At 36.7% G+C, this 72,089-nt stretch overlaps 2 protein-coding genes across 2 annotated transcripts in view; both read left to right on the top strand.

Moving 5' to 3' along the window:
- The first annotated feature begins 9,834 nt into the window (after positions 1-9,834).
- Positions 9,835-60,460, top strand: si:ch211-180f4.1. The gene is made up of 2 exons (NM_001386705.1): positions 9,835-10,099; positions 53,874-60,460. The coding sequence occupies exon 2, from the start codon at positions 53,968-53,970 to the stop codon at positions 56,200-56,202; it is 2,235 nt and encodes a 744-aa protein (NP_001373634.1). The 5' UTR covers positions 9,835-10,099; positions 53,874-53,967; the 3' UTR covers positions 56,203-60,460.
- An 8,502-nt stretch (positions 60,461-68,962) lies between these two features.
- The window catches only part of otud5a (OTU deubiquitinase 5a), a 61,745-nt gene continuing 58,618 nt past the window's right edge, over positions 68,963-72,089 (top strand). The window contains 1 exon segment of the mRNA NM_001075110.1: positions 68,963-69,729. Within this exon segment, the coding sequence (NP_001068578.1) occupies positions 69,142-69,729 (588 nt within the window). The 5' untranslated portion in view covers positions 68,963-69,141.

The raw sequence follows: 72,089 nt of genomic DNA on the forward strand, positions 1-72,089 counted from the left end.
AGTAATTTTCTTTAAAAATAGCAGTTGTAAATGCAAATTCCTTTACAGTAAACAACTGTAAATTATAAATATACTGTAAACCTAGCTACACTATTTCCATAATAAACATTTAACAACTGTATAAAAATATAAAAGTATTTCATTGTAAAGTTCGGTTTACAAAAAATTACCGCCAATTGCCAGAACTTTATTATAAAAATACAGTTAAACACAAAAGGTATTGTAGTTGTTTACCACAAATTTTACAACATTCAGTCAAGTTATTGAAATTGCTAAATTAACACTACTAATAAACACGGTCTACAACTAATCAAGGCACAAAAAAATAAATAGTTTCTACATACAGGCAAGGTGTTACAACAGTTTACGCTGATACAATAACTTGACCACTGTACTCACAAAGACGTGTTGATGTTGGAAATAAAATGTGTCCATATATAAATTAGGGGATAATCAATGATGATAAACATCAATCAGGTCCACTTGCTCTGGTTGAAAAATATGAGTCCACACTTGACAAAAGGTGCAGAACTGAGTCAGTTCCAAAAACTTTAAATGCAGCACTGCTTGAAGACTTGCATGTAGTCACTATTTCAATATGGACTGTCATGATCCCGCTGCAGAAAACAGACACAAAGACAATAGTTCATGAGCAATATGCTTAAACTATGATAGACTCAGTCTTCCTTTGTTAAAATAATTACCAATTAACTGCACACAAGCAAGCAACACCCTGGAATTTTGTAGGCCCTTTTGATTAGAAATAAAAAGACTGAAATCGACAAATCTCAGAATTGAACAATCCCAAGAATTTGGGTAACACTTTAAAATAAGGTTGTTTCAGCTAATGTAAGTTAATGCATTAACTAACATGAACAAACAACAAACAATACATTTATTACAGTATTTTCATTAACTAATGTGAATAAAGTTGTTCATTGTTACTTTAACTCCCAGTGCATTAAGTAATGTTAACAAACATGAATTAAATTTTAAATTTAAATTTAAATATTTAAATATGAATTTTAAACATGCATTAGTAAATGTTGAACTATAATTAATCAATGCTGTACAATTATTGCTCATACTTAGTTCGTGTAAGTAAATACAATAACTAATGTAACCATATTGTTAAGTGTGAGCAGTATTTGCTACACTCTGTCAGCTTGCAGCCTAAATTCAACAATTCATACCATTTGTAGTAAATCATCAGATCTGATCAGTCATCAGATACAATCCAAGTCAGTTTTTTTTATAAAATAAGACTGAGTAATTGCTAGAACTGTAATTAAAATGTTTAAAAAAAGGTTAATTAATTTATTTTAAGTGTACTGTCATATTTAAATACTAAGTTGATAGTTAATCTAAGGGCTTTCTCATCCTTCCATAGACAGCAATGTTTGTCTGAAGAAATGAGAATACTTATGGGGCAAAAAATAAAGAATGATGCTTTTCAACATTTTCTTCTCCCCCACCATGACATACTGCAAACACGGTGCACACTGGGGCATAACCACATTATACATTAGCACCTTTTCATGGCCGAAGATATGATAGTGTATGATAGAGAAAAAAGTTAATTTATCAGCCCAAACATATTCTCATTGCATCATAATATTCTGATTGAACCATTAATGTCACATAGGCATATTTGACAGTGGCTTTAATTCCTTTCTTGACTTTGAACACATAAGAACCATTGCTGCATAAGGGACAATTAGATAGCTTTTGATCCAAAATATCAAAATTTGTGTTCAAAAAATGAACGAAGGTCTTTAGAAGGTTTTGGAACTACATGTCAACTACATGACAGAATATTACTTTCTGGCTGAACTGTTCTTTTAATTCATTTTGCTAATATAGAATTAATAATTAAATTGTGGTATTGTTAATGCTGTTCCATTCAGGGTTTCTGCAGATATCATAATGTGAAATTTAAGACCTTTTTAAGACCAATAAGTATCAAATTTAAGACCTTTATCGCAATATCAAAAACAGGCGAGAGAAAATGTAAAAATGACAAAATTAGTGGTCAAATAAATGTATTTATATTGAAAAGTACCAAGTAAGGTTAGATGCACCTTTGAACTACAGAAAAAAAAACAAAAAACATCTTATTGCTGATTTATATTATATATTTTCACCTGGCGCCGCATCACACACCTCACGAAACGGACAAGGGTTTTATACTTGACATGTTCGCTATTGAGATTTTTTTTAAATGACAGGAAGCAGTCAAAAGAAACAGACAGTAAAATCTGACGAATAAAAAGAGTATCATTATCATTGAAGATGTTTTTGGGGGCCTCTTTTTTTGTTTTAACAAACTAATCTCTTTGACAAAAACTTTCCTCCTTTCCCACTCAGGGCTCAAAATTAACCTTTTTGCTCTGTAGCACCGGTGCTCCTAACTTTACAAATGTAGGCGCATCAGCCAAAATGTAGTCGCACCCACCAATTATGAGCATCGTTAGTTTTATACAACTAGTTTTATACAAACTTATTCACTAGTTTTATACAAACTTATTCACCGGCCCTGCACGCACTGCTCGACATGAATGAATCTGTTAAATACATTACTGTGCTGTTCTCACAAGTGCTGTCTGATATTGCACTGATGCTTTTGACACATACTGTACCTTATTATATGCATACGTCATGTTAATAGCAATACCGGTCTCTTCAGGAGTAGCGATATTAGTTTACTCAGTGCAAGCCCGTTTGCGATGGTGTACGAGGTGTTAAATTTGACATATAGCTGCCCCTTGCACGGCGGACAGCATCTGACGATTATATGAAGGATTAAACAGAAGCTCTCGTGCTAGATGTGGCAAACAGTTACCTGAAAATTCCATCCCACAGACTTTTCAAAGCGGACTTGAAGCCAATGGAAGTCTTATCCACTCTTGGAAAAGTGTAGATGGTGGATTAACATTCAGCACATGATCACTACTAAGATTTGTCATTATTTATAACTTTAGATGCCATGGTTTCTAAAACAAAATCTGTCAGTGTTATCTTCATTCTCATCTTCAGCGCTTTACAAATTTTCGCGGTAGTAGCTCTCTCTGTCATCCCAAGCCAGAAGGCACTGACTAAGTGATTGACAGCTGATATTAACCAATCATTCGCGTTCAGTGCTAGAGCAGTGGTGGCCCAATAAGAAGAACGCGAAGGCGGGGCAAGCATTATGGACTTGGATTTGTTTACTGCAGCAAGTTGACATGATGACAACTGTTTTAAACCATTCCTGAGCGCTGCGTTTCGCGTTTCAAGTGCAGACAAAGAGCTTAGAGATGCATTCTGCGTAAATGTCTCCCGAATCCGCGCATGTGCTGATAAAATTTCGGGCGCATATGCGACCAAAATGGACAATGAGCAAAATGAATCCAAATGCAGACTTATGGTGTCCTTGTTGTGTGCAACCTCAGGCAAACATAAGAAAAGGAAGTAAAAGTAAATATATTGTCATTAACAAGACAAAATTGTTTAACTTAAAGCTTATCTTTCACAAACATGTAATAAATGCTAACTTACATTTAGTGAAAAAACAACAGCTGTGCCTTACAAGTGGCTCTACAGGTTAAACACAACACATAACCTTATTGCAGCAACCAAAGTCACAAAGTGTAAACTCTTTACCTTCTTAGTGTCGACTAGTGTTGTCAGGCTTGCATAAAGTCCCCAGAAGTCAAACGGTTGTGCTATCACGATTCATGTTCAGCAGCTACTGGGCGATGGGCGCGCTAAATTGGCGAACGTTAGCTGAAAGATAAAATGACCGACAGTTAATGTTCACTGTTGCTCATCCATCTTAAATTACAGCGTTACCGTGCGATCTCAGGGTTTTTAAAATGAGATTCGAAATGACTAAAAGAAGTAAAACTTTAAAACACAGCGTCAGAAAACAGTTGACATTAGCAACGCAAGAGTCTCTTTTCAAGCACTTAGCGAGGTAGCATATGCTAAATGCAAGTTAACAGGTTACACTTTGCGTCAGGTGACGTAATGTCGACGCACAAACCACTAGGCTGTTGGCGCTGACAAATATCAATAAATTTTATATTTATTTTATATTTATATAAACTTTGACAAATTTTTTGCATATTAAATACGTTTTAAAACTTCTGTGAAACAAAGCACCACTTAAAGAATCATTCACAGATCAAGAAACATTTACTTTTATCATAATTTATCACTGTAGGTTTTTGCTTCAAACCCTTCAAAAAAGCCTCGCCTTCTCTAAACTCTAAATGTTTTGACTGTTTCAGAACCTAAATCATTTTCTCTGCTAATCGACAGCTTGTCACAGATTCTGCCGATAGATCTTACATGCGCTGCATTGAACCTGGAATGTTGCTTTGAAGTAGAGGTTTCAAGAGTGTATTTTTATATCTTTTGCATATCAAAGTTTGTAGTGGTGAAATACAGCAAACCTGTAAATAAATAAGCGTTCTGTTGCCTCACACTTTGAGGTTTTGTCGAGGGCTCCATTTGTATCCTTGCTGCCTATTAAGCCAGCAGTACAAACACAAGTTTCTCTTTAAGAAAGGATCTGCAAAAAAGAACACATGCTAATATTAAGGCTTTAGAAGCATCTCGATGGTGTGCATGTGTGTGTTTTCATAGACTGACAGACTTTGACAATATGTGTGATCTGTGAAAAGCGAGCTGATTAAAAATAGATAAAATGGTCTCTGGAAGGTCACCTATTTTTTTTTCTTTGTCTTCTTTATCGCTGGGTGAGAAAAGATGCAGTGATATAAGTGCGAAAATCTAATTTATCATTATCTTTCCAAAATTATTTAATCTGTTCTTAAACTGTGTATTACAAGCTGATGGTGCTTACACACTGATGGTCAAAAGTCTGGAATCAGTTTTTTTTATACATACAGGTGAAGTCTGATTTATTAGCCCTCCTGAATTATTACTTCTTCTTCTTCTTCTTCTTCTTCTTCTTATTATTATTATTATCAGAATTATTCACCCCCTTTGATATTTTTTTCTTTAATTATTTCACAATTGATGTTTAAGAGAGCAAGGCAATTTTCAAAGTATGTCTGATAATATTTTTTCTTCTGGAAAAAGTCTTGTTTGATTTATTTCAGGTGGAATAAAAACAGTTTTTAATTAAATTTAATTAAACAAATTATCATTATACAATTACTTGCCTAATTACCCTAACCTGCCTAGTTAAACTAATTAACCTAGTTAAGCCTTTAAATGTCACTTTAAGCTGTAAAAAAGTGTCTTGAAAAATATCTAGTAAAATATTGTTTACTGTCATCATGGCAAAGATAAAATAAATCAGTTATTGGAAATTAGTTTTTAAAACTATTATGTTTAGAAATGTGTTGAAAAAAATCTTTCTGTTAAACAGTAATTGGGGGAAAAAATAAACTGGGGCTAATAATTCAGGGGGCTAATAATTCTGACTTCAACTGTATATATAAACACAGAGAGTCTTAAAATCCTTAAGGAACTACTTACTTCCGCCATTCATTCACATCTGCAGCTAACGTCAGAACAGCAGAAACCACTGCTAATTCACAAACGTCACTTTAGAGCTACTATTTGAATGATTCTCTAGCGTAATGTCTGATGTGGAGACAAAACAGCTGATTTTGCTGACATTTTAAGATTATAAGGCTGAACGGGATGAAATGCCACTCTACAGAGATTTCCCAGTATTTCTCTGGTGCAATTGGGAGATCCGACTAATTGACCTTGAAAAAGCCAAAACAAACACTACCTGAATACTGTTGTGTTTGCGATAAGGAAAAATGCTAAACACAAGCAGGCATTTCGTCTTTCTTTCTTTTTACTAAATTAGTCTGCAGTAATAAAAACAGGAGACTAGTTAGAAACAGATAACCAACCAAATAGTAATTCGGGCTTATACAAAGAGTGGTTAAAACAAGATACAAACATTCCTAATGTGTGAGTCCCATCTCACACTCTATACACTACAATTACTATGGTATGAATACAGCACTACAACAAACAAAACAGAGATCGACTTAGAAAGTCACTTACCAGTTTTATAATGATTTGATCAGCTGTAGTTAGAAATGAAGTTTTTCTCCTCCAAGGGCTTATAACGCTTGGGTTTAGGGAAGGAGGAGGAGGAGGGTGGCTGGGTCGGCCGATTGGCCGCCCAGTCAATAGTTTAGACCAGGGGTCACCAATCTTGGTCCTGGAGGATATAGCTCCAACTTGCCTCAACATACCTGCCTGGGTGTCTCAAGTATACCTAGTTAGACCTTGATTAGCTTGTTCAGGCGCATTTAATTAGGGTTGGAGCTAAAATCTCCAGTACACCGGCCCTCTAGGAACAAGTTTGGTGACCACTGGTTTAGACATTAAGTCAGTCGGACAGACGGTTGCTCGACAGCGGCCTCCGGTGGCTTTTTACGTGAGAACACCGCGGGCACGAGGCATTCGAGACGCGAAATAGCGCACACAGCGGCCTCTTGTGGAATGCGCGAAAACAAAAACTGCACAAATACGTATCTCCCGGGATGTATTTCACAGTCTCCAGAAACGTCCGCGGGGCTACGTTTTCAGAATGAGCCTGAGTTGCAAAAAAATTATACATTACATACATTTTAAGAAAGAAGTTTATTTAAATTATAATAACATGTCATGATTTTACAGTGCATTTTTGGTCAAATCAATGCAGCATTTGTAAGCAGAATATAGGCTTTTAAACTAATAAATATATTCAGAAATAAAATAAAAATAATTATACTTTAATCTGCATTATAAGAAAACAACAGTTTTATAGTGTTTGCTGTATTTTCGATCAAATCAATAGATTAGAAAAGGCTTACTTTAAAAAACAAAGTATTTTCTAAAACTACTATAGAAAGAAATATACTGTTGTATTTTTTATATATAATAATAATAATAACAATATATAATCAATTTATTAATGCCAACACATTTTCAGGCAGTTGTTTTTTCATTGCATATAATTGAACCAACAAATTACCTCAGCGATGACATAATGCAGTATAACCAGCACTAATGACTTAACAATGACATCATCGCATGCTTTAATATGCTTTACAAGCAGTCATTTCTCAGAGAGGAAAGATTACTTTTTCTTATGTAATGATTCTAGAAACATGATCATCTGAAGCCATTAGTCACCCTTGGTTTTGTTGCGCATTTCAAGCTGTTTTGATGGCATTCGTAAAGCACTGATGAACAGCAGTGTCATAAAATGGTCAAAACTCATCCGCAGAAATGAGACCTCCTGCGAAACGTTCATTAAAACAAAAGCTGGTGGTTCAAATCTTTTATTTTGCAGTCTTATAAAGACTCAGTGGTAAAATGAGAGCATGATTGATTAAATTGTTATTGGCTGATGAAGAGACAAGAGACGTCCTGAAATGCTGTATTCTATAGGGAGACTTCTGTTTTAATTATGAGAACAATATAAATAAGAACTAAAAGTTGCCTCTCAAAACTAAGATGTTTGAAACACATTTCAGCATACACTGTTAGCAGAATTGCAGTTTTAATAGGGTGAGTAGAAAGATTTTCCCTAATGTATCAAACAATCATAGTAAAATAGTCTGGAATGATTCAATATATACATACATATATATATATATATATATATATATATATATATATATATATATATATATATATATATATATATATATATATATATATATATAATATTGTTAGAAAAATTTTGATAAAATATAAAAAACTTTAGTCCCCTATATATGGCTTTTATTGGCTGTTAAAATATGGAAAAGATCAAAATGCTTGGTTTCAGAAGCCACAGAAAATAAAAACAAAATATATATATTGGTGGAAAATGTACATATAATCTAGACTTTTTATAAAATAAAATAAAAATAATTTACAAAGATGATCAAAAATAAAGTAATACAAATTTGGAGTTAAAGTTGACCATAAAAAGTATGAAATGAATGTAAAAGCATACATTGTTAGGACTGCGTTGTTTTGTGTTTCTGTGTGTTTGATTTATTCTAGATTTGGGCGTGCCTTCAGCGCACCTGATGCTGGTCAGCGTCCTCATTTAAACCCCGGCAGAGAGTTTGTTGGGGCCGCTGTCCATTCACTTGGCAGTAGGCCAGAGCTGTGCTCCAATTTGGGCATTATGCTTTGTTTCGCATTCATACACTGACAACATTTACTACATCCATTTACTTTCTTTTTACACTGATTGAACATACTGATACTGATGTTTTTCATTATATTATTTCAGTTGTGTTAAATAAATCTTCTTTTTGATTACACTTCGCCCTGTCAAGAAAAATATGTATTTATAAAATAAAACAGATTATTATAAAGATAAAATAAAAAAAATTGGTTATTAAAAAAAAATGTAAAAATCTAAATAAAAATATCTAAATAAAAACTGAATATTATAAATATAATGAATATATTAATTATATAATATTATAAAAGGGAAAATAGTAACAATTAATAAAATATCTAAAAAATAAATTTATTACATAAAATATTAAATAAATCAAATAAGATATATAAATAAATACAGATTATTATAAATATTAAACAATCTATTATGTAAGTCTTAATGATATGATATTATAAAAAGGAAAATAGTAACAAGTAATTTGTTTATACATTCATTCATTCATTTTCAGCTTAGTCTCTTTTTAATCAGGGGTCGCCACAGCAGAATGAATCGCCAACTTATCCAGCATATGTTTTACGCAGCTGATGCGCTTCCTTTATATATAGTTGAAGTCAGAATTATTAGCCTCATTTGATTTTTTTCTTCTTTTTAAAAATATTTTCCAAATGATGTTTAACAGAGCAAGGAAATTTTCACAGTATGTCTGATAATATTTTATCTTCTGCAGAAGTCTTATTTGTTTTTAAAAATTTTTAACACCATTTTAAGGTCAAAATTATTAGCTCCTTTAAGCTATTTTTTTTCAATATTCTACAAAACAAACCATCCTTAATACAATAACTTGCCTAATTACCCTAACCTGCCTAGGTAACCTAATTAACCTAGTTAAGCCTTTAAATTTCACTTTAAGCTGTATAGAAGTGTCTTGAAAAATATCTAGTAAAATATTCTGTACTGTCATCATGGCAAAGATAAAATAAATCAGTTATTAGAAATAAGTTATTAAAACTATTATGTTTACAAATGTTTTTTTTTCCCTCCATTAAACAGAAAATGAAAAAAATAATAATAATAAACGGTGGGGGGGGGGGGGGGTGGGTAATAATTCTGACTTCAAATTATATATATATTTTAAACATTTAAATAATATTTTGAAAGTCAATTTTATATTTTACAAGGCATAAAGTAACAAGTGATAAACATATAACGTAAAAAAACATTAAATGAATCAGTTAAATAAAATATATTATAATATATAAAATCTATTAAGATTTTTTTATTATATAGTATTATAAAAGGGGGAAAAGCATTACAATATAAAAACAGATCTAAATACAACGTTATTGGCTAAAGAACGTGTTCACTGCTATGATTTTCCCACAAGTCGTTAAAATCAAATGTGTTACACGCTAAGCGCTTTTTAGAAAAGGAGAAGCTGGTTTATTTGCCTTTGCCTGGTCTGTAGAGGATAAAGGTGATTTCTGACCTCATGCTTTTGTCTTGTTCATCAGAAACACGAGCCTGTATGAGGAGCTGCCGCAGGAGCGCTCGACCTGGACTCCACCATTACATCATCGCTGTGGGATAAAACCAAGCCCCTCCTCCTGCCTTTCGTTGGCTGAGCGACCTGGCCCCGCGTTCCTATTGGTGAATAGCGGCATGAGGGGAATCTTCTAGGGGGCGTGGTCTCAGCGTGTAAGCGCGCTTCAAATACACTGTAAAAGATGCATAAGGGAGCGATGCTGATGCTGGTGATGCGAGAATAATTTCACACCGGAGACGAGCTTTTCCAACGGACAGCACGAAGATGACAATGGACCTCATATTTAGGATTTAATTAGCTATATTATAAGCAGCAGCAATCTACCGCTGAAGCGACCGTGTGCGACGTGATAAGTAGAGAAATAGGTGAGAGGGAGATCCTGGATCGGATCCATCCGACAGTCGCTGGAGGTAAGGGCGTTTCTGAGAGCATCTCTGAGGCTTTTCTGGATCCAGTTGTGGAAGTTAAAAAATGAATTATTAGATGGCTTATAACCGCCTTTGAATGTGCAGTGTGTGCTAAGAGTTGTAAGGTTGTGCTCCAAGAAGTTTCTTTTCTTTTTTGGCGGTTTGCTCGAGCTTCCATCGAGGTGATCATCAGTTTTGTCTTAAAGGGATAGTTCACACACAAAAATGAAACATTACTCACCATTTACTCACCCTTACGTGGTTACAAAGCTTTATCAGCTTCTTTATTATGTTAGATGCAAAATATGGTATTTTTAAAAAGAGAGGTGAATGCAAGGACTTCTATAGTCGGAAAAACACTTACTATAGAAGTCAATGGTTACCCGTTTTCTTGAAATATATTTTTTTTGTGTTCATCAGAATAAAGAAAGTCAAACAGGTTTGTAACTAGTGAAGGATGAGTAAATGATGGCAGAATTTTCAGTTTTGGGTTAGCTATTTTTTTAACTTGTTTTTGGAGATCTAGAGACACCATGGGACGCTTCGGGAGAGATGTAGAAACACTGCAAATAAGGTTATTATATTGTTGTTCATGATTTATTTGCTGTCATTTGACTTACTCATCCTTCACTTGTCACAAACCTGATAAGTTTCTTTTTTCTGTGGAATACAAAATGCGATTTTTTTTAATGGCTTAAAATCATTTACTTCCGTAGTTGGAAAAACACTTACTATGGAAGTCAATGGTTACCGGTTTTCTTTTTTCTTTGAAATATATTCTTTTGTGTTCATCAAAATAAAGAAAGTCAAACAGGTTTGTAACTAGTGAAGGATGGGTAAATGATGGCAGACTTTTCAGTTTTTAGTTAACTATACCTTTTTTGGAGACTTAAAAACATCATAGAAAGCTTCACGAGAAATGAACATATTTAGAAACACTAGAAATGAGGTTTGATAGTTTGTATGTTGTTGTTTATGATTTATTTGCTGTCATTTGGGTCATTTTAAATGGTTGTTAGATTGTACACAGCAAATACTCATTTTCTGTACATTTATGGAGCTGAGTGCATATTATTAGCATAGGAAATACATTTATTTATAGTAATATGACTAAGTAAATATGACATATTATAGTAAAAATGACACTGGTTTAAGTATTAAGTGTAGACTATATGTTTGTTTAAAGCTCCTTAAAGGGATAGTTCACCTTAAATGAAATTCTGTCATCATTTGATTTACTCATCCGTCACTTGGCACAAACCTGATTGAGTTTCTTCATTCTGTTGAACACAAAATAAGATTTAAAAAAGAGTGGTGAAAGCAATGACATCTATAGGAGTTTCCCCGGGGTTTTTTTTTTTTTTTTTTAAATAATCCCAATCTGCACCATAGTAAGGCACCTTGTAAGTAGTCAACTCTTAAGAGCAATCACTATCGGTTCAGTAGCTACTATAGCAAGGGCGTTCTCGAAATCTGCCTGAGCTCAAACTCCCCTCTTGCCTTGCAAACGGGAGGGAGCCCCGGGCTCGAGGATCTTATGAGCTCAGGGCTCTCTACCAGGACAGCATGCCAAACAAGCTTTATAAACAATCATCAGCTAATTGTGAATTCTTGAATGGAGCTATGTGCATTTTATCAGTATAGGAAATACAATATTTATTTATAGTAATATTTAAAATATGACACTGGTTTAAGTATTAAGTGTAGATTATATGTTTGTTTAAAGCTCCTTAAAGGGGTAGTTCACCTAAAAATGGAAATTCTGTCATCATTTGATTTACTCATCCTTTACTTGACACAAACCTGATGAGTTTTTCTCCTTCTGCTGAACACAAAATACGATATTTTGAAGGATATTGGAAACTGGTAACCACTGACTTCCATAATGTTAGTTTTTTCTAATGGTTACCAGTTTCTAACATTCTTCGAAATGTCTTATTTTGTGTTCAACAGAAGAAAGAAACTCTTTGGAACCACATAAGGGAAAATAAAAAGTGAGTAAGTTTATTTTTGGTTGAACTACCCCTTTAACCTTTGTGACCTTTTAAAGTATCAAGATGAAGCCATTACACAATTTTTTTATGATTTAATTGTCAATGTGTTAACAGCCTGTAACAAAACTTTAACAACATGCCAGACCTTCTCCTATGTGCTGAGGCTGGACATAGAGAGTTTGTAAACAGATTTTTATATGGAGGAATCAGAACATTTTTTGCAAGGAAATCAAAATGATTTGACATTTACATAATCGTCAGAGCTTCTGTTCTGTTCTTTGACACGTGAAACAAATGGTAGTAATATTCAGGATAATGCAGAAAAGGCTGTTCTTTACTATAATGCCAATGCAAAAATGATACAACGATATTCTTCAAAGCCAGATTTATTTTTGTCTATGGCAATGGTTTTCTAGCTGCCCTGTGACCCAAAGTTTCCCATGGTCACTGGGCCACAATCAATTACGTATATGTGTAATACACACATGTATGTATTTTTAGGAAATTCATTCATTCATTTATTTTCTTTTCAGCTTAGTCTCTTTATTTATCTTTATTAACTTATCCAACATATTCTTTTCGCAGTGGATTTTTTAGGAATTTTTTTTTTCTTTTAGAAAAATGTAATAAACCAGCTGAAAGTTCTTAGTTGCTCTTTGCGATTAGACTTTAGTATAATTTTTGTTTTACTTTGTAAATAACTGATGTCACTTTTAATATTACATTGTAAAAGTGACTTTTTAAAAATATTAAACGTATATTTTGTCATTTAGGGACATAGCAAAGTTTCCATGTTTTCAGACATCCTGGTAGGTCACTAAGGTCTTCTGATCAGTTCATTCTTCGGTACCAAGGTCCCGGTGTAAGCGAAGTGGGGATCAGGCTTTTGCTGTTATCGCCCCAAAACTCTGGAACCGGCTTTCAGCCCACATCCGACACACTCCAACTCGATCTGTTTTTTAAAAAGCTTCTGAAACTCTATCTTTGTTCTTTAGCATTTCAGCCTTTTTAATGTTGAGGGGTTTGCATTATGTTTTAGTTGTTATGTATGGGATGTAGGTTTTATTTTATTTAGTATTGATTTTTTTCAAGGGCGAAGCAGTGGCGCAGTAGGTAGTGCTGTCGCCTCACAGCAAAGAGGTCGCCGGTTCGAACCTCGGCTTAGTTTTTGTGTGGAGTTTGCATGTTCTCCCTGCGTTCGCGCGGGTTTCCTCCGGTTGCTCCTGTTTCCCCCACAGTCCAAAGACGTGCTGTACAGGTGAATTGGGTAGGCTAAATTGTCCGCAGTGTATGAGTGTGTGTGTGAATGTTTCCCAGAGATGAGCTGGAAGGGCATACGCTGCGTAAAAACGTACTGGATAAGTTGGCGGTTCATTCCGCTGTGGAAAACATCAAAAAAAAAAAAGCTGTGCATCACAAAAAATGAACAAAATCGCATTCATACTCTCTTTTATGTCGCATGTACAAAAGTGAGAGCGTTAACAAACAAAAAAAGAGCTGCAGTTCACTTATTGGCCACTAATGCCAAGTGTTTCTAAATTTAAATCATAGTTACCGCTTTTAAATAATGTTTGGCCCGAGAATGTAACAACATGTTATAATTTCATAAAAGGCACGTCTGCAATAATAATTTGGAGGCAGAATCTATGACCCCGTTTTGGCAGATGTTTTCTTGTCGAACTGCACTGATAGTTGTGTTTGCATGCGTCGAGCAAAACTGCGCTGTTTAATTATAGCTGCTCTAAATAAAAGCGCGCAGAAGAGCTCTGAAGTAGCGAATGTCCCGGGGGAGCGGGAGTGAATGTAGCAGAGACGGCGCACCAACCCTTAACACTCGTAATGGATGCTTACATCCTCAGTTCATGTGATCTCACACTCCATTTGACTACTAAGTGCGGATTCATTTCCTTGGGCTTCCTCCGCCGTTTCTTTAATGATCAAATCCTGGAGTGAGATTTTATTGCCAGGTCTTTGTTCAGCAGAGTGACAGCAGTTGGCCTGCTATGGTGGACAATTACTTTAAGTGCTTTTCTTTTATTGTGCATTTACCTTTATGATGTTTTCAATGTAAGTATAATTATCATAACATACGTTTTAAACTTTTTTTATTGCTTACTATGCAAAAAACCCACAGTAATGCATTATAATATTTAACTAGATCTATATTTGTAGTATTTGAGATATTACTAATAAACAGAGATGGAAAAGTACACACATCCTTTACTTAAGTAGCAGTACAGATACTCACGTTCAAAATGACTCTGGTAAAAGTAAGTACTGACTACACTTTTGTACTTCAGTAAAAGATTTTAACAGATAAAAAGATTTTAAAATGTACAAAAGTAAAAAAGTAATAAGTATTCGTTTCAATCACAGTCCAAAAACATGCGGTATAGGTGAATAATAGTTAAGTAAATTAGCAATAGTGTATAAGTGTGTGTGTAAAGTTGAATGTTTATGGGTGTTTCCCAGTACTGAAAGTTTACTTATTTCTGTCATAAACACTCTTGGGAATTTTTATGGTAATAAATATGTACATAGCAATGTTGATGTATTTGGTGTTGGAGTTATAGATCTGCTACGCTGATGCTGCTTTGAATATTATGGCAGAGCAAGTTCCAAGACCTGCTACTGCCAGTATATACACAGACATGCCGCCTGAGAATATGACACGCTGCTGCTGCAAGCATAATATACATGTAACCACTGTAGCAGATCTAAACACAGGTGGAGCTGGGGTTGAGGAGGGTCTCGGAAAACACATCTACAGTTTCATAGCAGAAATTTCACTTATATTTAATGTAAATGTATATTTTATATTTATATTTGATTTATAAATATAAAGAAACCTATACGTAATATATTTACATATATGTGGAAAAAACACTACACTCGCACACATATTTATATAAATATTGCTGTACAGAATAGTTTTAAATGTTTAAAAACTTTTAGAAATGTAAAAAATATAGTTTTAGAATATTTATTTTAAAGAAGGGTTTAATATTAATGATATAATGTTTAATTAGATCTATATTTGTGATATATAAGATATTGTAAACACCACTAATAACATACTTACTTATATTTCATATTGCTGTTTTCATTTTTTACACTTTTAAGTATGTTATGTTATATTATATTATATTATATTATATTATATTATATTATATTATATTATATTATATTATATTATATTATATTATATTATATTATAGTATATTAATTATGTTATATTATATTTTTATATTATATTAATTATGTTATATTATATTTTTATATTATATTATATTATATTATATTATATTATATTATATTATATTATATTATATTATATTATATTATATTATATTGTACTATATTATATTATATTATATTAATTATATTACTTATATTATTTTATATTATATTATATTATACTATATTATAATATTTTATATTATACTATATTATACTATATTATATTATATTATATTATATTATATTAAATATATTAATTATATTATTTTATATTATATTATATTGTACTATATTATATTATATTATATTAATTATATTATTTTATATTATATTATACTATATTATAATATTTTATAATATTTTATAGTATTTTATATTATATTATATTATATTATATTATATTATACTATATTATATTATATTAATTATATTATATTAATTATATTATATTATATTATATTATATTATATTATATTATATTATATTATATTATATTATATTATATTATATTATATTATATTATATTATGGCAACGCAGTAGGTAGTGCTGTCGCCTCACAGAAAAAAAGGTCGCTAGTTCGAGCCTTGGCTGGATCAGTTAGTGTTTCTGTGTGGAGTTTGCATGTTCTCCCTGCTTTTGCGTGGGTTTCCTCCAGGTCCTCCGGTTTCCCCCACAGTCCAAAAACATGTGGTAGAGTTGAATTGGGTAGGCTAAAATGTCCGTATGGTATGAGTGTGAATGAGTGTGTATGGATGTTTCCCAAAAATGGGTTGCGGCTGGATGGGCATCCGCTGTGATGATCTCTTGATCATGTCTACATGACTAAATGCATTGAGTTGCTGCCATGTGATTAGCTGATTAGAAATTTGTGTTAACGAGCAGTTGGACAGGTGTATTTAATAAAGTGGCCGGTGAGTAGATATAGGAGGCTGTTATTGAATATGCTAATGTGCACTGCTGAGCTGGTGTGTGTTGAATGCGTGTGTTTTAAAGTGTCCCTTCTCTTCCAGATCCTGCTGAATGTGGGCTGTGTTTCTCCAGCCTGAGTGCTGGAAGAGCTTTGCATAATGCACTGAAGAGTTTTGGGCTCACAGAAGCGCCTCTGCATTAGTTTTGGAGAGTTCACTCAGAGCCAGAGACACGTCAGGTCTTCTGTGGCCCAGAACAAATGAAACATGAAAACTCTTGGCCGTGTCCTTGAGCGAGCCCTTCTGTCCCCTGAGAGACACTTTTAGCTTTATCTCTCTCCGCTGCTGCGCGTCTCTGTCCACATTTGGCTTTATCTTTGTCTCACATTCACTCTGTTCCTCTTGTCCGGTCGAGGCCTTATCTTTATCTTCTTCATGATCTGAAATCATTCTCACTTTCACAGAGCACCAAACACTCAATCACAAGAAGAGCAAGGGGAAGGGGAGAGAGCAGCCTGGTGTGGGGGAAATTCTGAATTGAAAAATGTTTACTTCTGAGGGAGAATCTGATTTTTTTTGTATTTCAATTGTCCAACAGTTTCAAAAATGTACACACAGTTTAATTCAGAATTATTCGCCCTTCTGTGAACTTTTTTTTTTCAAATATATCCCAAACAATGATTAACAGAGCAAGGCATTCATTCATTCATTCATTTTCTTCATTTGGTATAATATTTTTATTCCAGAGAAAGTCTTATTTGTTTTATTTTGGCTAGAATAAAAGCAGTTAAAATGTTTTAAAACGATTTTAAGGTCAATATTATTAGCCCCCTTAAGCAATATTTTTTTAGATGGTCTACAGAAAAAACTATTGTTAAACAAGGGGCCAGTTTCAGAAAGGAGGATAAGTGAAAACTCAGAGTATTTTAACCCTGAAATGAGAGGAACTATGAGTTTTCCATTTCAAAATGGCAGGTTTGTCAAACTGGAGAAAGCAGGGTATGTCAAGCCTGTTTCTGAAAGAGAGGTAACTTTAACTCAGAGTCAGTTACTGTGGTAACTTACTCTGTGAACCTAACCTGGTCAAGAGCAGGTTTTATTTTCTAAACTCTGAGTTTCAGTTGTTCTCCTCCTCTTTTTTTAAAGACGAAGTGGTATTTCTCGCCTTAGGCTTATTTTCCACCCACCTATTTTAATGCTTATTTTGAAGATGCGCATAAAAATGATTGATGGAAACGTCATGATGCACGTAACTTTTGAAAATATGCTTAAAAAACATGCACATAACTGAGTAGGAGAAACTTTATATTCGATAAGAAAAGATGCGCGTAAACTGTGATGGAAACACTTTTACTGAACAAATTCCAATATGTGCATTAAAAAACAGCTTTGTTATAAGAGATGATGATGAAAATGTGTGTGAAACCAGCAGGCTGAGCACATTATCAATCATCCTTAATGTTGTTTTGGTCATTCTAAAACGCCTTAACTGTTTCAGTATTATTGTATATTATTAATTACCTCCAGAGTGTGAAGAGCGTCTGTTTGTGTGACGATTTTGTGATTTTGTTGTCTTTGACTCGTTGAATGGAAGCGCTGCTTTACTCACACATATTTTATACGTTATTCCAGTTTTGCACATAAATTTAATAAATAATTTTAAATGGAAATAGCTATTGCTTACATTTCAGTCACACAAAGAACAAAGTCACGTACGAGAATGGCTTGTCCTTTTTTAATAAATAATTAGTGACTTTGCTTAATTGCCCTAACTTGCCTTATTAATGTATAGTTAAGCCTATAATATAATGTAATATAATGTAATATAATATAATATAATATCATATCATATCATATCATATCATGTCATATCATATCATATCATATCATGTAATAAAATATAATATAATATAATATAATATAATATAATATAATATAATATAATATAATATAAAATAATATAATATAATATAATTAAATATAATATAATTAAATATAATGTAATAAAATATGATATAATTAAATATAATGTAATAAAATATGATATAATTAAATATAATGTAATAAAATATAATGTAATAAAATATAATATAATTAAATATAATATAATATAATTAAATATAATGTAATATAATATAATATGATATATTTTTATTTAAATTAATCTAAACTTAATGTCAAATTCTTCATTTTTATTAACTTACTGAAAACGATTATTAGCTGTACAGCTCCCTTCACATTGTTTTCGGATAATAAACTCACAGCCAACAAACATTGCGCAAATGAATAAGTCAGTCAGTCAGTCAATCAGATTTAAAAAATATAAAGCATTTTGTCTAAAATGTTCTCTAAAAATAATTAAAATGAATATTTATGAATGTAATTTATTGTGTACTTTTTTTGACAAATTTTAAAACAACTACTGAAATTGAAATAACTTGTATGCTACGTGCATGACAGTATTTGTGCCAAAAAACAAAACAAAGCATAAGCACTCCCTTCCATTTACATTCTACATTTAGATACTGAAATGATGATTCTGCCACTGAATCGGTGGACTTATTTGTTTCGTGCCTCCAGCCTGGCATTGCTTGTGTTTGTTTTATAGCCCTGAAATATCAGCAGAAATGTACTTTACTCTTTCATTACACATTTAAAGAGTGACTCATAAGTCTATTTTCTTCACTCAGCCCACTCTTCCAGCAACAGATTCACGTCCCGTTATTTTGTATGTGAGCGTGTGTGGATATAGTGAGTGTGGATAAGTTACTGTCTATTTTGGGTCTTTATATTTAATGCTAAGTATTGGTTTCATCCAGCAGCCAGCTAGGGCAGTAACTCAGTGAACTCTCCAATTGCATTTATTAGCATCAAAAAAAGAGAAAGCTTTGAATTTAAAGTGTTTTTCTATCTCAAAACTGCTTACGCTGGTGTTTCTTTGATTCAGTGTGCATCCAGTTTAATCTGAGCGCTGCATTTGCTCCTGTACACATTTCTTGCTTTTATTTAGCACTCTTTAGCTTTGAATGCTATAATAATGACATGTATAGTGTCACTGTCAGTGTAAACGCATTGTTATGATGCTTGTTAAATCTTGTCTGTCTCATTTCTGTCCCATTAGCCATATTAAACTGTTTACTTCATTTACCTTTCAACATCACATCAGAGGTAGACATACATTCATTCATTCATTTTCTTGTCAGCTTAGTCCCTTTATTAATCCGGGATCGCCACAGCAGAATGAACCGCCAACTTATCCAGCAAGTTTTTACGCAGCGGATGCCCTTCCAGCCGCAACCCATCTCTGGGAAACATCCACACACACACTCATACACTACGGACAATTTAGCCTACCCAATTCACCTGTACCACATGTCTTTGGACTGTGGGGGAAACCAGAGCACCCGGAGGAAACCCACACGAAGGCAGGGAGAACATGCAAACTCCACAAAGAAATGCCAACTGAGCCAAGGTTCAAACCAGCGACCCAGCGACCTTCTTGCTGTGAGGCGACAGCACTACCTCCTGCGCCACTGCCTAGCCCATTTTTCCCCAATATTTCTCAAATCATGTTTAACAGAGAAAGGAAATTTTCACAGTATTTCCTATAATGTTTTTTTCTTCTGGAGAAAGTCTCATTAGTTTTTTTTCCGGCTAGAACAAAAGCAGTTTTAAATTTTTTAAACACCATTTTAAGGTTAATATTATTAGCCCTCTTAAGCTTTATTTTTATTTTTTTTCAATTTCATCATTATACAATGATGTGCCTAATTACCCTAACTTAACCTACACAAGTTTAGCCTTTAAATGTCACTTTAAAGGTTCACGAAACCCTTGAGTACGTCGGTTTGTCATTATTATTCACAACCCAAGCTCATTCTGGAAACGTAGCCCCGCGGACGTTTCTGGAGACCGCGATTTACGTGGCCGGAAGTACGTAAAGGCCGCATTTGGTTTTTTTCGAGCGAACGCTGCGGGGCGGTGTGGCGCCGCTCCGCCCCTCCTCTTCGGGCTCGCCGGCCGACGGCTCGCCTCCGAGTGAAGGGCGGAGCAGAGGCCCAGGAGGAGGAGCCGGAGCCGGCCGTGGTGGACGACGATCGGGATCGAGTCCGGGGAACAGCGGGTTCCGGAAATCAGGTAAGATTGAAAACAGAATCCGGAAAATAAGGGCGAGAACGCGGCGGGATCCGAAAACGCGGTTGAAAACGAAGACGAGGGCTTTTGCTTTTTTTTTTTTTTTTTTCTGATCCGGCGGCTTTTCGCGCGAGAACGGCGCGGGCGCGAACGTCGCGCGCTCCCGAGAGGCGCCCGCCCGAGACGCGAAAAAGCACGCACAGCGGCCTCTCGCGGATCACCGAAAACAAAAAAACGCTCGAATACGTACCTCCCGGGACGTAAATCGCGGTCCGCAGAAACGTCCGCAGGGCTACGTTTCCACAATGAGCCCGGGTTTATTATTCATAGCGGAGTTTTCTTATCCTATGAGAAGAGCCGGCTTCTTAATTATTCATGACTGCATGTGCTTTCCTAAGACAAGGCAGACCTGCCAGTGCCAAGCTGTGAGACACGAGCCCACGGCTCACAGTGTTTAACTGTTCATGAAGGGTCGTATGTGTTTGTTTCCATGATCCACGGGATTTGTTGCATTTTTTTCCTCGCGATGCTGTCAGGGTCGATACAGCAAAGCTGTTTGTGTGCAGCAAGCATTTTTGTCGGGAGAGCAGCACGAGAATTGGAGAATGGCGGACGTTGTCTTTTAGGTTTGTCTTTTTCAGGAGTTCGTTCACATTCAGACACATCACTGTGCTGCTGTGTTTGCCTAAATCCTCTAGATTACCAACAGGGCCAATGGTTAAAATAGTCAGGGCAAGAGACCTGCTGCACTGAGTCTGCATTTAGGCCTAAGGATTGAGGGAAAAGTCCTCATTGTGTTTATATAAACACAATTATCTTTATAATGATATAAATTGGGGTTATCTGTATATTGAATTACGAATAACAAATGTAGCAGGACATTAAATTACTGTTTATTTCTTTGTATTTTAACTTTGTAAACTATAAAATCATGCATCTCCTCTCGGTTTGTGTCTCATTTTGTGAGCCGACTGACAACAGTTGTTCGCTCCCCTCCTTCTCCCCTGATGGCCACGCCCGCTCCTCCCCTTTGCTCGTGGAGCTCCACGCCCATTATGATGCATCTTTTGAAAAAATTCTGAGGTAGACCTGAACCGAAAGTTGGGGGTGTCATGACCCTTTAAACTGTATAGAAGTGTCTTGAAAAATATCAAGTCAAATATTATGTACTATCATCATGGCAAAGATAAAATAAATCAGTTATTAGGAATGAGTTATTAAAGCTATTATGTTTACAAATGTGTTGAATAAATCTTCTCTCCGTTAAACAGAAATTGGGGAAAGATAATATATGGGGGACTAATAATTCTCGATATTTAATAATTCAATGTATCTTAATGCGCAGCAATGATATCTTCGGCACTTCAAAATACAGTGAATAATTATTTATTATTTAAAAATTTATAGTGCTTTAGATTTAGATTTCCATTTAATAACAGCGCCAAGTGCTTGAAGAGTTAATTATTTATTTTTATAGTTCAAACAAGAACATTTTCACATGTTAATCTGGCCGACTACATGCTGAATTATTGATTAAAAGGTCTGTGAGTATTTTGTTCTAATAATTAACATTAGTTTATTCAACAAACTCATGTTATAAAATAAGCTTTTCAAATTTTTGGCAATGTTCATTTCTTAGTTATTGGCTAATAATGCAGTAAAACAACAGTCATAATCTGTTTACAAGTCATTACAGTTTATTAAGTGGAGGTAATAATTAATAAAATACTGTTGTGTTTTTAAACTAATACTATCAAATTAGGGTGGTACAGTGGCTCAGTGGTTAACACTGTCACCTCACAGCAAGAAGGTCGCTGGTTTGAGTCCTGACTGGGCCAGTTGGCATTTCTGTGTAGAGTTTGCATTTTCTCCTAGTGTTGGCGTGGGTTTCCTCCTCAGGGCCGGATTAAGAACACATTGGGACCTGGGGCTATAGCAAATCCAATGGCCCTCCTTTTAATTTTTTTACCTCATAAAAGTGTGTGTGTGTGTGTGTGTGTGTTTTATGAGGTAAAAAAATTGTTATTATAAATTGTTATTATAAACAATATAAATTGTTGTTATTATTATTTTTTTTTTATTATTATTATTTAATTTTCTAATTAATATAATTATCTAATTTTCCACCATTTTATTTATATATTATATTTTTTTCTATTTTATTAAAATTAGAATGCAAGTATACAAAATTAAGTAATGGCATAACATAAACTTTAAAGTTCAAACAAGCTGCAAAAATCATCAAAAAAAAAATGACAACAACATTTGCAATACTTTCTAAATTAGTGCTTCATAATAAATACTTTAAATAGGGGTTTACCTTTAAAAAGGTTCTTTAGAAGTTTAGCTGACCTAATGATATCTTTAATATCAATGCTTCTAGTATCTAAAATAGCTTATAGTGGTCTTCTGAGTTACAGAAGGCTAGCATCCTTATTTTATTTATTTATGTATTTATTTGTTTATTTATTTATATATTTTTTGCATCAGATATATTGTCGGATGACTATGGATGACCAAAAAAGGGCTTTTCTATATTCTGATTGGGCTACAGCCCCTCTGAGCCCCAGTTTTGCACCGGCGTCACGCAAAGAGGCATTTCCCACGTCATAGTGCAAATCATTTCTTCAGCCAATCAAAGGCCCACCGTGGGCCCTGGGGCTTCAGCTCTGTGGCATGGCAGAAATATATACAGTGCCCTGAGTCTTGGCTGGGCACCATGGATAGAAACCTATGTTTAGAATTCTAAAATGTATGGCGCTGCGTGGCGCTACGCGTCATATTGCAGAGTGGCGCTTCTGGTGTGTGACCCCCTTAACTGACCCACCCTCCTCCTTCCCTAAACACAACCGATAGTGTTTTCAAAAGCACCAATTTACCAGTGCCCACCCACTTCCCTAAACCCAACCAACAATGTTTTCAAAAGCAATCCAGAAAAAGAAAAGCCTGATTTTTACCAGGTTTTAATATTTTACCACATTCTCCCCCTGTTATTTACTTGTTTATATTATTTTTTGGTTTACTTGATTTTAGAACTATTCTTCACCAGACTCAATGTATGTGGCGAGCCACCGAACAAACTAGTACCAGACAAACAAATGAATGGCCTCATTACGCCTGTAGCGTTCATTTCAAAACGAAATGCAGCCATACAAACCTCTGGCTACATAATTTGCAATCTCCAGAAATGTATACAGGGCTACGTCTTCAGAATGAGCCTGTGTTGACAAGACAATATTTTTGCTTGTCTAGAAAATGCTTCGTGATTTAAGAGTTTTTAGATAGTTGGACTAGAAACAAAACAAAAATATAATAAAAGCATTGTTTACAGTGTGTGAACAACCCATAACAATAACATAGATGAAACTTCCTGTTTCCTATCATGTCGATATGTAACGTTTTTCATGTTCAAACTACAATAGGATACAATAGGACTACACAGGATATCACATGCAATTGAAAAGGAGAGAACAGACAAAGTGCACTCAGTGGCTTTAATCGCTGTATACAGTTGACAGATGTTGCTTGAGTCGCTGCTTTATTATTATTATTATTATTTGTACAAAAAGTTTCAATAAAGTGACCAAGTGAATGACTGGCTCAGATTGTAATTTAAGAGAGATTATCCAGCCAGCTGTTCACGAGTCGGCTGCGAAACTTCTACATTTTTCTGCCTCTGAGCTTTTAAAAGCGATTGTGTTTGCTGGAAACAAACGAGCGTCCTGACAATTGTGTTTACAAGCTGGCCTACATTTCACACTCTGCAATGTACACAGAATATAATAATGCTCAGCTACCACAAACCACGAATGTAATGCTATGATCATTACAAGCGGCGGAGAGTAAGACAGTGGTGATCTGAGATTAGGAGTGTAACCGATAACCCGCCGGGGCTCATCTCTTTAGTACACTTTCCTTCCCTTTTTATTTGCCATGCCTGAACACAACCCCTCGCATCTGCAAACGTATTGGAGCCGATGAAAAATTCATGGACGGCTTATTAATTATTGAGAGCACTGCAGGCAGGTCTTTAATTTTCATCCTTGCTTTTCACTATTGGGTAAAAAGCAGGGGGGAAGGGGGGGGAAGCAGCTGTTAATTGGTGTGAAGGAAAGATGCATCTGGGCTGTCATGATTTGTCAACACTTCGTGACCTCATTTCCTTATTCGGTTCATCATTACATTCTCACACACTGATATATAAATATAACCCAAGTTGTTCTGTACTCAACTAATAAATCAAGTCTAGCTTAATGATGCACGAAACTTAAGACCCTCTTAAATTTGAATCTTTTAAAACTCATCCCTTGGAAATGGTTTGCCTTGATGTGGCTTGATCATAGCTCTGCACACCATTATGACATGCAGAAACCATGCAAATGAGCCTCGCCTCTCACTTTGAGGTAGAGGTAGTAAATGCTACACAATGGTAAGTATAGTATTGGATTAATTGAGTCTATTTAAAACATAATCTGATTCTGATTAACAAGAGGAAGAGCTATATTATATTTATATACAGTGCATCCAGAAAGTCTTCATAGCGTATTCACTTTTTCCGCATTTTTGTATGTCAAAGCCTAATTCCAAAAGGGATTAAGTTAATTGATTTCCTCAAAATTCTACACACAAAACCCCAAAATGACAATGTGAAAAAAGATTTGTTGAAATTGCTGCAAATGTATTAAAAAAATAAATAAAAAATGAAAAATCAGAGGTACACAAGTATTCACAGCCTTTGCTCAATACTTTGTTGATGCACCTTTGGCGGCAATTAGAGCCTCAAGTCTTTTTGAATATGATGCACCTGTCTTTGGGAATTTTTGCTCATACCTTTTTGCAGGACCTCTCAACCTCTTTCAGGTTGGATGGGAAGTGATGGTGTACAGCTATTTTCAGATCTCTCCAGAGATGTTCAATAAGATTTAGGTCTGGGCTCTGGCTGGGCCACTCAAGAACACTTACCGAGCTGTTGTGAAACCACTCCATTAATTTTTTGGGTCATTGTCCTGCTAGAAGATGAATCGTTGCCCTAGTCTGAGGGTGCACAGATGGTTGTCCTTGTGTAAGGTTCTCTTCTCTCCACAGAAGAATGCTGGAGCTCAGACAGAGTGACCATCGGGTTATTGATCACCTCCCTGAGTAAGGCTTTTCTCCCACAATCACTCAGCTTAGATGACCGGCTAGCTTTAGGAAGAGCCCTGGTAATTCCAAACATCTTCCACTTATGGATGATGATGGCCACTGAGCTCATTGGAACTTTCAGAGCAGCAGAAATATTTCTGTAACCTTCCCCAGTCTTGTGGCTCGAGACAATCCTGTCTCGGAGGTCTACAGCCAATTCCTTTATCTTCATGCTTGGTTTGTGCTTTGACATGCACTGTCGACCCTGGGACCTTATATAGACAGGTGTACGCCTTTTCACATTAATCAACTGAATTGACCACAGGTGAACTCCAATTAAGCTGCTGAAACATCTCAAGAATGATCAGTGGAAACAGAATGATGTACCTGAGCTCAATTTAGAGCTTCACGGCAAAGGCTGTGAATAACTATGTACGCGTGATTTTTCACATTTTTTATTTTTAATAAATTTGCACCAATTTTAACAAATCTTTTTCACATTGTCATTATGGGGTATTGTGTGTAGAATGGTGAGGAAACAAATTAATTTAATCCATTTTAGAATAAGGCTGTAACATAAAAAAGTTTGGAAAAATTGAAGCGCTATGAATACTTTCTGGATGCGCTGTACTATAAATTCATTACCCTCTGAATGGGGATGCATGAAATGTGCTCTATAATGTCACAACAAGACATTAATTGATATGGTTGGGCTTTGGTTCGACTACATTATTATACAGCTAAAAATGTGTTGTTAGGCAACTCAGACATGTTTTGTTATCTATTATTATCTATTATTATTATTTGTCATATGATATTATATATAATTTTAATGAGAAATAATTAAACTTTAGTAAATAATTGTAAATATATTTCATATTGCTTTTTATTTTTTTAAGACTTTTATTTTATTAAGACTTTCATGGTAAAACATAAAAATACCTATAATATAATTACTGTTTATATATATATGACAGTTGAAGTCAGAGTTATTAGCCCTCTGTTTATTTTTTCCCCAATTTCTGTTTAACAGAGAGATTTTTTAAACACATTTCTAAACATAACAGTTTTACTAACTCATTTCTAATAACTGATTTGTTTTATCTTTGCCATGATGACAATAAATATTATTTAACTAGATATCTTTCAAGACACTTCTATACAGCTTAAAGTAACATTTAAAGGCTTAATTAGGTTAATTAGGTTAACTCTGCAGGTTAGGGTAATTAGGCAAGTTATTGTATGATGATGGTTTGTTCTGTAGACTATTGAAAAAAATAGCTTAAAGGGGCTAATAATTTTGACCTTAAAATGGTTTTAAACTGCTTTTATTCTAGCTGAAATAAAACAAATAAGACTATCACCAAAAGAAAAAATATTATCAGACATACTGTGAAAATATTCTTGCTCTGTTAAACATCATTTGGAAAATATTTAAAAAAGAAAAAGAAATTCAAAGGGGGGTGGGGGTAATAATTCAGACTTCAACTTTATATATATACATTTTGTGGGCGCAAATGCCTTGTTGATGTCAGAGGAGAATGGCCAGACCTTGAGGTGGATGGGCTACAGCAGCAGAAGACCACACCAGTTGCCACTCTTGTCACCTAAGAACAGGAAACTGAGGCTACAATTGACAAAGACTCACCAAAATTGGACAATCGAAGATTGGAAAAACGTTGCCTGGTCTGAAGAATCTCGATTTCTGCTGTGACATTCGGATGGGAGGGTCAGAATTTGACGTCAACAACATGTAAGCATGGATCTATTCTGCCTTGTATTAACGGTTCAGGTTGGTGGTGGTGGTGTAATAGTGTGGGGATATTTTCTCAGCACACTTTGGGTCCATTAGCACCAATTGAGCATTGTGCCAACACCACAGCCTACCTTGGTATTGATGCTGACCATGTCCATCCCTTTATGACCACAGTGTACCCATCTTATGATGGCTACTTCCAGGATAACACGTCATGTCAGAAAGCGTAAATCATCTCAGACTGCTTTCTTGAACATGAAAATGAGTTCACTGTATTTAAATGGCCTCCACAGTCACCAGAGCTCAATCCAATAGAGCACCTTTGGGATGTGGTGGAACGGGAGATTCGCATCATGGATGTGCAGCCGACAAATCTGCAGCAACTGATGCCATCATGCCAATATGGACCAAAATCACTGAGGAATATTTTCAGTATCTTGTTCAATCTTTGCCACAAAGGATTTAGACAGTTCTGAAGGCAAAAGAGGTTCCAACCCGGTATTAGTAAGGTGTACCTAATAAAGTGGCCGGTGATTTTATATATATACATTTATAACCGCTAAAGTTCTGTCTTGACCAGACAGTTTACAGCTTTTAGAGAGATTCTTTTTTTTTCTCATAGCGAATGTCCTATTTTAGTCTTTTCATCTGTGTGTCCTTTAGGAACTTATTTCCAATATTTTTATTGCATTTTTTCCAGATATTATACAAACTTGCAAATGTATATGAAAAATAGAAGTCCTATCAGCAAAGAGATGACATGAAATACATAGCAATAAAAACAAGAAATCTGTAGAACTTTTTAAACAACCTTACATTTTTCTATCCCCTTCTATGCACCATATCTCCCTTCTCCCACCCCTCCCTATTTTCTGAGGCCTTCAATATGTAACGGTGAATCAAGACACTGATAAATAAATAATAAACATATAAACAAATAAATAATAACATTAGAAAAAAAATTATAAATAAAATAAATAAAAATAAATATATGGGTAAATACAAAGGATGAAAATGTAAAATAAAAACTAGAAGTCTTTCTTTCTCCCTTTCGAAATTCTAGTCAGCAGTTCCTGAAATGTTAAGGTTCTCAATGACTGACAGCATGGGACTCCATGTTTTGTTAAAGGAGTTCAGTGATCCTTTAAAACAATGTCTCAGTTTCTTAAGATAGATGCAATTAAGAACCTCTTTAATCCAGTTTGTCCTTTAGGAACTTATTACTTCAATCTCTCAGCTGCGTGTTTGTATTCCAGATTCAGGTGTTTCCCTCAGTGTCTGTTCTTCATTCGTTCATTCATTCATTCGTCTATCTCTCTCTCTATTTCTCTGTCTCTCTCTATCTGTCTGTCCCATCAGCATCACACACATATGCACAAGGAAGCCCCCCGGGTCGGTCCTTTTTGCTTCTTCCTGTCAGGTTGCCATGGCATTAGGCAAGGTGGCCCCATTTCCTGCCGTGTAAAGGGGCCAAGGGGGGTTACGAGAGCCACCGTCCTAGTGTCTAATGTGATCAGACAGGCGTGTGGAGAAATGTCACACACTAAGACACTCTCACAGACACACACACACTCCACCTCTCTACAGCGCTGAAGGTGATTAGTTCTCCGCAGCAGCAGGATGGGCAGAAGCAAGATGGCTGCTGCTTAAGACCATCCCTCTCCAGTGTGTTAAACACTCAGCACTTCTGAGACGAGAGATAGTTAGAGTGGTTGACTAGTATTGGTAACCTAGTACCCAACAGTAAACAATGCAAGCACAATGGAGTCTGCAAATACGTTACTACTAGGGTTGGGCGATGTCGACCAATTTGGCATCGCAATTTGGCGAAGTGTCTGAAGAGCGAGGAGGGATCCGGGGGTGAGAAGGGTGCGTGACTTATTTGAGGATCGGGAGGGAAACGCGTGATTTCTGGGAGATTATCACTCGTTTGCAGGCATTTTGAGTACCGCAAATGCATAGAGACTCCCGGAACTTCCAAAAGACTTGGGATGTCTGAATATCACGTTTAACAACTGTAGTGAGACGCGATCCATCAGTACATCCTTAATAAACTGTCCGAAATGCTCTGCTCTCTGGAGCTCAGAGGAGCACATGACAGTGTGTGGCTGTGTTTGTGTGGCTGTGTGTGTGTGTGTGGTCACGTGATGTGCGTTTTCTGCTGACAGAGGGCTGTTCAGAAATGCTAGGTAAAACGGTGTGGATGTTGATAATTTTCGTTCTAAAATGCCATTTTAACACTAAGACGTATTAGTGTTAAAGGGGCCTGAGTGTGTATTTTTTGCGAGCGGGTTTGTGACGGGGGCAGGGCGAAGGATCGGCGATGCTGGCTTAGCATCGTGTTGTCTATTTGCCATCGGCAATGGATGATGACATCGTCTATCAGCCCAACCCTAGTTTTTATGTCCCATTATTTGCATTAAGGAACTCAGTTTAACGTCTCATTCGAAATACGGTGCTCACTGAGCAGTATAGAGGCCCCTTCAATATACTGGGGGATTAGGACCCACACAGACTGCAGGTTGAGTGCCCCCTGCTGGCTTCACTAACACCACTTCCAACAGCAACCTAGCACTCCCATGTGGTCTCCCATCGAGGCACTGACCAGGCGCAGCCCTGCTTAGGTATAATGGCTCATTTCCACTGACTGGTACAGTACGGTACGGGTCACCTTTATCAGGCTTGCGTTTCCACTACCAAGGGTACCCTTTTGGTGGGCGTGGTGTATGACAGAAAGTTTGAGTCGACTCAACGTTTATCCCCTTTATTATTCAGTATCATTCAAATGAGTCTGATGCTTTTTATATTCTGTGCTGACTCGTGCATATGATCCACTCTTTGATATGATGTCTCTGGACCAGAGCAGAGCGTGTATGTGCAATAACATGCAATGTAATATTAATGCGAAACTAGAATTTGCTCAACACGCTTGAAAGCATATTTTACACTTTCTGAATCATTTATTATCTATGTAGTGCACTATTTATCATTTGCCATATAGAAAACTGTAATTGTGTGGAACAGGTTGTGTACTGTGTGCTGACCTTGTACGTGTACCAGCCCGATCTCACAAGGAATAATTATTTTCACAAGGAATTTTCTTTTTTTTTTCAGAAAAATGTCTAATTTGAATTATATGATTGCATTCAAATGAAAAGAGATTATTTTAATAGAGAACATAAATAATACTCGGTACAACTACTGTTTTTACATTACAGTGACAGTTGGGTTTAGGGTTGGGGTGGACTTTAATAAAATACAATAGATAGGAAATTTAATAGATAATATAAATAATTCTCGTTAACTTCCATTCAGGCGTCACGGTGGCGCAGTGGGTAGAACAATCGCCTAACAGCAAGAAGGTTGCTGGTTCGAGCCCTGGCTGTGTCAGTTGGCATTTCTGTGTGGAGTTTGCATGTTCTCCCCGTGTTTGTGTGGCTTTCCTGCAGATGCTCCGGTTTTCCCGACAAGTCCAAAGACATGTGTTAGGGCTGCACAATTCGGCTAAAATGTGAATCATGATTTTTTTTTGCTTAAAATCAAGATCCCAATTTTCTCACAATTCTGTAGATGTAAAATAAAGTTTAATATGAGTAGGCTATTATTATTATTGTTAATTCTCAAACATATGGTAAAACAACAAAAATAATATTTGGCCTACTGTATGTGTACAGTAGGTCTACTGTTGCTGTTACGCCCCATGTGGCTCAGAGGATGAAAAAGGGCTTAACATAATTATGACAACCCAATATTTTAAGAATTCCCCTGAGATGTTAACTGCTATAAATTAACACAGACAACGACGTGGCAAAAAAGTGGTTTGTTTTTACAATAAAGATAAAGAATTGAATATTTATATCACCCAAAATATATTTACAAATATGTACAATAAACACAAATCCCTGATGGAGGGAAGGAAAATAAGCGGTGCCAAATCAAAGAAAATAACAAATTAAATTAATTTTATTTAATTAATTAAATTAATTAATTAATCCCTCCCTTACCTCTAAATAACTAAAGAGAAATATGTAAATAAGAAAATAAACATATTCGGCGTCACACGCCCCTTACTCAACTGCACTTACTGGAAAAAACAAAGATAGTAGAACCCGCCTCTAACCTAGTGGAATAACATGAAATCCGCTACATGTGTGTAAAATGTAAGTCAAGTGACATACTTCCCTTTCACTTCCCTCTAGGTACTTTTAACTTACAAACTCTCTTTAAAGCGAACCAGAGCACAAGATAGGCACAAAAGTGAAACAAACAAACACAGCAGCAACATGCATCCCCCTCTCATCTGGGCTGAGTCGTCACTGGAGCGCTTAAATAACACCCATCCTCTTCTGATTGGTCCACTTGTGAGAATTCTGCCAACCAATCAGAACACCTAGATTTTAGAAGTACAGCAGACAGCAAATAAAAACAGAAAAGGGAGGAGGGAACAACAGAGCAACACCCCCAGGCATGTAACAGTTGCTTAAAAAAGTAACATTTTATACAGATATTATGGTGGACTTGAACAAACTTTCAATTTGTCCTGTTTGTTAATTCACAATAAAATGATGACATCAGAATATAACTATTCATAATAATAAGGTTGATTTATTATGTTGGAGACATGTGCTTGTCATTTGTCATTGACAACATTATTAGACCATTTGTTTTCACTGGTAAAATGAGACATTTGTCATTATCAGATTCCTTCTTGCATAATACTCAACAATATATAGGCTAGGGTTGTTATACTGACACAGTAAACATTTATTTACATGCACAACACTGTGTTAGCTATGAATGAATAAAAAACATACCAAATGCTAGTCGTAATCATAACTGTAAAATGCGATATGATATAATTATATGATATAATATAATCATTTATATGATGTGCGCACCAGGCTTCACTTTCACTTATGAGTGTGGCTTATGCTGCCGTCACCCCGAGAAAAAAACACATGCAAATCATTCTTTCAGGTCGGCTGTCAAACGACAGCTCTGTGCAACAAACTGAGAGTTATTCACAACTTTATTACCTGTTATTCACAGCCTTTGCAGGTTATTTTCACTAAAGTAGGCGTGTACGCGCGTGTTCTCGGAAATAAACAAACAGCTTGCGGTCAGCTCAGGTGTGACATCATGACATTTAGACTCAAATGACATTTCTGGGTAAACTATACCTTATAAATACAGTATGTGCCACTTTTAATGCCATTTGAAGGTATCCATGTTGCTGTGAATGAAGACTTGTGCGACTGCTTTGCTTCTGACCTCTATAATATAAGTGGCTGAATTAAGATCGTGTGTAGGGTGGAATCGAGATTGTGATATTTTTTCGATTAATCGTGCAGCCCTAACATGCGTTAAAGGCAAGGCAAGGCAAGGCAAGGCAAGTTTATTTATATAGCACATTTCATACACAGTGGCAATTCAAAGTGCTTTACATAAACAAGAATAAAAGAAACAAGTAAAATAAAATAAAAACAAATAATAAAATGCGTAAAAACTAAACAAAACATAAAAACAGGTAAAATGTGATATAAAAGAATGAAGAAGAAGAGAAAAACATGATAGTGCAATCTGTCGGATGTAACACAGTGCTCATTCAGTAAAGGCACAGCTAAACAGATGTGTTTTCAGTCTTGATTTGAATGTGCCTAATGTTGGAGCACATCTGATCATTTCTGGAAGCTGATTCCAGCAGTGGGGGTGTAGTGGCTAAAAGCCGATTCACCCTGCTTTGACTGAACTCTTGGAACTTCTAGTTTATATGATCCTAATGATCTGAATGATCTGTTAGGTTTGTATTCAGTCAGCATATCTGTAATGTATTTAGGTCCTAGGCCATTTAGTGATTTATAGACCAGTAATAATACTTTAAAATCTATTCTGAATGTAACTGGGAGCCAGTGTAGAGACCTGAGGACAGGTGTGATGTGCTCTGATTTTCTGGTTCTGGTTACAATTCTGGCTGCAGCGTTCTGGATGAGCTGCAACTGTCTGACTGTCTTTTTAGGAAGACCAGTGAGGAGTCCATTACAGTAATCCACCCTGCTGCTGATAAAAGCATGAACAAGTTTTTCTAAATCTTCACTGGAAACAAAGCATCTGATTCTTGCTATGTTTTTGAGATGATAGTATGCTGATTTACTGACTGCTTTGACATGACTATTGTGAATTATTATAGGTGTATTGACTAAGCTAAATTGTCCTTTGTGTGTGTGTGTGTGTGTGTGTGTGTGTGTGTGTGTGTGTGTGTGTGTGTGTGTGTGTGTGTGTGTGTGTGTGTGTGTTTGAATGAGGGTGTATGACATACCTGCCAACACTCCCATTTTTCCTGTGAGTCTCCAGTATTTCAGACCCATCTCCCGCCACCCTCCCGTTTTGTTATTTCTCCCGGAAAACTCCTGTAATTCACCCCCACCCCTGTTCAGACACCCCCACTCCCTTTACCGTTTTTTCAGAGACAAATTTTGGCAGGTATGGTGCATGGGTGTTTGCCAGTGACGGGTTACAGCTGGAAGGGCATCCGCTGCGTAAAACATATGCTGGATTAGTCCATCCCGAACCCAGATTAATAAAGGTACTAAGCATACCAATATTGCAACAACCCTAGCACTAACATTTAACTCTTTGAGCACTGACAGTTCCCTTGTACAATAATCAGCACTTCTTGTGTGTGTTGCCTCTTCTTGTTGAATCGCTGAATGCCTACCTCAATTGGAAGTCGCTTTGGACAAAAGCACCTGCTAAGTGACTAAATGTAAGAGGATGTAATGAGATTGTACAAATTAATACCAATTAGCCACCAAATAAAAAAAACTAATGAATTGTCATGAGATTTCATTGGGTGTACATGTGCACAGTGTGTTTCGTTGCACCCATTATTAAGAACTTTTGAGTGCAGATAACCACAGTGCTGACTACAATTTATTTTTATCAATATTCCTATATATGTAAGTTTAGGCTCTTGCTTGAACCCTTGGTTAAATGACTGATTTTTGCTGTGTCTTGTGGGGACACTTAGATGAAATTTGCGAAGCATTTGATTCATTTGCATCTATGTAATGTAACGTTATGTGTATTTATAGCACATTTATTGTGTATGGCCATACACCCAAAGCGCTTCACATTCATGAAGGGGGGTCTCTCCACACCACCACTAGTGTGCAGCATCCACTTGGCGCCAGTGCGCTCACCATACACCAACTATTGGTTAAGTGGAGAGACAGTGATAGAGCCAATTCGGTGGATGTAGATGATTGGGAGGCCATGATCGTAAGGGCCGATTGAGGGACTTTGGCCAGGACACCGGGGTTACACCCCTGCTCTTTCACGAGAAGTGCCATGGGGTTTTTAATGACCACAGAGAGTCAGGACCTCGGTTTAACGTCTCATCTGAAAGACAATCTATAGTGCAATCTATAGTGGATAGTGATCCATCCCAGCAGGCACAGGACATCAACATGACGTCAGATTGAGATTGTACACCAACGTCATGGGCCGTTGCATTTTGTTTGGAAATGAAAATCAGGTTGACGACGTCAGAACCCAATGTCAGGCCAACGTCAGTGTGCATCGTGGGGCAGACATTGCATTTTAGTTACTTTCCAATGCAACCTTAAAACAACCAAATATCAACATCTGATGATGTTACATCTTGACATTCTGTGGACGTTACCAATATGACATCTATCAGATGTTGGATTTTAGTTGCCATACCTGACGAATATATGTCAGTATTTGACGTCAATATGACGTTTATTTAAGATAGATTTTGGGCACTTTCTAACACAACCTAAAATCAATTTATTTCATTAATGGACGTTAAAATTTTACGAGGTTGTGTTTCTGCTCGTATAGTTGCAGATAAGATAAAACTACTTTAATTATTGAATGCTTTTATCTTCTGAATGGCAATGCTGCCATTTGAATTTGGCGCACACTAGCTTAAAGTCTATATACAATTGAAATGTACAATGTTTATTTTGATTGCGCACATTGTTATTTTGTGGTGAACAATTAATCGGTACAAATTAATACACTGAACAAAAAAAAAAGTTTGTTTTGGTAATCTTCAATCAAAATCTGAGCATCTGTGTTTGGATTTTCAGTCCTCTGTTGACGTCAGTTTTATGCTTCAGCCGCAGTTTTTCCTAATGTTCTTAATGTTAGATTGCTAAGAAAGAGTGATATGAAAAATGAAAGCCCCATCCCCTACTCAATATTTCCTTTCAGTTGGAAGTACATCAACATACTAAAATAAAAGTCTCAGTTCCTTCTGGTTAACGCAGACTTTAAGACTAACATATTTATACTAACACCCACACAACTTCAATGTAGATTTCAGGCGGGCTTAAAAATTAATCTGCTTCTCTGAATCAAATGTGGAGGGAAAAAATCTGACGTCTGACGTCTCAGAATGAGCTCAAATATTGCGATTTGAAAAGATCTAATTATTTGAGTTGCTATATAGTAGCTGTGTGTCTACAGTTGTCTTTTTCTTACATTTTATTCCTCCCAGTTGCTTTTTAAAATGCACGAGTTGGCAGAATGAGAGTTTGCGCACAGAGAATAGAGAAACACTTTAGCCTTAGGCAAGAAATATACACATATATGCTAATACACATGTAAATGCTTGGCCAACACATTTCTGGCATAAAACGGGTCTTTTCTGAAAGAAGACTCACTTGTTATTCCCTGCAGTGTTGCTGGAAGTTTAACTAAGATTAAAATGAGTAACTATTAATCATGAAAAAATGAAAACCAAAATAGTTTTTACTTAGTGCGAAAAAAGGTGGAATAAAACATAACAAATATATACAGTATATAAATATTTTTTGATTGATTTAAAGATTCTGAAGTTTTTATGGTCACGTCATACACAAAAGAAAACCATCATCATTTAAAAAATCTACAAAATAAATGTAATATAACTTTTGTAATAAATTGTCTGTCTTATTTTAAGCAAAAAAAAAAAAAAATTAGGACTTGCATACATTTTCAGTATGACTTAATAAAAAACACCCACATAAATGTCATTCAGTTTTTCAGTTACTTGACAGATTTGAAGTACACACTTGCATTGAAGAATAAGATTCATTCTAAGTATCCACAATTTCTTTTATAACTGTAGTTTGTAGTAAACCATAATTATTGTACATTTCCTTTTTCAAAACATATACAGTTAAATTCAAAATGATTAACCTGTCTGTGAATGATGTTTCTAATCGGCTAGATTAAAAGCAGTTTTTAATTTTTTTTAAAACCATTTTAAGGTCAAAATTATTAGCCCTATTAAACAATATGTTTCGATTGTCTACAGTACAAACTACTGTTTTACAATGACTTGCCTAATTAGCCTAACTTGCCTAATTAGCCTAGTTAAGCCTTTAAATGTCCCTTTAGGCTGTATACTGTACATGTATCTTGAAAAAAATCTAGTAAAATATTATGTACTGTCTGTCACATCCGTCAGTGACCACCTGAGGGCGCTGTAGTGCACTAGGACTTGTAGGCACTGCAGCGCTCCAGTAAAGAACTACATTCTCATACATCCCACGTGCATACACCGGAACACTTACACTGACCCGTCATCTCATCTGTTCTGTGTTACTGTTGATTATCTGGACTATATATTCTACCATTACACCTTTGTTTGTCATGGCGTCGTTTGTCCTTCTTGTCTTTCCTGCCGCAGTTTTCCCAGTAAGTCTGATATTCGAGTTTTGATTCTGGAGCCTTGTCTCTGTTTTTTTGTTTCTTGTTTTGTTATTTATTTGTACTTTGAGCACCTTGTTTAACTGTTGATGCGCACTGTAAATAAACCACACTTGGATCCGCACCTTTCTGTTTTTTTGTTTCTTGTTTTGATCACGCCAAACGTGACACTGTCATCATGGCAAAGATAAAATAAATCAGTTATTAGAAGTGAGTTATTGAAACTTATGTTTAGAAATGTGTTGGAAAAAATCATTCTGTTTTATTGTTAAACAGAAATTGGGGAAAAATAATCGTGAGGATAGTAATTCAGCTAATAAATTTGACTTCAAATATATAAGTATACAGGAGCTGTGGTTGCATGGCTTGAAAAGCCAAGTCAACTTTCTGCTTCGGTATGCTTCTCAGATCGTAGAATAGTAGAAATGTATTTAAATCGATATTTTAAAAGAATTCTAAACATTTGATTTGAAAAATACCTAAGCTGAGCAGGTACAAGCTTCTGTTATACATCATAAAATTAAGGACTCAGAGAAACTTGTTCATGCTTTTATGAGCAGCAGGGTGGATTACTGTAATAAACTCCTTATCTAGACCGCTGCTGCCAGGATTCTGACCAGAGCAAGAAAATCAGAGCATGTTACACTTGTCGTCAGATCTTTAAACTGGCTCCCAGGTACATTCAGAATAGATTTTAAATTATTATTACTGGTATATTAATCACTAAATGGCCTAGGACCTCAATACATTACAGAAATGCTCACTGAATACAAACCTAACAGATCACTTAGATCTTTAGCATCAAGTAAATTGTAAATCCAGGGGGAACCACCTTCAGCTATTGCGCACCCCGCTGCTGGAATCAGCTTCCAGAAATGATCAGATGTGCTCCAACATTAGACACATTCAAATCAAGACTGAAAACCCATCTGTTTAGCTGTGCCTTTACTGCATAGATATAAACATTATATGTCGCCTGGCCTATTGTTGTCAATTGAAAGGAATGCGTCATAATAGCCGGCATTTTGAAACAGGGTAGCGCTCCTTTGAAATGAATGCGGGACCAAGGTACAGTGGAGGACTGTGGCCATCCAAAGCCAGATTTATACACATATACACATATATCTATAATCAGGAGTTTTTCTGGATGTTAGTATGTAATTTTTTTTTTCTAATTACGAAAATTATATTATTACATCACTTTTCTACATTGATGGATCAGTGATCGCACTGGCATTCCTGACAAAAAGCTTGTGTTTGTGTGTACAGAAATGTACTATTCACCCTTCCTGTTAAATTTAATCTAATCATGTCCTGAAACACACCTTCTCTCCTGCTTTCACTTCTCATACTGACGGAGGGAGCGATTCGTTTGAGAATGAATCCCCCGAACGACTCTTTTACTAGCCGACAATAATACAAGTTTCTGGCAGCGCAGCATCTCGTTGTCATATTTCTCCTGCATTGTTTGCTGATTTTATTCAACAAAACTAGCATAAGCCGAGTGTTTAGTGCGAGTTGGAGCTGCTTTGCCGTATGGTGAATGCAGTAATGAACTGTTATCATCAATAACGTTACCTGATTAGCACAAAAGTTCAGAACATACAAAAACAGAAAAAAACTTAATATTACCTATGAAATGTTCTGCCTTTGTGCTGTTTTCTTTATTTGCTCGATACTACACCCGTAGACAGCGCTAAAGTCCAGCATCTTCACGTAATAACACTGTCTTGACTAGTGCGGTCAAAGGACATTTGTCCTTCAACCGCACTGTCACCTATGTGGCGGCGCTATTGACGCATGCTCAGGGTCCCTATGCGACATCTAGTGTATATATCTATGCCTTTACTGAATGAGCACTGTGCTACTTATGACAGATTACACTATTATGTCTGTCTTTTCTTTTTCATTCCTTCAAAACGTGTTTTAAACACATTTTAATGATTTTTTTTAAATAGTTTTAAATCTCTATAGTTTTTATTTTCTCATACTTGTTTTTTTTATTAATGTTTATGTAAAAGCACTTTGAGTTACCATTGTATATGAAATGTGCTATATGCAGTAAATACACTTGAATTGCCTACAACTAAATGTAGTTTTCTTATGTTATAGCATAAATAATAAATGTAAGTGATTAAATAAAAGTAAAGAGCATATGTTACTGTGTTTATATTAAAAAACTCAAGGGAGTGAAGGAGTTCTCTGTGTCTGAAATGACACACTATACAGTACATCATGCACTTGGGCTGTGTACTTGTTTGTATTTTTTTGTTGTCCAGTATCAGAGTCTGATTATCTCCCTAATATGTAATTAAAGCTGCATGTGGTGTCCAATATTCTGTGCCTTTTTGTTAATTAAAGTGCACTTTTTTGTTATGTTCAGTGTACTTTATTCTAAAAAAATGCCATAGAACTAATATAGTGCATTTGTATGCAAATTGAAATGTGTTTATTGGCCATATACAGCTACTATAAACATCTTCATTTGATTGAACTTACTCAGCACGATTCTCCTGTGAGTAGTTGACCTGAAAGAGAAAACAGCTTATGCTAAAGTCAGCTACAGCACTCCTAACTGAAGTTGCACACTCGCATTGTATTATGAATTCCGATCGTGCTCATATATTTGGCTTTCAGACTTTACTCCCAATGTCATTAGTCATTTTAAGATCTCAAACACCATCCTACATTCCCAGCAGCATTGTTTTTAAAGAAAAGAGCAAGTTGTAGGTGTATAGAGGCGGCGCTGTTGTTGTTCAAATCTGATCTTTAAAGGTGCTGTATGTACGTTTTTGACTCTTCCAAATCATATTCATTCATTTTTATTCAGCTTATTCTTCAGGGGTCGCCACAGCGGAATGAACTGTCAACTATTCCGGAACATGCTTTACAAAGCGGATGCTCTTCCACTTGCAACCCAGTACTTGGAAACACCCATTCACTCTCACATTCACATACATTCGTACATACGGCCAGTTTAGTCTATTAAATTCACCCAGGGCAATTCAACTGGAGCACCCGGAGGAAACCCACGCCAACATTGGGAGAACATGCAAACTCTACACGGCAGGCACGTGCACACATAGGGCTCAACCTGTGCAGTGCACATGCCCTTTTTAGTGTTGGATAGAAAGTGCCCTTCCAAAATGATTAAAAGTGCCCTCGCGGCACCATACCCCCCTCCCCCCTACCGCCCTTCAGTAGGCACGCGACAACACCGCTCTTGAGTACGCGCACTCCCCACCCCCCGCTGATCTTAATGCGCGCGACTACACCGTTCTTCAGTACACGTGCTACAACAACAACAACAACAACAGCCCCCCCTTCAAATAATTTATCCTGCACATGGCCTTTGGACAGTCTCTGCACGGGCCTGCTACACAGCACAGTAACACCAACTGACCCAGCCGGGACTCAAACCAGTGACCTTTTTGCTAACCACTGATCCACCTTGCCTCCTCTTCTAAATCATAAAAATAGCATAATATGTGTGCAAATGTTTTTAGAAACCATGAACATACTTTTTTAGCTAAAAAAAACAATGCTAAAGTCAGTTATTCTCCTTTAAAAATGTGTGTTCGTGTTGGAATGTCTTTGTTTTGGTCTCTATAACCAACCCACTGCCAGTTTACCCAACTATATTTTGACAACCGAGTTTCCTTGGCAGAAAACATAAGCATATTTAGGGTGCTTTCACACTAGTACTTTTGGTTCGCACTTCGCTCCCATGAACCGTACCCGAGTCTGCCTGAGATTTCTTTCATACTTGGTTCATTTGCCTGGACCGTACCCAAGTTCGATTGTCTCCCCCTGCCACCTCCTTGGTTGGTTTGTGTTCATACTGTCTTTTTTCCTTCTGAACCCCGGTACGCTTGCATCATCGAGCTGCTGTTTTCTTTACAGCGGTTGCTAGGTGATAGTCACGAAAGCAAGCGCCAAAATGGAAAGACGTCCTCTCATCGTGGTCATTCTGCTTTAACTGAAGCTTTTGGTTTTAGACATAAAGAAAGCGACTCGCGTCCATCTGCTGCAAAAATATTATAAACATTCAGAACATCACAGTGTCTGCAGAAGCTGTTTTTGGAGGAGACAAGCAGACATCACTGTGTATCACTGTGTTTGCCCTGGCTTAGTCCCGTGCGTGTCACCAAGGTACGAAACGTGACACAGACACACACACACACACACACACATATGAACGAACGTTATGAAAACGCTAGATTGTTGAACAGTTGGCAGTTCACACGATTGCATTCACATCAGAAGTGAACCATACCAGAGTTCGCATGAACCACACCCCAGACCACCTCTCTCAGGCGAACTCGGGTACGGTTCACGGGTGCGCACCCGAGTTCAGAAGACACGTTCACACTAGCTAAATGTACCATACTATGACGTCAAACGAACCCGGGTGCGGACCAAAAGTGCTAGTGTGAAAGCACCCTCAGGTGGTCTAGGGTACGGTTCACATGAACATTGGTCCGGTTCACTTCTGGTATGAATGCAATCGCACCAAATAACGAGAGTGAACCGCCAAGTGTACAACAAACTTTAGTTTTCATAATGTTCATTCACTTGTGTGTGTGGGTGTGTGACACTAGAGCAGAGGTGGCCAAAGTAGGGCTCGTGGGCTAAAGTTAGCCCATAGTAACCTTTGGTTTGGACCACCATCCCATCTAAAAAGGGGGAAAATGATGAGGAGTTGGTTGGAGCGAATGCCTTTGACAGAGACCCTCATTTTGAATTGAATATAACCTTTTGTTTCTTTGTTTAAATGAGGAGCTTCAACAAAACAGCAACTAAAATGAAATGTTTCATTTAAATATTGTAAATAGCCCCTTTCACACAGTGATACCGGTAAATATCTGGAAAATTTCCAGAACGACTTTACCGGTATATTCAAAAAAGCGCTGTTCACACAGGCGAGGACGTTACGGCAATTTTCCGGAAAAGAGCATTCACACATCCATTCCAAAATACCGGTACATTCTGACATCATTCATCACAAATGAGCTTTAAACGGCTGCGCTTGTATTTGTAAACATTTGACTAAATTACAAACTCTGTGGATGATCAATATTGTGAACAACTTTCGCAGGATCACTTTCACATTTCGAGATGTTCATAATATGTGCGTGTGCTGGCGCTCACAGGCTGTTTCACAGGCATACGCAAAGCTTGAAGGTAAACAAACAACGGCTTATCATAAGCATCTCATCGATGATTATTTACACAGTTGGCATTAAGAAGAACATATAAACGTGATCTGACTAACTTCTAGCAGCTAAATGTGTCTGGAAAAATATTCAAAGGCTTTTATTCTCACAAACCGTGCGGACGTAAATGCGCCTGACTGTTCTGATTGGCTAAAACAGACGTCTAACGTCAGCACGTTCTAGACGAGCACGCGCTTATTACGGTAATCTTCCTTCTGCATTCACACAGCGCAGCATTCCGGCAAATTGCCGGTAATGTTACAACTTCTCTTTCAGGAAAATAGCCAGAACGAATTTACCGGTATTTTCAAAAAGGACCTGTTCACACATACAACCTTTCCGGAAAATTGCTGGCAATTGCTGGCTGCTGTATGTGTGAAAGGGGCTAATGAATCAGACTTTTAAAATGTAAATATTGTCAGCGAGCAAATCAAGGCAAAGGCAGGAGCAGCTCGACTAGTGTATTCAGCATTGAACTCCATTGTGTTATAAATGGGATTGTTTATGTTTTTACTATAATAAGTTTATTATAGAACATTATTCTGCATCATTATTTAATGTTTTAAAGCAACGGTTTCTAGATATTTTTAAATATTAGCAAATAAATCAGAAATTACCCTTGGCAAATTTAATGTAATATAGTTTGGTATATTAAACTTCGACCCACAACCCTCAATCAAGTTTGGTTTTTGGCCCTTTATAAGAAAAGGTTTGGGCAGCCCTCCACTAGAGTTTGAGCATGCAACATTCTGTTGTACGATGCTGCAAAAAGAGGCAGAATAAAAGAAAGAAAATTATTAGACATTAATAAAACAAGTGTCACGTTTTGATCTTCTATTGGTCTCACACAATCACAGATTGCGGTTTCGCAGGTCAAACTTTACAATGCAGCAACATGTAAGCTTGTGAGCAACATGTCATTAGCTTGAGATTCAAGTCAGCCACATTCGCAGACATACAGATGAAGTCAGAATTATTAGCCCCCCTTTGATTTATTTCTTTTTTTAATATATCCCAAATGATGTTTAACAGATCAAAGAAATGTTCACTGTATGTCTGATAATAATGTTTCTTCTGGAGAAAGTCTTATTTGTTTTATTTCAACTAGAACAGTGGTTCTCAAACTGTGGTACGTGTACCACTAGTGGTGCGCGGGCTTCCTTCTGGTGGTACGCAGAGATATCAAATATGTCATATGTACATGCTACATATATTTCAAAATTTATAAAAAATGATTTATATATGAATAAGACATTTAATATTATTTATTGTTATTATTATTTAATATTATTATGGCATATAGGCTATGTTTCAAAGATCTAGGCTACATTTCTAGGTGTTGATGAATTGGCTACTATATGTTAATACTTTACATTTAAGTACAGCAAATTTTCTTTTTACTTTTTAAGAACAATAACCTACCATTTTTAACTTTTAAAAGAGTATTTTAATTTAAATGTTGACGTTTTTGTTTTTTTGTTTGTTTGTTTTTTTATTTTTTTACATATAAGCACAGTACAGTGTTAACGTTCAGACTATTTATAATTTTTAAAAAGGCTGTCAATAATAAATATTCTGAAATTAATCTGCCAAGTTTTAGAACTGTGCAGAGCTGTAGCTGCTTTACTGGGCTTACTACTCTACTGTATTTCAATACTGCTCATTATTGTGGTACTTGGAGAAACTTTTTTTTTTTTGAGGTGGTACTTGATGAAAACAATTTGAGAACCACTGAGCCTGAAAAAGGCAGTTTTTTTTTAATAAACATTTTAAGGTTAAAATTATTAGCCCCTTTCAAGCTGTATAGAAATATCTTAAAAATATCTAGTCAAATATTATTTACTGTCATCATGGCAAAGATAAAAGAAATCAGTTATTAGAAATGAGTTATTAAAACTTGTTGGAAAAATCTCTCCTTTAATCAGAATATGGAGGAAAAAATAAATAGGCGTGCTAATAATTCTGACTTCAACAGTACAAATGGAAGTCTATGGGAAGAAAATTGTAGTGGGACCATGGCTTAAGGCTTGATCAGTTGGTGTCATCAATCTGGCAACTTGCTTGTGCATCATGCTGAGGGAGGATGGGCTGCGGGAAAAAACCCCAATGAACATAAAGGGCTCTATTTTGATGGTCCATGCGCAAAACACAAAACGCAGGGCGCAAACGATTTCAGGGCGTGTCAGAGTCCATACTTGCTAATTTAAAGACGGGAAAATCCATTTTGCACCATGGCGCATGGTCTAAAAGGGTTGAGATTATTTTCTTAATGAGTTATAGGTGTGTTTTGAGAATAAACCAATCAGAGTCTCATCTCCCATTCCCTTTAACAGCCAGTTGCGTCGCGTCATGAGCGCATTCGCTATTGACATGATGTAAAGTAAGTTCACTTTCGATTTTGCTCTCGTGGATAGGGAAACCTTTATGCACAAACATCAATAATTAATTAATAATAATAATAATTAATTATAATTAATAACAAACGAAATTAATTATTATTAATTATTTAAGCGCAAAGATTTGTTTCAAAATTATTTCTAAATTCAGTTCTAATTTCCAGCAAACGAATAAATTAACATTGATAACCAAGTGTGTTCAAAATACTGAGTTATTTCCAAATACACCTGCTGTGCCCCATATGGTCTAAAACCTGCAGGTGGGCAAATCTAAGCTTGTTTTAATAAAACAAATATAAATATGGATATAATAAATAATACTGCTAATAATAATAACATTATACAAAAGCAAATTGAATGAACTGAAAAAGCCTCCCGAGATGAAGAAAGTATGACGGCAGTGGTTTTTAAATTAATGTAGGCTAGAAATTAATATGTTTTGTAATATTTTAATCATTTATATTTATATCCTATATATATCCTTATTATATGTATCCTTAATATATTATATTTTTTTCATATATAAAGATGTTTGCGTATTGCTTTGCATCTTGTTTGTAGTGTGTAAGCCAGGCGCACTTTGCGCCAGACAAATAGACCGACTTTGTTCTGGTCTAAAGATCAGACTATTTAAAGTTTCTCAAAATAGCAACGCACCAAAACACGCCTGCTTTTTTAGACCAGAACGCCTATAGGCGCACATACGAGTGCAAATGCATTTGCTATTTAAACAGTGTTGCGCAACACCTCAAAATGACTCTTGCGCCGAGGTGAAAGTTGCAAATAGCAATTGCGTTGCGTCTTGCGCCACATTGCGCGGGTGTATGATAGGGCCCATACTCTTCAATATTTTGAATTTGGATTGCAATACCCAGTTTAACCACTAGGCCATTAGTCAATCCTAAATACTGCATCTTTAAATGTTTGAATTGCCTAGGAACCTCAACAACAACCCAATGCATGAGATTACATGCTCAAAATTTAATGTTTTGGATTTTTATGCACTGATAAGCAAGCCTTTGAGGTACATCAGACGTTTGAGGCTTCTTTGCAGCAAAGCGGGACACACCCCATCCGTCTGGCTGTCCCTCCCCGTCTCCAGCACACCTCTCAGGGGAGATCATTTGTGTTCAGTGCATGCAAAGATCACAGTGTGGATATGGATGGGGGGGAGTTTATTTCCAGAGCCAGTGCCGTCTTGTCCGCGTTTTGTCTTTGTTCTGAGAATTTTGAGCAGGCCGATGACTGAACGCGAGAGCACTTTCCACAGGCTGAGCAGATTAAAAGACTCCAGGACTCAGCGGAATAAGCAGCCCGTGTCTCAGTGTGAAAAGCGTTGGATTGGCTTGTTTCACCGTCGCCACACGTGGGCTTGTCTGCCACGCCGTGCTGTTGAAAGCACACAGTCTGAAGCCAGATCATGACATTTAGCTCTTTCGTTTTATGAAATGTACCATGCTTTTTTACCATGGTGCTTTCTGAAGCTCTTGGAGTGCAAATAGCATGGCATATGAACGTGGGATGGTATTTATAACAATGGATGGCATTTAACACACAAGTGTAACACACTATGGTATTATGATTTTGGTTTATACCATGGTACTATAAAAATACTCTCTTTAATCATGAATATTTTATTTCTTTTATGATGTTGAAAGAGGTGGTTTCACTGTTGCCTCACAGCAAGATGGTCACTGATTCAAATCCCGGCTGGGAAATTTGGCATTTCTATGTGGAGTTTGCATGTTCTCCCTGTGTTGGCGTGGGTTTCCTTTGGGTGCTCCGGTTTCCCCCACAGTCCAAACACATGCAGTATAGGTGAATTGAATGAACTAAATTGACCATTGTGTGTGTGTGTGTGTGTGTGTGTGTGTGTGTGTGTGTGTGTGTGTGTGTGTGTGTGTGTGTGTGTGTGTGTGTGAATTAGTGTATATTGGTGTTTCCCAATACTGGGTTGGGGCTGGAAGGGCATCCGCGGCGTAAAACATATGCTGGAATAGTTGATGGTTCGTTCCACTAAGGCAACCTCTGAAATAGAGTCTAAGCCAAAGAAAAATTAAATAATTGCTATACACTCACCGGCCACTTTATTAGGTACACCTGTTCAACTGCTCGTTAACACAAGTTTCTAATCAGCCAATCACATGGCAGCAATTCAATAGGTTTAGGCATGTAGACATGGTAAAGAGGATCTACTGCAGTTCAAACTGAGCATCAGAATGGGGAAGAAAGGTGATTTAAGTGACTTTGAATGTGGTTGTTGGTGCCAGATGGGCTGCTCGCTGTATTTCAGAAACTGCTTATCTACTGGGATTTTCATGCACAACCTTCTCTAGGCTTTATGACCACAGTATACACATCTTTTGATGGCAACTTCCAGCAGGATAGCGGGCCATGTCACAAAGCGCAAATCATCTCACACTGGTTTCTTGAACATGACAATGAGTTCACTGTACTCAAATGGCCTCCACAGTCACCAGAGCTCAATCCAATAGAGCACCTTTGGGATGTGGTGAAACAGGTGATTCACATCATGAATGTGCAGCCGACAAATCTGCAGCAACTGCGTAATGCTATCATGCCAATATGGACCAAAATCTCTGAGGATTATTTCCAGTACCTTGTTGAATCTATGCCACAAAGGATTAAGGCAATTCTGAAGGCAAAAGTGGGTCCAACTTGGTACTAGTAAGCATACCTAATAAAGTGGCCAGTGAGTGTATTTGTCATGCATCATGAGTTATGGGATTGTAGTTATTTCCGTCTATACAATTTTAGTTGTACGATACAATTTTAGTTGAGCTCTGTCTATACAAAAGACATATTCAGTCTTGTCTTTTTCTTATATTTTTCTTTTTTCTTTATTTTCTTCTAATCAAAGTTAATAATGTTCGCCCCCTAGAGGTTTTTATTAGTTCATTGCTTATAATGATTGTAAAAAAAAAACTTTTTTATACATAAATTAATGGTAAAAATATTGAAACTAGCACTGCTGAAAAGTGAGAAGGCATTCAAGCACTGTACAAAACACCCTGACATTAGATTTGGTTTCACACAGTATGTTTTTGTAAAGGTCAGAAAACAGATGTTTATTATTGAGTCCTGTAGAAGAAGCTCATGAAAACCCATGCCCTCCTAGTTAGGAACTTTTTTTGCGTATGATATAACAGTAAGAGACGTTGCGCTTTATTGCATCACTGGGTTTATTTTAATGTGCAACCAGGATGTGTAGTTTGTGAGAGACAAACTTTTTTTTCCTTTCTGTGAAGTGCTTTGAACTAAACCGATGTTACATTTGGCGCACAATATAAATGTCACTTTTCATCTGCTCGGTACTCCATCATTTATCAGTTCTCATTTCATATGTGTCCTATATGAGTGGTTCAGCTCTGTTTTTTTTCTTCAGAACCCAGATATTAGATTTGATAAAAAGTGGTGACCCCACAAAGAAAACACAACTGTTATTTGTTGTAAAATGTGAACATAGTAAGCCAGTAATTCACCACAAAACACAGATTGTGGTGCCTTACTCTGTATTATTTTCTTATAGTCATATTAAATGGATCGTTCACCCCCCAAAAAAGACGATTCTGTCATCATTTATTCACCCTTGATTTTTCAGTTCACAAAAGAAGATGTTTCTCAGAATGTTAGCCACTGAAATCCCTAGTAGAAAAAAACAAAAGAAATATAGAAGTCAATGTTTGCCAGTTTTCAACATTTTCCAAAAATCTTCTTTTGTGTTGAAGAAAACCTTAAACTGGGTGAGTAAATGATGACATCATTTTTTTTTTGGGAGAACTATCTCTAGTTTTTAAGATTGAGAGAGTCACATAACCTGTCCATGTGGCTATCTGAATGATTTAAGTAGCTTCTCCTTATAAATTCATGAAATTACATTAATGCCTTCAAACTGCATGAGTTTTATTGAGTCATTTTATGGATTCCTGGAATCAAACTCATGACTAATTATTTCAGACAAACACAGAACACCCAAACACTGCAGTGCTTTGTAATGGTACTTGCTAAAATTAACAGTTGACCAGTCCGCAGTTATATAAGGTTGTAGACCACTGCTTTTTAGGTGCTAATATGTACCTTTAAGCACCTGTTAGGAACAAAAATGTACCTTTTGAAAATATACAGCACCAGTGATCGATTTTGGACCTTTCTTTCTGAGGGTGAAGAGATAGCTTCCCTAGTAGCAAAGAATTCTGGCCCAGATTTGGCATAAAGCTGGGACAGCAGGCATTCATCCGGCACTGGCATACAGCATGTGGGCCAACCATGGCCTGGGTTTGGCAGAGGTGGCACCATCTATAATGCGGCACACAAGATTTGGGCCAGATGTAAAACGTAGTATTTGGCCCAGGTTTTAAAAATTTATTGTGGGCCACGTGAGTTTGGCCAATCTTGACCCACATTTAAAATACATTAAATTAATTTTTGATTAAATAAATCAATTTTACCAATTAGGTAGCTGAGAAAAAACAAGGCCCATAGTGTGCCTAAAGCGCAACGCTTCATAGGTTTATCAATTTCATTGCAATCGTGACACACCAACCTTACTGGCCCAGTTCAGGCCCAGTTATGAGTTATTAACTTGGCTGAGACTTGGCCCAGATATGGTCTGTGTTTGGCCCTTGTCTAGAAGCCAGATTTGGTCCAGTCATGTACCGTTATTCACTGCGGCATGTGGGCCAAGCAAAACCTGATTGTGTGGGCCAGAGCTGGGCCAGAGAAATTTTGCTATGTGGGTTGATCAGACTTTGGTATAAACAAACTTCATTCATTTTGCTATTTTCACTACGCCCAATTATACAGTGGGATGCAGTTTAGTTTGTGCATTAGCATTGTTCCCTAACAGCACAAACCTTTGACCTACTGATTGACAACACGACTCTTTCTGAAGACAGGGATTCAGTTTGTTTCAATTATTGCTGCTGTTCTTCGACTACAGTTTCAGATCTGAGACAACATATGGTAGCGTTGTTTGATTTTTTTAGTAGTTTCGTGTCTTTGTGAGTCATGCTGTACAACCTATTAACAGCTCACAGTCTTGGGTTCTTCTCTCGCACCTCCTGCCAGTTAAATTCAGCTCATTAGCACTGAGCAGCAATCAGGGGAGCGATGCATCACAGGCCCTGGCATAGTGGGAGATCAAACGATAGTCCATCACCAAAACCGTTTGAACTCTGGGCATATCTCTTTCTCTTCGTGACACTGAAAAATAGATACAAACGTCACCATGCATTGAACTATGTATGGTTTTATCATTCTAGATGTTTAGCAGATGATGAACTGTGTGTGGTAAGCGGATTGAAAAAAACTAGCCAAAATGCTTGAGGCTAAAATATGCTCTTGAGATCTCGAACGCCTCTGGCTTGAAGATATTTTGTCCGTCGGATGTTTAGAGTGTGATGAAGTGCTCGCTATCTGTTTTTATTGCATTGGTGTTCATTTTGCATTTCCTCCCGTACAGTTACAGCCCCTCTGAGAGCTGTTACACTCAATGGTTTACAAGATCGTGCAATTCTTTCAGACGCACTTGCATTTGCGGAAAGATGGTATTGAGATGGAGCACACTCGGGCCTTTGATGTGTGACTCCTTTCATGTGTTTGTCAGAGCCCCGTGCTTGGCAGGTGTATTTTTGCATGCAGGCCGGAACAATGGTGCTCGCTTGCTAACAGTTTGACAAGAATGAGAGATGACTGTATAATCAATTAGTAGAGGGATCTCTGAGCAGTGGCAGGGGGAACAAAGTGTTAAATAATCAAAATGTCAATTCTTGAAATGTATTCATTGCAAACAAACCTTTTGATTTATTTGTGTAATCTTAAGGAAAGCATGGATTGCAGGATGGTTGTTTATATCGTACATATCCCAAATAATGCTTGTGTACATTTGAAGGCAAAATTAGTGGCCCTCATTTGAAATTATAACACTTCAAATATTTCCCAAGTTTTGTTTAATGAAGCAAGGATATTTCAAAATATATATATTTTTTATTTCTTAATAAGTTTCAATATAGGGCTGGGTGAATTTGGGATATTGCAAAAAAAATAATACTTTATCATGTTTACTATCATTCGATATGGATAATTATTGAATAGTTTTTAACAATCCATTTAAAAATATTGGGATTTCTTTTTTTTAAATTTTGACCTCTAAGGCAAATAGTTTTAATAGTCAAGAACAAAAATATTTAAACACTACCTGATCTCTTTATAGTAAAATAAACACAAGTGTTAAATAGACTCTTAAACTTTAAAGCGTAAATACTGAACAATCAAAACAAACTTTAAGGTACAGTATGAATAGTAATCATACAGTAATCCTCAAACTGTAAACAAAACAAATTATGATAATCAAGTCTGAGCTTTCAAGTAAAGGAATGAGCCATCATTATTCAAGTACATAGTTGAGTGACTACATTACTCCATTGCTAAAAACCCTTTCAGATAGGGTGCTAGTGGCTGGGATGCACAAGAAAAGAAACCAAAAAGCCACTCTGGTGACATCCTTGCATCCTTTTTTTATTTACAATCTCCTCACTGCTGCTAGTAGGGCTATAAAATTTGGGGAAAATATTTAATTCAGATTTTTTTTAAATTAATTTATTTATTTCATTAATTTTTTTTTTTTTTACAAAAATTGCATTTCGATGTGATGTAAAATGTAAAATGCTGTGAGTGTTAATTAAAATAAAGAAAAGATATCAACTTATATTAGCAAACAACTCTGAAAATGTGCATTGCTTGCTACTAGATTGAGTGTCGCTGGCAAGACTCGCTTGCACAACATGTGAGTATCGCTCCCATATGCGTGTCGTGCAAGTCACGCGCCTCCATTTGAAATTACAAACTTACACCCTAAGCATATATGCATCGCTTCCAAGGCACGCTCAGCTGCCACATTTTAACTATAGTGGATTCATACCGAAACTTTTTTTTATCGATATTGACAATGGTGTTTGGTCAACAAATACCGATACCGATTTTATCGCCCAGCCCCATTTCAATACCAATTTTATTAAGGTCGAAATTATAAACGCCCTTAAGTAATTAATATTTTCAGTTGGCTGCAGAACAAAGCACTGTTATGAAATGACCTAATTAACTTAATTTGCCTATAGTTAACCTAATTAATCTAGTTCATTCATTAATTTTCATTTCGGCTTAGTTCCTTTATTAATCTGGGGTTGCCACAGCAGAATCAACCGCCATCTTATCCAGCATATATTTCACGCAGCAGATTCCCTTCCAGCCGCAATCCAACACTGGGAAACACCCATACACACTTACATTCACACAATTTAGTTTAGCATGTCTTTGGACTGTGGGGGAAATCGGAGCACCCAGAAGAAACCCATGCGAACACGGGGAAAACAAATAGGGCCCTATCATACACCTGGCGCAATGTGTCGCAAGGCGCGGCGCAATAGTCTTTTGCTAGTTTCAGCTTGGCGCAAGAGTCGTTTTGAGGCGTTGCGTCACGCTGTTTAAATAGCAAATGCATTTGCGCTCATATGTGCGCCCATAGGCGTTTTGGTCTAAAAAAGGAAGGCGTTCTGAGGCGCACTGCAGGCGCGTCGCTATTTTGATAAACTAAAATAGATTTTTCATTAGACCAAAACAAACCCGGCCTAAACTCCAGCACAGAGTTGCGCCTCGCTTACACACTGCTTAATACACACAAGAGAGCAATAGGAAAATAGGCCTATCTTTACATATGAAAAAAATTTTAAATATTAAGGATATATATGGGATATAATAAGAATAGATATAGGATATAAATATAAAGGATTAAAATATTACAAAACATTATTTTCTAGCCTACATAAATATGAAAAATCACTGCTTATATGTCTTCTTCATCTCGGGAGGCTTTTTCAGTTCATTCATAACAATTTGCTTTTGTATAATGTTATTATTATTAGCAGTATTATTTATTATATCCATTTTTATATTTGTTTTAATAAAAACAAGCTTAGATTTGCCCACCTGCAGGTTTTAGACCATATGGGGCACAGCATGTGTTTTAGGATATAACTCAGGTTTTTGAGCACATTTTGTTATTATTATTCATTTATTCGTTTGCTGGAAATTAGAACTGAATTTAGAAATAGTTTTAAAACAAATATTTGCTCTTAACAAACGCAGTTAATTATTTATAGACTAATTGATGTCTGTGCGTAAAGGTTTCCTTATCCAAGAGCGAAAGTGAAAGTGATCCATTTTCCCGTCCTTAAATTAGCAAACATGCATTCTGACACGCCCTGAAAGCGTTTGTGCCCTGCGTTTTGCGCCCTGCGTTTTGCGCTCTGCGCATGGACTGTCAAAATAGAGCCCGCAAACTCCACATAGAAATGCCAACTGACCCAGCTGAGGCTCAAACCAGCTACCTTCTTGCTGTGAGGCGATTGTGCTACCCACTGTGCCACCGTGATGCCCCTAATTAACCTTGTTAAATTTTAAAATGTCACTTTAAGTTGAATCCTTGTATCTTACAAAATAACTAGGGAAATATTATGTAGTGTCATCATGCCGAAGACAAAAGAAATAATTTCTCATATTTCATGTCCGCGGAGTCGCAAAAAGGTCTAAAATGTTTTAAATTTCCAAAACACTCTTTTAGGCATTAAAAAGTCTTAAATTCACTGAAATATTGTCTTTTAGGTCCTAAATAATTTTTAAAGGATCTTAATTTTCCTTTTTTAATCCATCCAACACAAATCCAATCATTAACGATACATCTCAAACTTTATTTATAAGGAATATTATAACATTTTGTTGTGCATACATTAGTTTATTAAAGTTTTTAACAGTTTTTTTTAATTGCATATATACAACTGGGGTCTGCTTGGCACAATATTTAAAATATGTGGCTAAAATAATTAATTAGAATTTGTTTCTTAATGCGGAAAGAAAAAATATTTATTTTTTCTGCTGTGACATTAATAAAATCATTAGTGTTTAGCCTTATATAAGTCAGAAATTACATTCTTGTTGTTCTTAAAAAGGTCTTAAAAAGTCTTACATTTGACTTGGTGAAACCTGCAGAAACCCTGTATTAAACAATGAAAAGAAAAAAATGTGTTGAGAAAAACTCTTCTTTCCTTTAAACAGCACTAGAGAAATATTTTTAAAAGAATTCAAATTTCACAGGAAAGCTAATAGTTTTGACTTCAACTGTATACCACATCTGAAGTTGCTATTATTGTAATTTGTACTTAGTTGACATCATACAACTGCATGATTTATATATCTTCTTTCTTTTTCATTTTGCAGGGCTGGATGAGAAGATTTCTGTCTTCCATTTCATAGGAATCTTCCCTCATACTGTCAACCACCTACTGGTCGCAGCGCTCTAGAGATACTCAATATGGAGAGAACTGCCATTTCCACTTCACTGCTCACAGTCTGTTTGGTTTTGGCTGTGTGTCGCTGTTCCCTTGCGGTTCCCTTCTGCCCTGCGCAGTGTGTCTGCGAAACCCGTCCATGGTACACTCCTCAGTCGGTCTACCATCAAGCCAAGACTGTTGACTGCAACGAACTCCATTTGAGCAGGATCCCGTGGAATATCTCAGTTGATACTCAGGTGCTCCTTCTTCAGAGCAACAATATCTCCAGGGGAACCTCACAACTCCAGAGCTTGGTCAACCTCACAGAACTGGATCTCTCCCAAAACCACTTCACACAAATCCATGATGTTGGTTTGAACAACCTAACGCAGCTGGTCACACTTTACCTTGAGGAAAACCAAATTAAAGAGCTGCCTGATATGTGTCTAAAGGATCTAGTCAGCTTAGAGGAGCTATATATTAATCACAATCAGATCTCTTCTATTGGTCCTAATGCCTTCTCAGGCTTGGGAAACCTGTTGAGGCTTCACCTTAACTCCAACAAGCTTGTTGCAATAGACAGCCATTGGTTTGAATCCCTGCCTAACCTTGAGATCCTAATGATAGGAGAAAACCCAATTCTTGGGCTTCAAGACATGAATTTTCACCCCCTCACTAAATTGCACAGTTTGGTTCTCGCTGGAATGGGGCTCAGGGAAATACCTGAGGGAGCTTTCCAGGGATTAGAGTATCTCGAAAGCCTCTCGTTCTTTGATAATAAGCTCACAGCTGTGCCAAAGAAAGCTTTACGTGTTCTACCAAGCCTCAAGTTTCTTGACCTTAACAAGAATCCCATCGTTCGTATACAGGAAGGTGATTTCCAAGACTTTCCCCATTTGGAGGAACTCAGTCTGAACAACATGGAGGAACTTGTGGCAGTGGAGAGGGGCTCATTCTCAAACTTACCGCAAATGGCCAAACTGGAACTATACAATAACCCTCACCTGTTTTTCATAGACCGAGCCGCTTTTCTGAAAATGCGTGGCTTGCGCACCTTACTGATCCACAATAACGACCTCACGCTTTTGCCCCATGAGATTGTATCTGCATTCCCCAATCTTGATGAAATCAGCCTTCATAGCAACCCACTCAGGTGTGATTGCCTCAACAACTGGGGGCCCGTCCTTGGCAACCAATCAAGCCTCAAAGTTCTGGAGCCCCAAATAACTCTTTGTGCCTCCCCACAGCATCTTGTTGGCCAGGCTCTTCAGGATGTGGTGTCTGCAAGTTGGAATGGAGCAAGCAATACCTGCCTGCCTCTGATTTCTCAGCATGCCTTTCCTCCGCAGCTCAACGTCACCTTAGGACAGCTTCTAACACTCGATTGCTGGGCCGTGGCAGATCCAGCACCTCAGTTTTACTGGGTGACCCCCACAGGTGACAAAGTCACTTCTGAAGCTGTTTCCCCATCCTCAAACGAGGGTGGAGGAACACCGAAGAAGCACCGGATGCAAGACCAAGGTGCGCTAGAGATCCCGCACATAGAGCCTGAAGATACTGGTCTCTACACATGTGTGGCTTGGAACGCAGAGGGAGCCGATACCCGGAGTGTCTCTGTGTACGTGGATAAGAGAAGCTGGAATGGTGCACACCATTTTGGAGGACATCATGGAGTGGTGAACACCACAGGATCATTGGTAATTCTTGCAAAAACTGTTCATGCCCAGTCTGTCGTGCTCGAATGGAAGATGCACCCATATGCTATTCCTTCCAACCATGAGGCGGGACAACCAAAGTGGCTTAGTGCTACCGTAAAGATCGACAATCCACAGATCAGCTACACCGCGATGGTCCCTGTAGATGTCCAAGAGTACAACCTCACCCACCTTCTACCTTCAACAGAGTACCAGGTTTGCCTGACTATGGCCGGCACTGAGCAAACCCAGCACTCCTGCATCAACGTGACTACTAAAGAAGCCAGCTTCGCTGTAGAGATGGTGGCACAGCCGACCAACGTAGCCCTGGCCGCAGTCATGGGCTCAATGTTCGCCATCTGCATCATGGCTCTGTTGGTGTTCTACATGGGACGACGCATGAAGCAGAAATCTTGCCATCACTCACTTAAAAAATACATGCAGCACACCACTTCCATTCCTCTGAATGAACTCTACCCGCCCCTTATTAACCTCTGGGAGAATGAGACGGAAAAAGAGAAAGAAGGTGCCGTTGATCCTCAAAACTCACAGATAGACACTTCAAAAACATATATGTGGTAGCTGCACAACACAAAGTAGACAGAAGAGACATTTCAACAGTATTTATACTGTGTTGTACATACATGACAAGTATGTATTATTGATTTGTCATTGTGAAAGATACATGTATTTTTAGATTGTACCCTTCAATGCCAAGCACACTTGGTTGCAGTTGTGATTGTTAGATGACCAACAAACGTGGGGAACAAAACACATCCTATGCTTTCGCATTGCATTGTAATTTCTGAGACGGTTTAATTCAACGTTAAGCATGCAGATGTGTTAAAAACTCCTATAATTTATTCATTCTATATCAGCACTAAGCAAGCTAATCCACACATCGCACTATTTATATCGCCTCACATATCAAGCGCAGTCACACGATATCAGTTTTTGCATGTACTTTTGCATGATGTTTTGGTGCTAACAGGGTGAGGTTTTTCCTAGTTTTTCTCACTTCTAAAAATACACAGGTGTGAGAAGGTGACATAAGCGCGCTCTCGTTCGTCTTCAGCTCGTCACATTTTATCACCTGCATTGTAATGGTAATAAAACCTAAACCAAACATGCCAGGTGCTATGAAGATGCTGTTTCTGCAAACTAATTAGCTGTCATATGTAATTAATATCGGGAACACAACTGCGCAGCTGTGCTTATTTATTCCTGCAGTGTTAAATAACTACTGAAGAGTGTGCGAAAATGGCTCTGTTTATTAGCACTGACTGGAAATGTATTTCAGATTTAATGGGAAAAAATAATCATCAGCCTATAATGATCACGCCTGACATTTACTAGCAGACACTCGCTATTGCTAACAATGATGGGGGCCATTTTATGCTTTGCACCTCATCATGTGCTTGGCGTTTTGATTACCGAAAGATTGCTTCAGTTCTCAGTTAGACATGTTGCCAAACTCAATATTCACACAATTCAGTCTGTCTGTATAGCGGTGTATAGTGTGTGTGTGGAGAATGAGAAAAAAATAATTGAATTAATGTTGTTTTTCTCCTGACGTAGGTTAATTAATCTTTGAAATACACATAACACCCTGAAAATTCAGTTTTGTAAAGGTTTTGATGTTTAATATGTGCATTATATTTATCAATACAAATGTTATGCAAGACACATACTCATATGTCATACAAAGATCTAGATATTGATCAAATTTAACCAAATTATTTTTGATTAAAAAGAAAAAAAGTGTTCTTTGAAGTGCACTCTGTAATTTTCATTAAGACTTTGCTGCTCTAACCATTAAAATTAGATTAAAAGCTTAACAAAACTGCTTTATTATAGATGCATATCACTTATTGCAGATCATGGGTCTCAATCTCAATTCCTCGAGGGCCGCAGCTCTGCATAGTTTTACTCCAACCTTTCTCAAACACAGCTGATCCAACTAATCAAGGTGTTCAAGACTACCAGACACCAATAGTCTTGAACACATCTTGATTAGTTGAATCAGCTGTGTTTGATTAGGGTTCGAGTAAAACTGTGCAGAGCTGCGGCCCTTCAAGAATTGAGATTGAGACCTATGCAGATCATTTCATGCAAATTGTAGTCTCTCATGCACATAATTCATTTATGTCAAGTAATTTTTTTGCAAGTAAACACTGGCGTGATGCTGCCCAGCAGGCACCGGACGTCACACAGACATAAAAATGACGCTGGATTCCAACCTCAGACTAGCTTTGAATTTTGGTTGTATATGAAAATCGGCTTGACGTCAGAACCCAAAGTCAAGATGTTGGAATTAGAATAATATCAAAACCTAATATTAATCAAATATCAACATCTACTGATATTACATTTTAACAGGGGCACCGCTGCCCGCAAAAAAAATGAAAGCATTTCTTGGGTGTTGTGGACAAAATTGTAAAGCAAGGGGATTTGGGAGGGGGGGGGGGGGGGGTGATGTCGGTGGGGGGGTGTGGTGTCGCAGATGATGGAGTGATTGTGGTGTCGCGGATGAAGAGTGGGGTTGGGAGGGGTGCCAGGGTTGTGTGGGGGGCCAAAATGGCATGAGCCCTTGAAATCGTCCTAACTTTCCCCCCCTAGCGGCACCCCTGGACTTTAACCAACATAGTCTTATTTTGAAAACGTAGCCCTATATACATTTCTGGAGATCACGAAATATGTATCCAGAGGTACATATGGCTGCATCTTGTCTTTAAAACGTGGGGGCGGGGTGCGGGGGCCAAGAATAGTATCTCTGGGGGTTCCAAAACAGCATGTCTATAATCGTCCTAAGCTTACACAGCCGCCTTCGGTGGATTTGCAAAAAACAAAAACAGCAAAAAACTTTGCTCCTGGGGTGTATTTCGCAATATCCAGAAAAGTATACTGCTGTACATTATCAGAATGAGCCTGGGTTGACTTTGACATTGTATAGACGTCACATTAAAATGATGTCGAATTTTAGTTAGGTAATTACACAACATAAAACCAACCAAAGATAAACTTCTACTGATGTTAGACTTTGAGATTTTAGGGACGTCATATCATAACGTGAAAATAATGGTGGATTTTAGTTAGTTAATGCCACAGCCTAAAACCAACTAAAAATCAATGCCAGCTGACGTCGGTATTAGACAGCAAATTGACATTAAATTTTGATCACCTGATGTCGCAACCAAAACAGAATTAAAGATCAACGTCATATGTAGGCATGGGACGATAACCGTTTTCAAGGTATACCGCGGTTTGGGAAAGTAAAGGTTTTAAAACCGCCAAAATCTTCTGTTATACCATTGCAACATTTTTTTTATATACAACAGTATCTCCAGTGGAAAAGATATCCAAAGATGCCATTTTAAATTGTAAAGAAATCTGTGTTTTTGAAACGAATGAAGACAGCAGAAGTCTGTGATTTATTTTAATTATTATGTTTACTGCTCCAAAATATTTTAAATGTTTCTAAAAATAAAATACGTCCGAAATCAGACTTATTAAACTACAAGCGTCAATTATTCAAATTAGGGGTAACAAAGTGGTGCAATAAGTAGTCCTGTCACCTCACAGCAAGAAGGTCCCTGGTTCGAACCTCTGCTGGATCAGTTGGCGTTTCTGTATGGAGTTTGCATGTTCTCCCTGCGTTCGCATGGGTTTCCTCCAGGTGCTCCGGTTTCCCCCACAGCCCCAAGACATGCGTTACATGGAATTAAATAGGCTAAGTTGCCCGTAGTTTATGAGTGTGAATGAGTGTGTGGATGTTTCCCAGAGATGGGTTGCAACTAGAAGGGCATCTGCTGCGTAGAACATATGCTGGATGAGTTGGTGGTTCATTCCGCTGTGGCGACCCCGGATTAATAAAGGGACTAAGCCAAAAAGAAAATTAATGAATTATTCAAATTAACATAATTCAATTTCAGATTGTTTTGGCATATTATTAGCTCCATATTTACCCAGACATTTAAAAAGAATACATTTTAAAGCAAAGTAATCACAATACCGTGAAACCGTGATATTTTTATCCAAGTTTATCATAGCGTTAGAATCTTATACCGGCTAATGCCTCAACATATATGATATTGTGTGCCTGCTGGGTGCATTTGCATTGATAATTGTAATAAATCCACTGCAAGAGCAACGTAATTGATTAAAATTACTGAGTGCACTTTTGTTATATATTGTTTGACCAAAGATATGACACATATTCAATAGTTCTTTCATCACCGTCATCGGTCAATGAGATGTCATGGTATGTTTAGCTCTGAAGGATAGCGAAGTAAAATATATTTGAGCATCTCTTGATATTCCTTACCCCTTTGCTCAATTTCTGAGCTGTTTATTACGATTGTTTTTTGTATTATATGCTGAACTTTACTGTAGTGTAGATTATTATTCCTGAATCTAGAAAATGCACTCAACACATGCACATGCAGACAATGTCTAGAGCTGACGCTAGCAGTCGGTTCTTGTGTGAAATGTCGTTCGTACTCACGTCACATTTTTTTAAGGAGTACTTTCATCACCGACTGTAAATCACATTGGGTGTTATTACTGGCAGAAGAGCCGAGAAGATGTCACCTCAGATTAAGCATTAAATGTATCACTCCACCTCCGCCCTCTAGCGGCGGAGGACACTAATGACGTCTCACACGATTTGCTGTATCTCAGTCAATAGCAGGGTATTTTGTAATAGAGGAATATTATTGTTATATATCAATTAAGTCGACGGTTTTACACTGTTAAGACGTGTTGTGACGTCCATGCGCGGTAGTTGAGGAGCAATGACTGTCTGAAGAAACATTTGAGAGAAATAAACACAATAACACCACAGCTGTTGTTGAGCCTCTCCTTGTTGCTTTTTTTATTTGTGTGTGAGTGTGTGTGTGTGTGTGTGTGTGTGTGTGTGCGCGCGCGCGCGTGTGCGTGTGTGTGCGTGCGTGCATGTTTTTGTGACATATCAGGACACAAATCTGTATAGTGACATGGGTATGACACAGGTATTACAAAAAGGAGGTGAAGTATGAGGACCTCATTTCATTTCTCAAAAAGCTTATAAATCCCACAGGATGAGTTTAATCAGTGAGGGAAGCTGGACACTGTCTCCTGTGATGGTTGGGTTTAGGGGTAGGGTGGGGTGAGAGCAATTACAATTTACGGTTTGAACAGTATCAAATGAATGGAAACCTATGTAATGTACCCACTTTTCACAAAAACATGTGTGTGTGTGTGTGTGTGTGTGTACAATGATGTCTGTGATAAGATAAATTGACAAAAGTACTTGAAATAGTGCTTATTAACTCAAAGAAAGAACTGTAATGTTTTAATTAATTACATGAAAATAAGATGTCAATTTCATTTATATAGTACTATTAGACACAACCAATGTGCTGAACAATACAAATCACAACTGAGAATTTTTTTTTTAAAATTATAGCTAAAACAATCAATTCTCACTGATAATTATTATAGATAAAACAAACAATTCTGACTGATAAAATGCCAAATCAAAAAGGTAAGTTTTCAACCTACTTTTAAAAACAGACAGAGATGATATAGACCTAATGCAGAGGGGCAGAGCATTCCACAAGCTACTGCGAAAGCACGGTTACCCCTCGACTTTGGGATGCATAACAGTCTCTGGTTAGATGACCGACCACAGGGGTGCGTTTCCCAAAACCATTGTTTATTTTTTATTTATTTACGTTCAATTTATTTATTTTAAATGTGTGTATGTGTAAAACAATATCATCTGCACAAAGAAATTATGGGGTTTTTCTCTAAAGAAGTTGTTACTCCACCCTGTTTAGAGCATTATTTTGGGCATTTTATGTTATGACTAACGTGGTTCAAATGATGGATCTGCGACAGAAACTAGGTTTTGGGAACACTCGTCACCAGTGGCGCAAAAAGGGGGTATGCAGTATATGCGGCGCATAGGGGCGCCACACATGGGGGGGCGCCATTGTGCCAAAACTATTTTTGAAATTATACATATTATTATACATATTAAACAAAATAAATTCAAATTTTTGGTTAAAAATGTTTATCCTGCATTTTATATAAATATACAATTGTATTTTATTGAATAAAAAAATTATACCACCCCTCCCTCTTCGTTGACCATTTGATTGATCCGTTGCTCGGTTACAGTCACATGTTCAAAATGGAGAGAAGAGTAAAGAGACTTGGAGCGCGAAATAGAAAACAAAAAAAGAACAATGACTTAAAATGAAAACTGCCATGACAAATTGGATAGTAAGGAATTGGTAGGCTTAACCCACACTATCACGATACGTTTAATCAACTTCTAATGTTTTTGGGAGCAACGGGCCGCCATATCATTAATTATTCATTATCGCCACTCAGTCACTGCATGCATGGGCTTTTACTTAATATAAATGCAGACGAGGTGGTTTTGTCCAGGCAGGGAGCAGTTGACGCACGGCCACACCTGAACTGTGTCCGAAATCGCATATTTGCATTCTGTATAGTGTGCGAAAAACACTATAATTCTATAGGCTAAAGCCATGATGAGCTGGTGTAAAGTTAACTTTATGGTGAACACTTTTGATAGTAGTAAATTTATGGACCGTCAGCTTCAAAAGATAATTTTTATTCACTGCATTTAAATATGGATTACAGTTACTAACGTTAGCTATTTACTAAAGAGCAACAAATGAATTTAGTTTGATCCTCTGTTTTGTGTGATAACAGGTGCGAGTCTGACTTTAAGAATGAAATAAAACATTTGTTTATGCTAATTTAAGATAATATTACTTGTATTTAAATAAAACATGTTTACATATTATTGTGTATTTGTCTATTTACACACCTGAATCTTAAAGTATCCGCTGTCATTCATCTTCAAATCACGTGTTCAGAAGCCGTCTTTATCACTATGGAGCGCGTCCGTCACTCAACTGGAAAGTACGTGAATGCGGCCGTTTTTACATTAATTTCAATGTGCTGTCAATCCAAAATAATGTGAAAACTTAATTCTCTTAAACAGTTCTTGCATCACATTTGAGATCGGCTCTGTGTAGCTCCTACTTTCACTTTTCATAGAAACATTACAAATGCGGGAGAAATACAGGAAAAATCACACACGGAAGACAGCGGATAGAATGGTAAAATATGGTAGAATTAATATGGCAAAAACAAGAGGGTTTAAAGGTATGAATTGCATACAGTGGCACTTATTTTAATTCAAAATCATTTAAAACAATAACATGCAGTCACACATCCAAGTGTAAAGTTCATGTAAAAGTTTTATCAAAATAAACTGTCAAATACAGTTGAGCTCAAAAGGTATGAGTAATCTGAAAAATTTTCTTTATTATTATTAATTAATTATTTTGCAAAAATAAGAGGGATCACACAAAATGTATGTTTAAAAGTAGGCTACAACCCTAAATATTAGGGCCAGACAGAATCTGCAAACATGTTTTGCTATTTCTGCTGAGAATTACAGGCAGAAAATACTACTTTACCAACTGTATTGTAAATAAATCATATGAACATTTTAATATTACTATTATTATATCACAATAATATTAGTGAAATGAATTTAAATACTGAGTAAATATAAATGTACACAAATTTACACAAGTAAATAGATAGACTCGATGATGGGCTAAAAATCTGTAGAAAACTGCAGATGTCTGCGCACGCAGACTCCGTGTGGGCCTACTGAATATATTTTAGTCAAAATAGAAAATAATACTTTGATTAAAAATTTCCCCTACATAAATTTTAGATACCTAATTAGATTCTTAACCCTGTTAAAACTGACAGTAACAAATAGTCAGAATTTTCAAATTTTTTGGAACTGTCATGTTTATTAATCCCATCAAGATCCATTTTTATACCATACATTTTTTTATAAATTAATTATGTATCATATTGATACATCAAGCCTTTTGGTAACTTTTTCTGCTTAAAACTAGCAGTGGCGCCCCTAGAAAATTTTCTTAGGGGTGGCCAAGTAAGGCCACAACAAATCTTGTGGTGGCACGCAAAAAATATGAATGTATATATTGTGAATAAAGAGTAATGTTATATTTTTGTTTTTGGTTTTAATGAATTCCAATAATTACTCTTGAAATATTGTAATTTATTCCGCAAGTACAAGTGCAAACCAAATAAAAATCAATATTTAGTCTAAAACCTCTTTCAGGTAAGTTATTTCTTGTACAACATACAACATATGCCATGTCTAACATTAATGAATTATAAATAATGAATATGATTAATGAATGAATTAATAAACCAAACAAAACCCAACAAAATTTTGAAAAGCAGATTTCAAAATGCATCTAGTTATTTATTTTGGATTTGTGGTTTTCAATCAGATGAAACACAACTTTCTCATTTCAAAAATAATAATTTCTTAATAAAAAGTGTGCAATCTCAGTGAATCAGCTTCGTCAGTGGCGCTGATCAATCCACAATAATTTAGTGGCTGCATTTTATTTATTCATTTATTTATTGAAGTATTGTGAATTTAAGTAAATACATTTAAATTAATAATATCAGCAACTATCATATTGGGGTGGCCACAGGGGTGGCCAGAGTTTACACAAGGGTGGCCGCGGCCACCCCTGGCCACCCCTTGGGGGCGCCCCTGAAAACTAGTTCAATTTAGTTCCCAAAAAGTTTGCCTATAACATTTTGATCAAATAAAACATTTCAGGCAGTTTGTCTTTTTTTATTTCACTTTGTGAAAGGTGTGATTGCAGTTTCAGTCTATTGTTCATGCGAATACAGACCTTACACCTTTCACATATGCATGTGAGAAGTTATTGCATTTTTAAGTTCTTTTGCCCTTTAAGACTCCCATATTTATCATTTTGTTTCGACAAATGTACAAAAAGAACAAAAACAAGATGTCAAGGTGCTATAATCATTTGGTGAGGAAAATGGAATTAAGAAATTTGGGTGGGGATGTGATGTAATTATTTGTGACTTAACATGCTTAATGTAATTATAATTTTACTTCTTCATACTATTTAAGTTGCGTTCAGAACTTCGACATGTTGATGAGGAAATTAATATGGGGGGGGCGCAAAACTTGAACTTGCATACCCCTCAGTAAATGTGCAGTTGCGCCCCTGCTCGTCACTACATCATTGTTTTTCCAACTACGGTCGCAAGTTATAATTTGTTTATCAAATCTCAAGCCATCGTCAAAGAGAACAGCCAGATTTTTTTTACCCAAGGCTTTACAGAAAACCTTGATTTACCAAGATTTACTGGTGGTGTCCTAGAAGAATTTGACGGGCAGAAGAAAATTATGTCAGTTTTACTCTCATTAAAATCTAGAAAGTTCAAAGACAACCAGGCTTTCACATCCGACAGGCAAGACATGAGTCTCCAACCCACTTGAAGTAGGGACAATAAAAGGACAACTGTTAAGAAGTATATCTATGCAATATATATAGTTGAAGTCAGAATGATTAGCCCCCCTGTTAATTTTTTCCCCAATTTCTGTTTAATAGAGGGAAGGTTTTTTTTTTTCAACACATTTCAAATCATAATAGTTTTAATAACTCATTTCTAATAGCTGATTTATTTTATCTTCGTCATGATGACAGTAAATAATATTTTACTTTAATTTAACTGCTTTTATTCTAGCCGAAATAAAACAAATAAGGAAAATATTTAAAAAACAAAAAAAATTCAAAAGGGGGCTAATAATTCTGACTATATATATATGTAATGTTAGAAATAATGGTGTAAATTAATAAGATTTTGTTTAAATGTGCATACTTTCACCCGACAATGCAAAAACTTTAGTGAGCAAATGAATTGTTTAGGATTGTTTTAGTTTTATTGCAATAAGTTATTATTTAAAAAGTTATACTGTATTAGATAAATTGAACGTAAAGTTTTCTATTCATTTTAAAATATTGATAAATTATGAAATTACCCTAACTTTACCTTCGGCCCACAGATCTCGATGTTTGGCTTTTGGGGCCCTTCATACAAAAAGGTTTGTGCACCCCTGATTTAGAGCATTGGTGATCAAAAAAAGTGTCATGTTTTCAGACGTTTTTCATGTCCATAGTTCTAATTATGTCCATAATTTCAGTCCTTAATTTTAATAATGGCTAATATTGATGCAGGAATTGTGAAATCCTATTTACTATTTTTTAATTAGGCTATTCTTTGGTCTATTGTGTTTTCATAATGACTCCAGTGATACTACAAGTTACTTATCAGCACCACCACAATTAAAATAATAATAAAAGAATAAATGTATGTTTGAATAGGATAAATAAATTATATATATGTGTGTGTGTTCCTTAAAGTTACAGTAGGTCTATTGTAAATTATTTAAAAGCATGTGACAATTAGAGATACATAGCCTATGTTCATATATAAAGTAAAACATTATTTTATTAATTCATTAATTTTCTTTTCGGCTTATTCCCTTTATTAATTAGGGGTTGCCACAGCGGAATGAACCGCCAACTTATCCAGCATATGTTTTACACAGCGGATGCCCTTCCAGCTGCAACCCAGTACCGGGAAACATATATGCACACTCAATAGCCGCGTTTCCACTATCGCGCCTAAAGCGAGCGAGCCAGGGCGAGCCAAGGCCAGTGGGGTTTCCACTGTCACTTCCGGGGCCTAATCGGGCCAAAGCGGGGCTTTCTTGGGGCCAGCGGCCGGCCTTTTTCGGCCCGCCGAATACCTTGGGCCAAGGAGGGCCAGCTGGGGCTTCGGGGCGGAGTGAAAGGAGAGGCGGGCAGTTTTCTGATCGCACATGAGTACATGCGCCAAACAAATAAAGAAATAAGGGGAAAGAAAACATTTAGCCTTATAGTCTGGGGTCTTTTTGCGTATAATAAAGTAGTTTTAATTTATAGTGACGTTCTTTGCTGCGTCCTCCTTTATGTTTAAATAACGCATAATAATCTTTACACCATATTAAAAACACATCAGACAGTAAAGGTTTTCGAGAGTTTTTGTCAAGTTTAAAATGTTTGTTTGTTTGTGCACGTTTAGATGCCTGTATGTGTGTGAGACCGGGCAAAAGCGCTCCTTCACAGCTCTAGCCGCGAGCGGCTTTTTTCTTTATTTATTTTGGAGATAATACACATATAAATACAACAGAAAGACATAAACTTAACAAAATACGTGCCCACTTTCGTAGACTTTAAACAATATATTGTCATATCTTGATAAAATAGCCTAAGGTATATTGAAATATAATTTAAAGAATTACAAATACCGGATATATATATAAAATCACATTAAATAAATTAACCAATATAAAATAAACAAAAGCTAACTATAACAATGTAGGTAGCCTATATACAATACATAAATCAAACCGTTTTAAAGCCACATATAGCCTAACTTTCATTTTGCAAAGACCTGTCTGAAAAAAAAAGATTTTCGATATTTTTTAAAAACAATAAACACCGGAGAAGGTTTGAAATATTTATATAAAGTAAATATTTATATAAGTAAATATTTATAAAGTATTTGGATACGATGATATTAATCAAATCGCGCAAACAGAGCATTATTTGGGTGAGTGAAAGCAGAATCTCCTATACCTTTTTTTCTGTCACTCAGTCCTGCGCAGCACTCGCTGCTTTAAACGCATATGGGGGAAAGTCCAAACACAAAATGTGTTCTATATACTCAAACAACTGTTTATGTTTTTATATGACGTGGTTAAATTTATAAATGAAACTTTAAATGAGGAGTTTTAGAGAATAGCTGCCGAGCGCAACAAATATGGCTATATTTTATTAGGCTTCTCGCTCTTGTGCTGAAAACTTAACACGACTTCTATCAACACGAGGATGTTAAAGTATACATGCCATATCGAGTTATAAAGGAGAATTTCTGTGGCTTTATATTATGAATGTGTGCGCTCTCTGTGTTGGGTCCCTGCGTTAGTGGCGAGAGCACTCCATGCACAATGCAGTCGGTCGGCGAGTAAACAAATGTAATGAATGGAAATACACAGGTCTGTCCGTACAGACATATAATGTACTGCTGTACAGTAACGTGTCGTTTGTTTGTTTCGGTTGTCTTCATTTTAATGGTTTCGTTTCGTGATGATTCTATGGTGTGCTTTATCTGCCTCATTCCCGCTGAAGTGGGCGGGTTGTGTGACGTTTGATTCGGGGACGTTCTGTGGGCGGTGTTTGCGTGACGCGCTGTGAGCTTTAGCCCGACAGTGGAAACGCGACATGATTTCAGCCTCATTTCTCAACCTCCCGGGCTATTGGCCCGCCCCGGCCCGATTAAAGCCCTGGCTCGCACTGGCCCGATAGTGGAAATGCGGCTATTCACTCTATCACGCTTGTCTTTAGACTGTGGGGGAAACCGGAGCACCTGGAGGAAACCTACATGAACACGGGGAGAACATGCAAACTCCACACAGAAATGCCAACTGGCCCAACCGGGACTCAAACCAGCGAGCTTCTTGCTGTGAGGCGAAAGCGCTACTCATTGAGCCACCGTGTCACCCCACTCTTGTTCATTTCGATTTAACAGTGATGAAAAAATTTGTAATTATTGTTTAGATGAAATCTGTTGTTTACTCTGTTTAAAACGAATAATTGAATGTGTTAAGAAAGTTTTAAAATAGGCGTCACGGTGGCTCAGTGGGTAGCCTTGTCACCTCACAGCAAAAGGTCGCTGGTTCGAGTCTGAGTCAGTTGGCATTTCTGTGTGGAGTTTGCATGTTCTGTGTTGGCTTGGTTTTCCTCTGGGTGCTCCGGTTTCCCCCACAGTCCAAACGCATAATAAGTTGGCGGTTCATTCCACTGTGGCGACTCTGATTATTAAAGGGACTAAGCTGAAGGAAAATAAGTGAATGAATGAATGAATGAATGAATGAGATTTAGAATAAACTATACGGGAAGTCAGAATCATCATTTGTAGCTTCTAATCATAATAAAAATAAATAAAAATGACTTGGTACTCTAATAAGGCAACATATCCTGGAATAGACAACTCATAAGACTAAATAAATTAAATATTTTCAAATGTCCTTTGCATATGTTTTCTATGTCCAGATATATAAAAAATGAAATTATTTGTTGCTTGTAATTTCCCACTCTTGCCTTTTTACGTTCACCCATAAATAGACAAATATATTAAACAAATAAATAGGTTATATTCTATTAATGCAGCACCATTAAATACTGACCAGCAAACAAAACACACATTTATGAAAGAATGAATGAACAATTCATCTGACAGCTTCAGAAGCCGAAAGGCGGAACAAGCAGCGAGACGGAAATGACGTGATGGCGTCGTCAGCTGTATGTTGATGTTGTGTGGCAACAGCAGGACCGAGGGACGGAAGACGGTTTGTTTTTGTTCTGTTATCCGCCGTTTTTACCCTCAAAATCACCTCGAGTTGAATCAAATTCGCTCCGGGGTGAAAGGGGCGAACATTACAACACACAAGACGCTCAAGTTTAAATGTTAAACCGCGTTCGGAGGCGTTAAAACGGACACCCTTCCTGAACGGTCATGACGATCCTGCCGAAGAAGAAGCCGAACTCGTCGGTCGGTGTGTCCGATCACCCTGACGACCCCGACCGACGGACCGGCTCCGACCCGCACCAGCATCAGCACCAACACTCCCACGGGGTCCGGCCGGGTGCGAGGCCCCGCGCTTCCCCGCCACCCTGGTCCTATCAAGCCGCTCCGCCGGCGTCCAGAGAGGACAGGCGAACTGAATCCAGCTCCCGGCCGCAGCAGGCCTCTCCTCCGCCGGTGGGTGCCGGGTCCTCGGGTGGCCCCGGGGACGCGACAGGGATGGCGTGCGTGTCAGGCAATCGGGCTGAGCTGTCAGGTGGGGTGGGCTGTGGAGGTGGCATGGGAGGTTGCTGTTCGGGGCCTGGGCTCAGTAAGAGAAGACGACAAGCGACTTGCTCCGGTGGGGTGGCCGGTGGAGGCACCGGACCCGGGGCTGCGGGGGGTGGAGGCGGCGGTGGTGGAGGAGGTGGAGTAGGGGGTCCCAGTCCCGAGCAGGAGGAAGGAGCCGGGTATAACAGTGAGGATGAGTATGAGAATGCTTCCAGACTACAGTCAGAGGACCCAGCGACTGTTGAACAGGTATGTGGATGGATGATGTCACCTAATGCTGAGAGTCATAAACAACTGTTTAATGTGTGACACGTGGTCTGACAATGTTCAGACAGATAGATAGATAGATAGATAGATAGATAGATAGATAGATAGATAGATAGATAGATAGATAGATAAGACAGACACCAGTTGAATGGATAGATATACAGACAAGATAAGATAAACTGAATGATTTGACAGATTGATGTTGACAGCTACTGTTAGTCTTTATAAATGCAAGGAATACACCAGGTTTACTATTGTATTTATATTATTATTAATTATTGCGTTTACATTGCCTATTACTGTGAGAATCAAACAAATAAACAAAACAAATATGTGACACCTGATGACAAGATTAGTCTGTTGCTGCAAGGCGGGTATATTATTATTAATACATTTTACAACTCAAAATGATTTTTTATACCAAAAATCATTAAACTTGCAAGTAAAGATTGTGTTTAATATATTATATTATATTATATACTGTCAATATATATAAACCAGAGATTCTCAAAGTAGGGCCTGCGGGCCAAAGTTGGCCCTTTGTTACCATTGATTTGGCCCACCATCCTATCTGAGAGGAGCGTGAGTGATAGAGAGGGTTGGGGGGATTTTATTGCTAAGCAAAAAAAAAAAGCTAACTGAAACAAATGTTTAAATTGAATGTTGTAAATGAATCAGCGTTCTTAAAATGTAAAGACTGTTGCTCGATGAAGACATCGGTGAGCAAATCAAGGCAAAAAACTAGTGTAACTCCATTCTGTTATAAATAAGATAGTTTTGTTTGTACTTTAATAAGTTCATTATAAAATGTAAACAAAAATTATACTGCATCAGTTAATGTAAAGCAGTGTTTTCTAGTTATTATTAAATAAATTACGAAATTAACCATGACAGCTATAAATCGCCTTCGGCCCACTAGCCTTAATCAAGTTTGGTTTTTGGTCCTGATCCCCTGATCCAACACAGTGCCATGGAAATTTGTAACTTTTTGATTTAGTGGCTAATATGTATGTGTTTGTACGATATAATTCGTACAATTTGCTCATCCCCCAATGACGGTGAGGTTAGGTACCACGGGTCCTTTTTAAAATCATACAATTTCGTACAACTTAACTCGTATGAATTCGTTTCCTCGTGAGATCAGGCTGCCTGATCTGAACTTTTGATTAGTAATGTGCATTGTGAAGCACTTTATTTTAAAGAAATTAAAGATGGTTTTCTAAATTTTTTTTTACTCTCAGATTTCAAATGTTCTTATTTAAGCCAAATATAGTCCTATCTTAACAAAGTATACATCAGTGGAAAGTTTCTATATTCAACTTACAGATGTCCTAAGAAGCCCAATGTAAAAAAAAAAACAGATACTTGCGTTTTTTTTTTTTTTGGTCCAGGGTAATATATTCATTTGCCAGAAAAAAATTTGTATAAGCCTGCAAAACAATGAAGCTACAGCAAAACACTATGCATATTCTATTCTCTGCTTAATAAAGAGACAACGTAAAACTGAACATAACAGCAGGCAACAAGTTAAAATTACACTGTCCAATATGTGAGTCACTGAAATCAAAAGTTTTTTTTCCCTAAGCATTTGGAGAAATGGTGTTGTGACAATGACAAATGACTTTGCATTGATTTTTAAAATATGTATATTATATTTTATAAAATGCATAGTTCTGGTCTTTGATTGTGATTGGTTAGGCTGTATTTAAAGCTGTTGTAAATTAATCTACAAGCACGCACCTATCGCTTTCTTGAGTGAAAGAAACTGTTAAACTAAATTTGTTGTATTTTGTAAAACTTTGATACATGATACATATGGAATAACTGTTTTCAAAAGGTTTTAAACTACAGAAGCTGTAGTTTACTGTGAATTTACACCCAACAACACCCCTTAGCTGTTGTAAATTCACTAAACCATGGCTTGGGTGTATTGCTTTAATATAGTGCATAATAAAACAAAATATGACAGTGTTTATCATGTGACTTGATTAACTGTTAATTATTATTTAATTAATATATAAATTAAAACTGTAATGTTATAGGTAAATTAAACATCTTTTGGATTAAATATTTGAACTTTTGACACTTTGTTTTAATTAAAGATCGTCAGAATTTTTCTAAGGTAAGTGCATATTCGTAATTTTTTTAACAAAGCTGTTAAGCAAATTGGGTTTCTTACACAAGCACATACTTAGGCACTGAATCATAATAAACATTAGCATTGTAAGAATACGCATTTTAGAAAAAATATTTACATTTTAAAAATGGAAATTTTTCTTCATTTTTGATTATTTCCTAAGTGATGTTTAACACCAAATAATTTTCCCATAGTATTTATTATT

Source organism: Danio rerio, chromosome 8 (genome assembly GCF_049306965.1).
Source record: "Danio rerio strain Tuebingen ecotype United States chromosome 8, GRCz12tu, whole genome shotgun sequence".
Lineage (NCBI taxonomy): Eukaryota > Metazoa > Chordata > Actinopteri > Cypriniformes > Danionidae > Danio > Danio rerio.

Coding starts and splice junctions, on each gene's coding strand:
- si:ch211-180f4.1 (NM_001386705.1), top strand. CDS start 53,968: ATGGAGAGAACTGCCATTTCCACTTCACTGCTCACAGTCTGTTTGGTT.